Genomic DNA, 72,089 nt, shown 5'->3' on the forward strand with positions numbered 1-72,089 from the left:
GTCCAGAACGATGGGGAGCAGGACAGACGTGAGGACAGCTTTGTGTGCGTGATTCAGTGCTGTGTCCTGGATGTGGTGCTGGTTACATGAACTCACATGCAGGGAATGTAAGCCAAAATTAAAATGCGAAGGCCCCTCAAGCAATTGACTAAATCCCTTCTCTCAGCCAAGGGTGTTCCTAAGTCAACCCTTGTTCCTAAGTTAACATCAATATTAATATTTCTTAATGTTCCCAAGTTAATCTTAATATTCCATATTGATGTTTGTGAGTTAAGTGCTGCTGATTTGCTTACTACGAATTTAAGTTATACATACTTTCAAATATGCCATGGCCACCAGGATTGAGAATGAGCTCAACCAAATTTTTGAAACACTAATTCAGGCCATGATGGGAATTAGGGGGTCAGACTCACCTCACTATACCCTCCTCCCTTTGGAATTCAGGCACAGCTGATTGGCATTAACTTTAAAACACACCTTCAGACTGACAAAGCAGACTCTTTGTGGCAATAAAATACCCACATGACAGATAGCAAGCCCTAAAAGAAATCAAATATTGCACCCCAAAATAGATTTATTTGACATATTTTGAAATGGCCCTGCAAAGCTGTCTCTTGCAGGGAAAAATCTACATTTTGTAGAGAATCCCCTTCCGTTTCCAGGACTTTTTCCTGATCCAGGAGAGAATCAACTAAGATTCTGGTACCTTTGTAAGTCTGATAATAAACTTTTAAATCTGCTCTCTCTGAAGCCTGCTACCGGGAGGCAGCATCTACACCACAAGAACCTTGGCCTCCACAACCCCTTATCTGAACCCAGATGTTCCTTTCTATCGATTCCAGGTCTTTAGATAAACAATTTCAACCAACTACCAGTCAGAAAATCTTTGAATCCACCTATGACCTGGAACACCGCCGCCTCCCACTTTGAACTGTCCTGCATTTTTGGTGGGAACCAATGTACATCTTACACATATTGGTTGATGTCTTGCGTCTCCCTAAAATATTTAAAACCAAAAGCTGTAGCCCAACCACCTTGGACACATGTTCTCAGGACCTCCTGAGGCTGTCACGGGTATATCCTCAACCTTGGCAAAATAAACTTCTAAACTGATTAAGACCAGTCTCAGACACTTTCTGGTTTACAGATAAAATGACTGAACTTCACACACACGTTGCATCAATGCCAGTTTCCTTGCATTGATATCATACTATCATTCCGGAAGATGGAACCCCCTGGGAACCAGAGTAATGGGTACACAGGACCTCTCTCTACCACTTTGCAACTTCCTGTAAATCTGTCGTTATTGGCCGGGCGCGGTGGCTCAAGCCTGTAATCCCAGCACTTTGGGAGGCCGAGACGGGTGGATCACGAGGTCAGCAGATCGAGACCATCCTGGCTAACACGGTGAAACCCCGTCTCTACTAAAAAATACAAAAAACTAGCCGGGCGAGGTGGCGAGCGCCTGTAGTCCCAGCTACTCGGGAGGCTGAGGCAGGAGAATGGCATAAACCCGGGAGGCCGAGCTTGCAGTGAGCTGAGATCCGGCCACTGCACTCCAGCCTGGGCAACATAGCGAGACTCTGTCTCAAAAAAAAAAAAAAAAAATCTATCGTTATTTTTAAGTATTAATAAAAAGCTTTTTAAAAAAGAACATATTGAACTACTCCAAATATCCTCAACCATATTTTTTTTTTTTTTTTTTTTTTTTTTTTTTTTTTTTTTTTTTGAGATGCAGTCTCATTCTATCACCCTGGCTGGAGTGCAGTGGTGCGGTCTCAGCTCACTGCAACCTCTGCCTCCTGGGTTCAAGCGATTCTCCTTCCTCAGCCTCCCAAGTAGCTGGGACTACAGGTGCACGCCACCACACCCGGCTAATTTTTGTATTTTTAGTAGAGACAGGGTTTCATCATATTGGCCAGGATGTTCTCGATCTCTTGACCTCGTGATTCCACCACCTCAGCCTCCCAAAGTGCTGAGATTACAGGCATGAGCCACCATGCCAGGCCCCTCAACCGTATTTCTTTGGCATGCCAAAGGACTTTAGACTCTTAGCAGGTTTATCACTAATGCTAGTGTTGTGTAATTTTGTAACAACTTAGCATACTGTTGTTAGCAAGAATGACAACCTCTAATGTCCACAGCAGCCCAGCCTGGCAACATAAATAAGTGAAGTAGCCTGCTCATGCAGTAACTGTAGCTTAGTGTTGACAGCCTGCGATATAGTCCAGATAATCCCAATATTTAGATTTTTTCATTAACACAAAAACTCATACATTAATGGAAAATCTCCCATTAAAAACACTTGCCACATGTGCCTCAAATAAAGCATGGTCATTGGCTGTATCTTGTCCACAAACCAACAGAGGTGATTCCATTTGACCAGCAACTTCTGCCAGAAAGAATAAATGCAAGGCTGCCGAGTTGCAGGTCCCAGTGTAAAAGACATGCAGCTTGCTACCTGCAAGAGGTTGGAGACGTTGGTAAATAAAGTCAGGATAGCACAATAGAAGGATTGTTTCTTTCCTGGACCATGACAAGCCTTGACCTCCTGAGAAGTAAAGAACAAGGCCAGAGAAGTCTCCCGTTCAACTGAAACAGGTAGCAACATGAGCAAAGCGGGAGATGGTAATGCTTATAGAGACTCCGTGAGACATTAATACTCCGTAGTGATGTTTATTAGGTAAGCGCTTCAGATTTGCTTAGTGTGAATTTAAGTTACACATACGTTCAAATATGTCATGGCCTGTAGGGTTGAAGATGAGCTCAATCAGATTTTTTAACAGACACACACACACACACACACACACACACACACAATATGATACTATTGAAACTGCCTTGGCAAAATTATGACAGACTCAGTGAAAGAGATCTAACTTAACCGACTCCATCTTGCTTCTAACCTCCAAGCTATCCTTGTTCATTCCTGGGCATAGGCTGAACTAACTTTGGGAGAAACTTCATTTATAGGACTTAACAGTCCTTTCTCAAAGCAGACCTCCTTCTTGCCTGAGGACTAGATTGCTTTTGTAGGACTCACATTAGCCACAAGATTAGAAATTACGGTTTAGGAATCTTGCAACTGGAGGCTACAAGATCCAGACCCTCCCTAAGCTGCCCTTAAGATCAGTGCTTGAGACATTTTGCAAACCCTGCACTTGATGGATCAGCCGGCACCACCCAGATTGATAAACTGGCCCATCTGATCTTGTGACCTCCACCCAGGAACTGACTCAGCCCAAGAAGACAGCTCCGACTCCCTGTGATTTCATCCCTGACCAATCAGCACTCCTGGCTCATTGTGATTTCATCCCTGACCAATCAGCACTCCTGGGTCACTGTGATTTCATCCCTGACCAGTCAGCACTCCTGGCTCACTGTGATTTCATCCCCGACCAATCAGCACTCCTGGCTCACTGTGATTTCATCCCTGACCAATCAGCACTCCTGGCTCACTGGCTTCCCCCCACCCACCAAGTTATCCTTAAAAACTCTACTCCCTGAATACCTGGGGAGTAATACTGATCTGAGCAATAATACAACTTAGGTCTCCACACAGCTGGCTCTGCATGAATTACTCTTTCTCTATTGTAATTCCCCTGTCTTGATGAATCAGCTCTGTCTAGGCAAGGTGGACCCCTTGGGTGGTTACACTATGATACAGTACTGTTATGCATTATTATAGATCTATCTAAAATATTACCTTATGTGGATATGCTCCGGTCATAAGAAAGTAGCTTTATGTTTTGTGGAGAATTTTCCTCAATACTCTGTATATACAAGGTCACTTGGAGATTGTCAAGAGTCTAAATGTGAAGCCATTTATAAGTGACCTTGTCTGTAATGAATGCTAGGTTCCCAAATATGCGTAGGTTCCTGGATAAGTCAAACCACAAAAAAGAATATGAAAGAACACCAGGGCTACACAATCCTTTTAGGGCAATCCTACCTGTTGTTATTATTTTTTCCTTGAAACTTTACAGACCAAGATACGTGTCCTATCACCCATCACCTGCTTCATTGCACCCATAAAGCATTTGATTGCAGGCCAGGCACGGTGGCTCATGCCTGAAATCTGAGGCAGGCAGATCACCTGGGGTCAGGGGTTCAAGACCAGCCTGGCCAACATGGTGAAACCCCATCTCTACTAAAAATGCAAAAATTAGCCAGGCATGGTGGTGCAAGCCTGTAATTCCAGCTACTCAGGAGGCTGAGGCAGGTGAATTGCTTGAATCTGGGAGGGGGAGGTTGCAATAATCCGAGATCACACCACTGCACTACAGCCTGGACAGCAGAGTGAGACTCTGTCTCAAAAAAAAAAAAAAAAAAAAAAAAAATCTATTGCATTTCTTAATGCCTTCTCTCAGCTGACTAAATTCTTTCCTTACAGTACAAAATCAGAAACAACAAAACTAAAGAAAAAACAACAGAAAAATCCACCTCCTTTGAGGTAGAGGAGTAAAAAGTTGCTCAGAATTTACCAGTTCTATTAAATAATCAGACCTCACCCTTCTGTTTCCATTATCTATTTGCAATGCTAAGTTAAAGCATTCAGTGCCCTTTTACCTGGGCTTTCAAAAACCTTAAGGTACTGAGAAAATGGTATTTTTTTTAACCATATATGTATATTTTTTTTCAAGATGGAGTCTCGCTCTGTCACCCAGGCTGGAGAGCAGTGGCGTGATCTCGGCTCACTGCAAGCTCCACCTCCCGGGTTCACACCATTCTCCTGCCTCAGCCTCCTGAGTAGCTGGGACTACAGGCACCTGCCAGCACGCCCGGCTAACTTTTTGTATTTTTAGTAGAGACAGGGTTTCACCATGTTAGCCAGGATGATCTCGATCTCCTGACCTCGTGATCTGCCCACCTCGGCCTCCCAAAGTGCTGGGATCACAGGCTTGAGCCACCGCGCCCAGCCTAACCTTCTATATTAACCCTAAAGCAACTATATTTAAAAAATAACAGGTAACTAAATTGGAATACCAATTTCTTTAATCACAGATCAGGTACATACCTTTATGGGAACATTTCCTTCAAAGCGTGACAAGGAAGACTGGTCTGATCCTGTATTTTATTTATGAATTTATTTCTTGAATTAACTGAACATGAATCTATGTCAAAGTCAAACTTGTATCTGAAAGAATCCAAATAATGAGCAGCTTTCTTTCTATACTTTTTCCCTTAAGAATAAAAAGGTTGGGCAAAATGCGTTTCCAACGACAATCTGCAAACAAGATGAGAAGAGTCTGGGTGAATACATTTTTAAACGACTGCCTGGATCAATTGGAATTGTCATTGGTTTCTTTATTTACTGTTATTTTACCATCATCTATAATAATCTTGTTCAATAATATTTTGTAAATAAATATGTGAATGAATCAAGAAGTAAGTAGAAAATGTGTCTAGGAGATACTTCATTGGGAAACAAAGCTGATTAAAAGGATTAAGTATTCATGATTCCATTTTTGTAAGATACCTGCATGCATCTGTGTGTAGATGATTTGATCAGAAAGAATTGTTTTGCTGTGTTAACAAACAAACTCAAAGTTTTAGAGTCAAAAATGGAAATAAATCTCCCTTTTTTATATAGCCAGAAAGATGCAATTCATCACATTCATATTAATTGTCTTTATCCAAAGCCGGGACTGGGGAGAATCGGGGGCAGGCAGGAGATTGCATTTTTGTGAAAAGCAGGAAGTTACTTCTGGCAGCCATGCACCTAGGTCAATACCCTCAGATACCAGGACACAAGGTGACAGCTGTGAATGAATGTTCAGATCCCAAAAAGATGACCACAACCCCTCCAAGACTCATGCCTAGAATATTTAAATAAAGAGGCTCACTTGGCCTTTAAAAAGGTTGGCACACATCTCCAATAGGTAGGAAAATAATTTACAAATACTAGTTTTCTAAAAGAAATCCTGCAAGGGGTGGCGGGGTTGGGGGGAAATGGGTAGGCGTTCTCTTTCCCTCTGGCCACCAAAGAAAGTTTATTTTATTATTATTTCATTGATATTTATCCTCCCAGTGTTTATGTTCTTCCAGGCGTTGTGTCGGTGGAAAGGGATTCAGTGATGATGATGACATTCTGGGAGAATTTGGCGTAGATGAATTGGAATTAGCAGACCTCAGTCAATCAGGATCCCCTGTTGGGCGAATTCTGTTCAGGTCCAGCAGGTTGGGGCTCACCCAGTGAGGAAGACTCCCTTAGGACTCCTTCCAACACTCCCTCTGAAAAGCCTTCCTTACGGGAGCCTCGCTGCCCTAGGAATAAACAAGGCAAGGGGAGGCATTTGCACCCTTTTCCTGGGGTCCTTTAGAACCCGTGCCTCTCAGTCATGCTCATCATATTCTCCCAATTCTTCTCACTGTCCTATTTTACTGTTACCTCCAACAGAATAAATTCTTTTCTATTTTTTTGAGGCAGGAATTGTGGCTCCTAATAAACATTTTTCTAGTGCTCTGACGATTCACTGTTCCTTCCCCAAATTTTAAAAATCAAAGAAACTCCTTTCTCTCTGCTGCAACGTTCCTGGCCTGAGTCAAAACACAGCATATGGCCAGCCCCTGGGATGAGAAAGGGTCCAGGTGAGATGGGATGAACGGGTGCAGATGAGAAACCAAACACCTTTCAACGTGTTGCATAAGCACAGCAGGCTCGCTCATGGCCTGGCAACAGCTCAGAGTGGAGGCAGGGCCTTACCAGCGGTAGGCAAATCCCCACTCAGGCTCCTTGGTTCCTGTCTCCTTTCTTCCCTCCCAGAATCATGTAAAATGCTGACTTCTAGGAGAAAGAAAAAGCAAGCCTCATCTTTCATCCTAAAGCAGCTCCTTAAAAACAAAGAATACACAAGAGTTATTTCAGCCACCTCCAGTATTTATCATCAAGTGATTTTGTATCATTCTCTCCACTTTGCAAAATCTTCATGCTCTGGAAAGGGCTGTTGGGGATAGAATCTCAGGTCAAGGTGGGGGCGGCAGGACTGAGCAAAAGGACCCTGATGTCTTCTTTGGATCTGCTGTTCTATGATTTTAGTAAATCGGAGTGAGGGTCCTCCGCCTCCCACTCACAGCTCCTGCTCTGTTTGTTGGTTGCTTGGTTGGTTTTCGTTAAAATTCTTCCCCAATCCATCTGACATGGTTAGGCTTTGTGTCCCCACCCAAATCTCATCTTGAATTGTAATCCCCAGGAGTTGCGGGAGAGACCTGGTGGGAGATTATATGATCACAGGGGCGGTTTCCCCCATGCTGTTCTTGTGAGACTGAGTGAGTTCTCACAAGATCTGATGGTTTTACAAGTGTTTGACAGTTCCTCCTTCATGCGTTTACTCTCTCTCTTTCTTTCTCTCTCTCTCACCTGCTGCCATGTAAGATGTGCCTGCTTCCCCTTCTTCCATGATTTTTAGTTTCCTGTGGCCTCCTCAGCCATGAAGAACTGCAAGTCAATTACACCTCCTTTGTTTATAAATTACCCAATATTGGATAGTATCTTTATAGTAGCAGGAGAACAGACTACTACACCATCCAATGGAACAACGTTACTCTCAACCAAATATAACTTAAGTACTTATGGCTCAACTGGAGAGAGAACTTAGAACAAGAAATACATAATTTCATTAATGCTCAGTCTTCTGCCCTGGGGAGTGGGATGAGACATCTACATTTGGCTGCAGTTTCTGGGGCCTCTCCTGCTGGTAGCATCATTCTCTGTATTGTGTTATTCTAATATTTAAAGATTTGTATTTTTCATACAGCATGTGCCCTCAACCTGTGCCTACAATAAACATTAGCAGCTGTGCATCCACCTGAGAAGGATGACTCTTCTGTTGGGTTTATTCAGTTTTATTCAGTTATTTTGACCATCTCAGTTTCTCCCTCTGTGCTGTTTGTAGAATCCAAACCCAACATCAGCTGTGACTCTAGTGATCCTTCCTCTGCATCCAAGATTCTCTGTCCATTGACCCCACCAGGAATGAAGCGTCCCTGAGGTCACTGTGAGATATGTCAGAGTCATTTGTGTTACTTTCCTTCCCGTTCCTGCAGATGCTGCATTTGCTTCTAAAGCGGAAATCCAGCCAGGGCAGTGTTGAGGGCAGGCAGCTGCCAATGGTGGGATGCCAGGCATCTGAGCATAAGCCTGAGCCCACAGGGATGAGGATGGCCTGTCGGGACGGTCAACTGCAGAAGACAGTGCTTCTTGGTCAATCAAAACAGTGGCAACTCTTCCTCTTTTTCCCAAAGTTCTTGGAAAGCCATAAACTCCCTGAGGAAGTAGTTTTGAATGTTCATTAATCTGGGAGGGGTTTACATTAAAAAAACAGAATTTAAGGAATCTCATCTAAAACCCAAAGGTCTTCTGAAGAGTCTTGTGTGGGCTCATCAAAAACCATACAATTGGCCAGGCACAGTGGCTCATGCCTGTCATCCCAGCATTCTGGGAGGTCAAGGCAGATGGATAAATGAGGCCAGAAGTTCAAGACCAGCCTGGACAACAGGGTGAAATCCACTCTCTACAACAAAATACAAAAATTAGCTGAGTGTGGTGCTGCACGCCTGAAGTCCCAGCTACTCAGGAGACTGAGGTGTGAGGATCATTTGAGACAGGAGCTCGAGTCTCCAGTGAGCCATGATTGCACCACTGCACTTCAGCCTGGGCAACAGAGCAAGACCCTGTCCAAAAAAAAAAAAAAACACACAAAGCTACACAATCAGCATAATACAAGTATCAGAGTCACGTGGAATGGCTGTGCTCCTCAGGCCTTTGCCTTGGGCGCCAGAAGCTGGGGGATGGAGGTTCCATGTGAATGTGGGCACAGGAGGGAGGGCTGAGTCCACACTGGAGGGGGGAACCTGGGTTTGGGGGGCTCTAAACGAGGGAATAGTGAAGGTAGCGGCCAACACTTGTTGTGTCAACTGCAGTCAACACTTATCTCCAGACTCCATGCTCAGCAGCCGCGTGTGGACACTGTCTGTGAACATCCACCTTTCAGACCGGTCCCCTTAGTTGGGCCCTCACTGCCCTGGCTTCCTGTACTCCTGGGGCGGTCAAGGGACCTAAGGGTATAAACTGGACAGTTGCCAGGAAGCTTCTGGGAGAGAACTCCAGGAAACAGGGAAACCTATGGGTTCTCCCCCATTTCTTTTCTCTGTGTGACTCAGTTATGGTGAGGGGACTCTTCAGCCCCCTTGTGACTATGAGGCACCAGCCGTGAAGATGAAGGGCCCCTCCCCAGGGCCCCGAGAGAGTGGAAAAGGGAAGAGTGGTTGGTAAGGATGATAGGGATGTAAGGTGACACAAGAGAGATTTCATTTTAATCATTTTTTTTTAACCAGACAAATAGTTCATGTTACTGCCAAATCATTAGGAAATACTGAAAAAAAGAAAGGGAAAAAAAATACCATATCCTTTGTAGTTTCACAATGTTCCTGTTCTCTCTCTCTCTCTCTCTCTCTCTCTCTCTCAAGACAGGGTCTCACTCTGTCACCCAGGCGGGAGTGCAGTGGCATGATCCCAGCTCAAGCAATCCTCCTACTTCAGCCTCCTGACCATAGTCACATACCACCATGCCCAGCTAATTTTTTTATTTTTTGTAGAGACAGGATCTCACCATGTTGCCCAGGCTGGTTGTAAACTCCTGCTCTCAAGAACTCCTCCCACCTTGGCCTCCCAAAGTGCTGGGATTACAGGCATGAGCCATCAAGAGAGAAGCCCAGCATGCTTCTCTCTTGATCCTTCAGATTTTACTTCTTACGAATTCCCTTCCCCAGCACTGAATCAGGGAACACATTTAGTTTTCACTCTCTCTCTCTCTCTCTCTTCTGTGTCTCTTAGCTTTCTAATTCCCAAATCAGAAAAACCATCAGCTCTGAATGACCTCAAGAGCTTAACTTCTAAGGCCTCCCCTGGGGGCAGGCCTCCCATGCGTTGCATTTGTCCTGGTGGTTGCAGGCACCAAGTTACCCCATTGCCGTTGAAGGGATGAACACACAGAGCACTCCGATGTTATTGTTCCTCGGGAGCCTGGATGCAGGCAGCTCGTGTACACTCACAGAAAGTCACTTATTTGCTTATCGCTTCTTGAGTCTCAAGCACAATCTCTTTGGAGGATTGGTGGGCTGATGGGACAGCAATTTAATGCCAAGATAATCCAGCCACAATAACAGGCAAGCCTTCAGAAGCACTGAAATAATTGCATGGTCTAAGAGTTGGTTCCGAACAGTAATTAACGCAGGAGCAGCAGCCTTTTCGGGGACCCTCACTGCCCGCACAAAAGAAACAGGCTCTGTGCTGATAAAGGAGTGTTTCCAGCCAGTGCAGCTGATAATTAAGTGGCCTCGTCAGAAGGCTTCGATGTTTACCGATTCAGTGGGAAGACGTGATTGAAAAAACACATCTAAAAGGAGAGGAAAAGAATATTAAGAATTGCCTTTAAAACCACTTTGATGTCAACAAACTTAAAAACATGCCGCAAAAATAAGACGCACAATCCTTTACTGAAGGCACCATTATAAAAATGTGGCTGAGCTTGACAGAAGCCTGAAGGGTACTTCTGTGGGATTTCTAATGCTTATGTATGTGCACTATTGAATTTTTAGGTATGTAAATCATGGCTTAGTGAGGATGGAGGTTGTTTATTTAACAAAGGCACAGACAGGGCTCTAATGCACTTAGAGTAAAGAGGCTCAGGCTTGGCCAGGATGCCTCCATGTCTATGACAAAATTGCTTTGCCATTAGACCAGATTGAGCCAGCGACAAGCAAAGTTAATGCACACACATCATCCTCTTCACAACGAATAATCCTAAGCAGCCTGGAATCAGCTCCTTGTTTATTACAAGCCACGCGACCTTTATCAGCACGCTCATTTATGCACATCATGATTACTAAACAGCAATCAATAGATTATGATTCCAGTATCCGATCAGGTGAATGGGGGTATCCGTCAGCAGCCGCCGGGTTATCTGGAGATGGGGCAGTGCCGTCCCTCAGAACTCCAGCTTCGATACAGGGTTGCCTGTGCTCAGGTCCTAGCTGGGCAGCTACTAGCTGTGCAAACTTGAGCAAGTTCCTTTCTCCCTCTCTGTGTCAATTTCATCTGCAGTATGAGGATGATAGGGTTGAAAACTGAATATAAAAATGGACAGTGGCAGGACCACATATGACATTAGAATGGTGACCCACTTCCTCTGCAAAGACCAGCCCAGGAAAGCAAGCTACAGTCTCAGCCATCAGTGCAGGATAGTCAGGACTTGGTCATGTTTACCCTCACTTTCTACTCAAGATCAACCAGAGGCAGCACCCAAATATGGACCCCAGAATAATCCTGGAATATGTGCTGCTTCTAATTATATCCCACACCTAGCTTTGCAGGCTGGTAGCCTCCAATCTGGGCACACCGGAAGTCTTCCTTTTTTTCTCTATAAATCTTTCCCTCTTGTCTGCCTGCCTTTGCATCTCTGCCCAACATGAACCATGGTGGCTGACTCCCTTGTTTTAGTGAGATCTGGATAAAGGACCTGTGTCTTTGGTCTTTGTCTACTTCCACATAGTAAGAGTACTTCTTTTAATGTTGTGAAAATGTGATTAGTTAATAAACATAAAGGGCTTAGAGCTGTGCCCAGCACTTTGCAAGTGTTGGCTACTCATATGGTTAAGGTCTCCTAAGCCCTAGACTGGGGGTGTCCAATGTTTTGGCTTCTCAGGGGCATAATGGAACGAGAATTTTTGGGGGCCACACATAACATATACACTAACACCGACCATAGCCAATGAGCTAAAAAAAAAAAAAAAGTCATCGTGTTTTCAGAAAGTTTACGAATTTCTGTTGGGCCATGGGTTGGCTAAGCTTGCCCTAGACTCTTTAACCATGTTATTAAGAGTTGAAGGGCACCTCTGTTTTCCTCCCTGTTTCATAATCTCCTGAAGCAATGAACAGACAGCTGTGTTTCTGCTGCGATGAGGAGAAGGAAAATAGGCAATAAAACAATAACTAAAAGTTATTCCCCAGAGTATAATTTTAGTCATATACATGAAAACAGCCTGAAGCCATTTCTATTCAGGAGAGGGTTGGCCTGTTAGGACCGTCAACTGCAGAAGGCGGCTCTGCCTGGTGAATCAACAGTGATAACGTTTCCTGTTTTTCCCAAAGTTCTTGGAAAGCCAGAAACTCTCTGGGGAATTAGCTTTGAATGTTCATTTCTCCAGGAGGGGTGTTCTCAAGGTTAAAAAATATTAAGAAATCTCCTCTAAAACCCAAAGTTCTTCTGATAATATAGCCTATGTTGTCGGCTATATTATCGTCCACAAAACCCAACCTAATGGGAAAGAGTCTCACAGGACCTATTTTTCTATAGATGGAAAAGGGGAGACACGCTTCTGTTGGGCGTGCACAGAGGGACTGAGCAGTTCTTTGGGGACTCTTTGGCTGTTATAATTCAGTTCCCTCCAGAATCAGCCAGGCCTAGGATACTGCTAGACATGTCTATAAATAGATAGCTGCAAATGGATGCTTTGGCCCAAGAGATGATAAATTGAGTTGCTCCCCTCTGTGTAAACCAGAAATGGAAAGGAATGAAGCAAGCCCAGAGCAACATCATAGCACAGGAGTCTGGATGCCTTGCAGAGTTTGTGCTCATTTGAGAGATGGAGGTGGGGGCAGGGGGTGTCCTTAGTTCTCTATGCAGAGATAAGAACTAGGGTTTGTATCTCTACAGTTGCACAGAAGATACTAAGCATTCCTTTCTAATAACATGATCATCCAAACCTGCATTATTTTTCTATTAACTTGCATGTTCTTTGATATTTTAGGTTAAAAAAAGTGCATACATATCACATTTTAAATCTTAAATCTATTCATCCGTAAGATATCTTTTTTCTTTTCTTTTCTTTTCTTTTTTTTTTTTGAGACAGGATTTTACACCCAACAGCCAGATTGGAGTACAATGGCACAATCTTAGCTCACTGCAACCTCCCCCTCCCAGACTCAAGCGGATTTCCTGCCTTGGCCTCTCAAGTAGCCGGTACTACAGGTGTGTGCCACCATGCCTGGCTAATTTTCTGTACTTACTGTAGAGACAGAGTTTAACCATGTTGGCCAGGCTGACCCTGAATTCCTGAGCTCAAGTGGTCCACCTGCCTTGGCCTCCCAAAGTGCTGGGATTACAGGCATGAGCCGCCATGCCCGGCCATATGGCATCATTTTTTTAAATAGGTAATACATTATTAAAGTAAATATCTATTTAAAGTCTTGCCATTTTAGGTAAAAGAAAAAAATAATCATTTGAGCTGGTTCCAGAGAATCCCTGAAAAGTCAAGCAAAAGAAGGCTTTCCCCTTAGCAAACAGCTGAAAAAATACTTCCCAAGTGTTTGATAAAAATTCTTTGACAGTGTAGATGCCAGGTCAATTTTTGATTAGCAGTATGCTGCGTAAGTGCCTACTCTGTTTCAACCCAGTGCTGGGATCCCGTGGCCAAAACCCAATGGAGATGATCACTTGAGACATAACACTCCCAAATGCCTCCCCACCACTGTGTCTGTTTGCGGCATCAGCGAGGGATAATGATTGTAATGTTTCTGGTGCTCCCGGCATCCCTTAATCATCCCACTGATCACTTTCTGGAACTGATAGGAGAAAACGTTAAGAAACAATTGGTGTGCTGGCCAAAAGAATCAAAGTCAGCAACTGAACTGAAAGAGTCTCCATTACGGCCGGATGCAGTGGCTCAAGCCTGTAATCACAGCATTTTGGGAGGCCAAGGTGGGCAGATCACGAGGTCAGGAGATCGAGACCATCTTGGCTAACACGGTGAAACCCTGTCTCTACTAAAAGACACAAAAAATTAGCCTGGTGGCAGGCGCCTGTAGTCCCAGCTATTCAGGAGGCTGAGGCAGGAGAATTGGTTGAACCCGGGAGGTGGAGCTTGCAGTGAGCCGAGATCGCGCCACTGCACTCCAGCCTGGGCAACAGAGCAAGACTCCGTCTCAAAAAAAAAAAAAAAGAGTCTCTATTACTTAGAAACCAAAGCCTTGGTTCCAATTCTGTAAAATGAGACAAACAATCAAAACCAGATATAGACATAGATATAGATATAGATATAGATATAGACATATAGATATAGATATAGACATAGATATAGATATATAGATATAGACATAGATATAGACATAGACATAGATATAGACATAGACATAGACATAGATATAGATATAGATATAGACATAGATATAGACATAGACATAGACATAGATATAGACATAGACATAGATATAGACATAGATATAGATATATAGATATAGACATAGATATAGACATAGACATATAGATATAGACATAGACATAGATATAGACATAGACATAGACATAGACATAGACATAGACATAGATATAGATATAGAGATATAGACATAGATATAGATATAGACATAGATATAGATATAGACATAAATATAGATATAGACAGACATAGATATAGATATAGATATAGATATAGACATAGATATAGATACAGACAGATATAGACATAGATATAGACATAGATATAGATATAGACATAGACATAGATATAGATATAGACATAGACATAGATATAGATATAGATATAGGCATAGATATAGACATAGATATAGATATAGACATAGATATAGACATAGACATAGATATAGACATAGACATAGATATATAGATATAGACATAGACATAGATATAGATATATAGATATAGATATACATATACATATACATATACATATACACATATATATATATGGTGGGAAGTTTATTTCCCACTGAGAAATTTCAAAGCCAATGCCCTTGGTGAATGGCTTTCCTCCAGGAGATATTTGGGGGACAGGCTCTCCCATCTTTGGCTCCTTCATTCTAACATATGGCTTCTGAGGTTCCAGGGTTGCTGGGCACTGAGCAGGTGGAGGAGGATGGAACACGCAGGATCATGGATGGGAGCTTCACACAGGTTGGTCTAGGATGGCAGTGCCACCGTGTCTGCTCCCCTGCCGCTGGCTGGAAACCAGTCCCATGACCACAGTGAACTTCATGGGGACTGGAAATAAAACATAACCAGGAAGGAAGGCAAGTGGGTTTGGGGAACAAGGATCCAGTCTCTGCTTCCATCTTTAAGAATCCATGCAGATTGCAGATTTAGCTAGGTGTGGTGGCACACTCCTATAGTCCCAGCTACTCAGGAGGCTGAGGCAGGGCAATCGCTTGAACCCAGGAGGCGGAGGTTGCAGTGAGCCGAGATCATGCCACTGCACTCCAGCCTGGACAACAGAGTGAGACTCTGTCTCAAAAAAAAAATAGAATCCATGCAAATACCTGTACCAAAATATCTCATGTACTCCATAACTATACATGCCTACTATGTATCCCCAAAATATCAAGAACTAAAAATTAATAATGATAATAATACAGAATCCATCAGAGAGGCTTCCGGTATAACTAGGAGAGTGTTGTAATCTTCCAAAGACACAAAGGGTTAGGGCACAAACATCTTCTGCCTGTTTTCTTCCAAAAGTGAAGCAATTTGACATGATATGAGAAAGGCTTAATTCATTCATCCATAATTTTAAAAATAAAATGTTCCATGTATCAAAATATATAAATGCCATGAAGTGGATGCCAATGTGTAGAATACAAAATAACCACTTTTTCCCCAATATGAAAGAGAATTGCAAAAATAGAACACAACAAAAACATAGGAGCTGATGGTTTATATACAAGTCTATTTCAGAGAGAAACTTTTGCTCTCCCTTTTATTGCATAGATATGGAAATCAGCAGGCTTTAGATTAGACCATCTTCATTTGAAACCATTTGCACCAGCAAAGACACAAAAAGAAAGCAACATTCTTAAGAACTCACTTGCCACTAGTGGGAAGTCACAGAGCTTACACATGTATTTGCATGGCCAGGCTAATGCCATATAATTGTAAAATAATAGTGAAAATATTAGACACGGTATCATCCATCATCTCACCTGCAATAGTGCTTTAATTGAACAAAAACCCCATGAGATAGGTGCTATGAAGTATTTCGCTTTTACAGATGTGAAAATTTAATCACTCAAGATGGGATTTTCAGGCGTCGTTGGGGAGGTTTGTCTTAAAACATCCTCAGGCATAGTAAGATACTAGTTAATGCTAACCCAGGGAGAGAGAAAGAGCTGGCCTGTGTTTCAGGCATGAAACTCTTAGCACATTGTGTAAAATTTCAGTTAACAGGGGAGAGAAACAAAATGTAGTTGTTCACGATCCTATCCACAAATTTCTATCCCAGGGTAGGCACAGCACCTCGTCCTCCCACTGACATGTCTAAGATGAAGGATAAAGAGGCAGAAGGAGGGGAGAGGGTGCGCAGGTTTGATTCAAGGTGCAGGGATTCTGCAATTGGAGGATACATGTTCTAATGCCTCTTAAGGGATCAAGGCAAAGCATGGGGGTGGTTTTCTAAGCGCTTTGAAGTCTTGGGTGGTTGACAGTTGCAGCTCATGTATGCCAGAGACACTGCCTTCACACCGGGAGAGCCTCCTGTTGCATTTTGGAAGCCCAGGTTCAATCACCATCCAACAGCTATGATGAGTCTCCATTTCTAAGATGCACATTGTGGTGCTGAGAGTTCCTTGTACAGAAAGTGGGAGAAAAGTGAAGCCAAAGGTATTAAAATATAAAGCTCTTTCCTTTAAAAACATATTACCTGTAAAACATATATATATATATATATGCACACACACATATATATATGTGTGTATATATATACACGCACACATATATATGGTGTTGGCCAGGCGTGGTGGCTCATGCCTGTAATCCAAGTACTTTGGAAGGCTGAGGAGGGCAAATCACCTGAGGTCAGGAGATCGAGACTAGCCTGACCAATATGGCGAAACCCTGTCTCTTCTAAAAATACTAAAAATACAAAAATTAGCCGGGCGTGGTGGCAGGTGCCTGTAATCCCAGCTACTTGGGAGGCTGAGGCAGGAGAATCACTTGAACCCAGGAGGCAGACATTGCAATGAACCGAGATCACACTACTGCACTCCAGCCTGGGCAACACAGCGAGACTCCATTTCAGGGAAAAAAAGGTGTCATATGGATGAATAAATTTAAAATATGATACGTATACTCAATATGTATACAATATGACACAGCCTTTAATAAAAGGGTATTATGTCATTTGTAACAACATGGATGGATGGAAAGAACATTATTTTAAGTGATATTAAGCCAGGCACAGAAAAACAAATACTGCCTCACTTACATGTGAAATCTAAAAAAGTCGATCTCATAAAGAGAGAGAAGAAAGATGGTTGCTGGAGGCTGGGGCAGGGCAGGAATGAAGAAAGGAGAGATGGTGATCTAAGGGTATGAGTTTCAGTTAGACTGGAAGAATAGATTTAATGGTCTATTACATTGCATGATGACCACAGATAATAATCATGCATATTTCAAAATTGTTAAAATAATAACTTTTCAATGTTCTCACCACAAAAAATTATAAGTTGATAATGTGATGGATATGTTCATGGGTTTGATTGAATCTTTCTACAATGTATACATAGATCAAACTTCACATTGTACTCCAAAACACATACAATTATTAGTTTTCAATTAAATCAATCAGTCAATAAAATAGGATGTCATGACAGCATACAATACAAAAAAATACTTGATAAGATGATATATTGATTGATCATAAATTCTTCTGGTTGCCTTTTTGCAAATTCACTTATTAGATCATCAAAATTTATACTTTTGGCAATTTCATTTTCCATCTATATAATTGAAAGAGATGTCAGTTGCTTTTGGAAAATGCAAATGATTTTTGATAATTTTTAATTTTGAGAAGGATCTTTCTGCTGATGCAGCCGTTACTGGAGCAATTAAGAATACTTTATAGGCTACAACAAATTTGAGATACATTTCTGGAAAATTATTGTGAAATATATGTTTTAGTACATCATGAGCTGATGATACTTGCAGAATGATTTTTCTAAAAAATTTAAATATTTATATACATCGATTTTGTGTCAGTCTGGATTTAATTTTAAATGAGAATTAACGCAATGGCATGTTAATGTTTCCTTAGACATCTCCTGTACCTTACAGGGATCTTAAAAAATGTGAAAAGTGGCTTCATGATTTGTTTATGATTCAAAACATATTCTACTGCTCCATTGTCAGTTAAAAAAACTTTATTTTAAATTGTTTCTTTGTTAATGACTGGTTCATCCAAAGCATCACATGAAAATAGAGTTATTTCCCACTGAATGCAATGATCTTTCAGTTCAATGTCTATATCTAACCTGTGGATATTTACTTTGCAATGTTTAACAGTTTTCAAAACAAGAGGTTCTAACTCAGAAGGCTCCTCTAAGTCCATAATATGCTTTAGTAAAATTTCCATGCAAATGCTTTTATTTGGTAATAACTACAGACGAGGTTCTATCTTTGTACAGATGTCACAGAAATGGACTCTGTGGACTGACAGGCCAGCTGGCTGCCCGTGGCTTGTCCACGTGCTGCTCACATGAGCCCTTTCTCTCTCTTGGGCAGCTGCTGCCTTCACGACTGTTCATCTTTCTGCCGCTGCTCCATCTGCCAATCTGGGCCCAGGTCCTGGACCTGCTGCCCTCTCAGAGCCTCCAGGTTCCCCAGCATGTGTGTGTGGGCAAGGTAGGCCAGCCAACGGCCCAGTACCCCTACTGCGCACTGCTGTAATCCAAACTACAAAGCTGTTTCCTTGGCTCATTTTTCTTCTAGCATTTGTTCAACATATCCCGGAAACCCAAAGAGTAATCCCCTTTTTCCCTTCTCCTTATTGATCACGCAAGTCATTGGTGGCCTTTGTGCATTCCAGAAAGTCTGGAAATGGTTCAGGAAGAAAAATACAACCCAAAATGTCACAGAATCTTTTCTCAGGTAATGACAAGGAGACTCAGAAAGCTCTTTTCCTTTTACAATTTTTAAGTGTGGTGACAGCTGTAAAAGAACCTATAAATGAATGGAATAAAGGTTGCATTAAGCACCTGGTCTCCACCCCATTAAATCAACGTGGCATCATTACTACCTGTGAAGGTCCCTGTGGGATTCCATTGTGATGTGACTCAGGATGAAGAGAATTTTATGTGCAGGGAGAGAAAAGGCTGTTTGCACAACCAAGGCATCACAACCTTTAGTTCACAAATAATACTGTTGATGGAAGACTACCCACTGTGCCTCCCTTCATGACCCCAATCATGATGCAGCTCCTTTTGTAAAATGCCAAACCCAATTTGCATTGAAGCCATGATTCTGAGGCTAAAACAACATGGGCTCTTTGCTCTGGAGAACATCATTCCAAGAAAGTTTTTTTTTTCTTTGCTCACTGTGCAAACTCTTAAGATGAAGAATTGTTCACACGGAACATGGCACTATCTCCCCTCCTCTGCATACGAATGGGAGATCGTCTAAGCCATTCCATCACATTGTGTCCGAATAAGCTGCCGTCTTTTCCATCTAAGTACAAAGGTAGGGAGTTCGGGGATATTGTAAAATGCCTTTCAATCTTGTTTTAAACTCAGGGCCCTGTCTGCTCTAAGCAATTTTTGAAAGGAGGCATCGTCTACACTGCAACTCCTGGAGCCCCAACACTTCCCAGGAGCTTTTTTGTTTCTGTACCTTTCTCCATTTATTTCATCCAAAACCATGCTTTGAGCCAGGCACAGAGCTGGCTGATTTAAAAACAAAAATTAAACATTGTCTCCTGCCATCATGAAATTCACAGTCAATCTGGGAGATGATCAGGTAAAACTTTGAGTGTGATACAAATTCAAGGATGCCCTAAAGGAAAGAATACAATGACAGGTAAGTTTTGATTAGTTATCAGAGAATGTTCACAAAGACTTATTGATGTGATTGTGTTAAGTATCTATTGCTGTATTAAAAAAATTACTCCAAGCTGGACATGGTGACTCATGCCTGTAATTCCAACACTTTTGTAGGCCAAAGCAGGAGGATCAATGGAGCACAGGAGTTGGAGAATAACCTGGGCCATATAGTGAGACCCCATCTTTACAAAAAAAATTATCTGAGTGTGGCGGTACATGCCTGTAATCCCAGCTACTTGGGAAGCTGAGGAGACAGGAGGATTGCTTGAGCCCAGGAGTTGGATACTGAAATGAGCTATGATTACCATGGGAAGCAATGAGACTCCATCTCAATAAAAAAGTACCCCCAAAATTTGACAGCCCAAAACACACAATTTCTTTTCTTTTCTTTTCTTTTTTTTTTTTCTTGAGACAGAGTCTTACCCTGAAGCTCAGGCTGCAGTGCAGTGGCATGATCTCAGTTCAGACACCAAAATAGCTGGGATTACAGGCATGTACCACCACCAAGCATGGTTAATTTTTGTATCTTTAGTAGGGACGAGGTTTCACCATGTTGGCCAGGCTGGTCTCGAACTCCTGACCTCAATTGATCTGCCCACCTCGGCCTCCAAAGTGCTGGAATTACATGCGTAAGCCACCATACCTGGCCACAACACTCAATTTCTGATGGCTAAGAATCTAAGGGCAGCAGAACTGGGTGGGCTGGCAGAGGGTATCTCGTGAGGTTCAGTCAGGTTGTGACTGAGGCTGCATCATCTGAAGGCTTGACTGGGGCTGGTTTACTCGTGCGGCTGGCAGTCTCGGCCCCTCCCCATGTGGGCCTCTCTGTAGGGCGGCCTGGGCATCATGGCAGCTGCTTCCCCAGATTGATGGGGGTTGGGGAGAGAGACAGAAACCAAGATAGGCATCTTTCATGACCAAATCTCAGCAGGGACAGCCCAGCACTCCTACCGTATGATATTCCTCACACAGATCCGCCATGGCCCAGCGTGGCAGTCATCTACATGGGAGGTGACACTGGGGACAGGGACACTGGGGACCATCCTGCTGACTGCCTACTACAGGGACCTTCTTGAGAACATGAGCTCAAGCACATATTCCAGATAACTGTGACATTAAAGAAAAGTTTAGAAAGTGTCAACACGGGGAAAGTTGAGGTCTAAAAGGCCTGATGCCATCTTTAAAATCAGTTACTCTGCTGGATATGCCCCTTTAATCCCTGCATATTGCTCTGCTTCTTCTCCACCTGCTCTCTACCTAGAGAAGGAAACCAATGTAGCCACCACCAAGGCACAGGGTGCTTTCTGGCACTCAGTTGGGATGAACCACCCCAACTGGAGAACCCCAGGGGAAGAGTATGGATTCCTGGCTCCATCTGTGCAGGGTCACTGCAGGCTAGCTGGGATCCACCCCCAATTCACCACTCTTCCCAAGCTGTCCCTCCACCCAGCTGTCTCTCTAGCAGCAACTCCCTACTCTCACCCCTTCACCCTTCACTCACTCGCCTCAGAACTACATCATCACGCATGTATCTCCTAATAGATATAATGAGCTGGTACTCATAGACCATACAATTCACCCACTTAAATATGCAATGCAGTGGTTTTGACCATATTCACAGATGTGTGCAACTATCACCACAACCAACTTTAAGACACTTTTGTCACCTCGAAAATAAATCACACACCTGTGCCCTGCCACCCTCCAATCTATTACCCTGAGTGACCACTGATCTACCTACTGCCTTGTTAGATCTACTCATTCTGGACATCTAATGAAGTGGAATCATACAAAATTCCCCCACACATTGTTAAATTGGTTCTTTATTAAATTTGAAAACCAGCCAGTCTGTTGGGCTACCTCTTTTATCCTGGGGCCTTGACTGACATAGCTACAGATTAAGTCAAATGTAAGTACATTCTTCTGCCTATAGATTAACAGGAAAACATAAAGTTATATGAGTCACAGTAATCTGAAGGTTCAACCCTTTGTTGATAACCTAAATAACATCAATAAAATCTAAGAAATGGGGAAAGGGGTAGAGAGCCTGAATATGCCTCTGGTTCTCCCAGTCCTTTGTAGAAGAAATAAGTCCATGTTTCATCTTTTAAATCTTTCATTCTTGATGTTCATAATGTGCCCTAGGTTAAAAATAAACTTTTAAGTGTATAGCTAGAAGAAGGAAAGAGAACAATGAAAATCAGAGACGTTGTCTCCCAAGGGACTAGGCATAACAGGGACAGAGGAAGTAATGACGAAATGTTGTCTATCTGTTGGAAAACCAGGAGCCAAAAGGGGCATGGGGGTAAAAATGACAAACAGGCAAAGAAACAGATCATCTGAGAAGCGCAATGGCAACACCTAAGAGTTTAGCCACCAGAGCCCATGCTTTCAGTCATCTTATGTAGTACAGGAAAATACTAATTATGAAAGAATGTAAAAATATATCAATAAATAAAATGTATAATAAAGTCTGTGCCCAACTGTGTTTAAAATTTTAATTAATTAGCTGGGTGCAATGGATCACATCTGTAATCTCAGCACTTTGGGAAGCTGAAGCAGGAGGATCTCTTCAGCCCAGGAGTTTGAGACCAGCCTAGGCATCATAGTGAGGCACCCTGCCTCCCAGTCCACTAAAAAAATACGAAGATTAGCCAGGCATGGTAGTGCGTGCCTGTGGTCCCAGATACTCCAGAGGCTGAGATGGGAGGATCGCTTGAGCCCAGGAGGTCCAGGCTGCAGTGAGCTGTGATTGCACCACTGCACTCAGCCTGGGCACCAGAGTGAGACTCTGTCTCAGAAAAATAAAATAAAGTGAAATAAAATTTTAATTAATTGATTTTAAGCCTCTACACAGCCAGTATAGGTGTTGTAAGCTCAAGCTATGCAGTGGACATCTGGAGCTAAATGCCAGCGTTCACTCTGGAGGACCTTTGTCAAAATGTGTGACTGCCCTTAGTTTCATCCATAAAATGATAGTAATAACGGTAGCTACTCTATGGTTTTGTGGTGAGGACCAAAAGTGGTGATTTGTGAAAAGCACTTATATCCGGTAATTATTTAAAACTACTTACTCCAGCACTTGGCCCATGGCAAATTTCCTGGTAGCCATATGTACATATACACATACTTTTAAATACATAAAAGTATGTACACATACTTTTAACTTACTACTAAGATTTTATACATTTTCTAGTAGTTTGTATGATGAACATGTATATACCTCCCTTTAAAGTTAAACAATAAAAAACCCTTAATTTTTGTACCTTAAAATCTCCTCTCATCACATCACCCAGCGATAGCAGCTGTTAACATCATGTTCCTATTTACTTCTACTTGTTTCTCCAAAGATGTACGTGAGTGGGTAAACACGATATAATTTGACATTGCGGTTTTTAATAGCATATCACAAATATTTTCCCCTTAAAATTTCATTCACAAACATGGTTCTAATAGTTATACAATATTATACCCTATGATCATTTCCTAGTTTACTTAGCTATTTTCTATGGTTGGATATTCTTGGCTTGTTTCCAATATTTTTCTGTTCTAATTCGTCTCCAACAAATGTCTTCATCCGTGAATCTTTCACGGCATATCTAAGTATTTTCTTAGAATAAACTCCTAGAGTGAATCTGTTGGCACATTCGTTTCTTTCTTTTAATTAACAACTGGAAAAAAATGATTATTGCAGACACATTCTCTTCAAGTGAATATTTCTTCTCTGCTGACCTTTGATTTACTGAGTATTTTTCCCTCCCTTGGCTGCATTTTCATTCTTCTTTTGCTGTTTTGTGTTTCACTCCCACCTACAACATGTCCAAGTTCCCCCTCCCAAAGCAAACCCCCTCTTGGATCATGGCAGAGTCAACTTTGTTCAGCTGTCTTTACCCTGCAGGTCCAAAGATCTGTTGTCCAGAGTATTTGTTGAGGGGATAAGAAGTGCCAGGTCCTCATCAGAATAATCTTTGCATCTTCCATTTTAGATGATGAGGTTGAGGCTAAATAACTTTTTGTGACTTGAACAAAGTCACGCCCATCACTTTGGAGCAGAGATTGGACCCAGATCATCTGACTGTCGTGCCCTTGGTCACTACACAACACCCCCGGATGCTGCAACCTGAAGACCTCCAGCCCCACATGAATCATCTTCATCCACCAACTTTCTCCCATCTAGGTTCCCACACTCCTCCCATCACCCGGCGTGGGGGCCCTCATGGTGGTGGTTGACCCTTCCTCTATCTCCACCTGCATATTGGCCACGTTCTCCCCAAGCCTCACTCCAGTCCACTCTCACCTCAACCCCACTGTCTCACTCATAGGGTTGAGGAAAGACAGAATAAACCGTGGCTGGGAAAAGGCACTTTAGTCAATGTGTGATCAGTTTTACGTGTCAGCTTGGCCAGGCTAGAGTCCCCAGACATCTAAACACCATCCGAACAGTTGACTGTAAGCAAAGATTATCCTAGATAATTTGGTTGGCCTGAGACATTCAGTTGAAAGACCTTAAGAGCAGAACAGAAAACAGAAAATTCTGTCTGTGGACTGCAGCACCAGCTCCTGCCTGAGAGTTTCCAGCCTGACCTTCCTGAACTTGCCTAGTAATCCCCCACAATTGCATAAGCCAATCCCTTGCAATAAATAAAATAGATCGAGATGTAGATAGATGGAGATATAGATCCTACTGGTTCCATTTTCCTGGCAGAGCCAAGATGGATATGATACATGTCCCAAAAAGAGCCTCCCAGTCATGTCTTTTTGTTTTTGTATAAGATAGTTTTAATCCACAGATTTAAGAGTGAGATATATATATTTATTATCATTATAAATATAATATATAATTATATATTATATATAATGATTATCAATATATATTTATATCTACCTACTTGTGTTATATATTTATATATGCGTGTGTGTGACACAGAAAATTTTAAAAATATATCTGTATATCTACTTAATTTGTATTTCTGGCCCCATTTAGTCTAATGACAGAAAATATGACTCATCAAGTCTAAGTAATCTCAAGTAATTCAGGCTGAATTCCTCAATTCATCCATTTCTCCCTCCTCCAGCCTCCACAGAATTGATTCTAACTTTCAGGGAGTTGAAGCAGCACTGCCCTGGGGGACTCTCTTCCAGCTCTCAGGCCCTCCCTGCACAGCTCTGGTGCCCACGGGGATGCGCCACGGCGATGCAAGGCCCTGTCTGACCATCAGACCTCCTGTCCTCACTTGAGATGTTTACTTCTAGTCCCCAATCCTGCCCCAACCACAGGATGTAACCCAGACCCTGGTCTCTATCCCGAGGTTTATCCTTGTCAAGAGGTTCTCAGTAGCATGCCTCTGCCACTTCCAGTCACAGAGGACAATATTGGCTCCCCTCTTTATGGGGGGAGGAGAAAAGGGGGCATATCCCAGACCCCTGGGCTTAAGGCTTCCATGTTCCCATCTCTTCTCTTTAATGCCAAGATGACATAAGGTACTTTCTGCAGGCATAGACAACCAGGCAGGAAGAGGGGCCCACATTCCTTCTAATCTCAGATCATGAGTACCCTCTGGGGATCTATCAACCCAAGCTTGGTGCATGGACAAGGGGTACCTTATTCTCTTCCTTTCTTCTAAGACTGTGGACTGCTTCTCCCCCAGGCAAATGGAATCTTTGTCAATTCCAAGTGAGCTTGAAAAATATCATTCTTTTTTTACTTATTGTTTAGATCAGAACCTAAAATCAAAAGTTTCAAGAAGCTCAAGTTCTAAAAAGGCTTTTTTCTCTCAAGAGCTTTGGCTCTGTCTTAAGTTTCAATGTTCTACTTTGAAACACAAAAGCTGAGATCAACATTGATTTATTTGTTTTTTATCTGAATGATTGCTATAAGTGACACCTTTTGGAGCAGTATGTCCTAGCTGGTTGAATTGGAGTTGGGAAACACATTGCAAGAAAGGGTAGAAAGAGACATACTTTGCTGAATCTTTTGCAGTAACTTTTGTGTCTGTTACCACAAGCTTATTTATGATAAGATGCTTCCTAACTGTCCTCGCTCACCCTTACCTCATCCCTGGACCAAGCACGAAATTTGTTTTATACGTGCTAGGTCTAGCTGATTTCAGTGTGACTTCCCCAGGGCAGAAGAGACAGTGGTTGAAGGATGAAGAATCAACCTACCCAGGGGAATCAAAGATTGCTCCTAGGGAATGGAGCAGACATAATTAAATGAGTTTTTTCTTTCCCCAGTGTATCTAATATTCATTTTTGTATTTACTTGGAGCAAATGAATTTAAATGAATTTTCAGTTAGAGTTAAATCAACTCATTAAAACACATTGAAGGAATTAGAAATGTAAAATCATTTCCTGCTGCAATTCATTCATCTCTAAGTCTATAACTGACTTGAATCTAGGCGAAGGTCGTTGCTTAAAGGGGACAGTGGCCTTTATTCTTTCAACCTACAAACTTTTACAGTTTGCATGGAGTGTTCACACCCATGAACTCAAACAAGACTGAATAGGACTGTATGGTGGACAAAACAGAAGTAAATGCCTCCACTATTCAGGGGAGGAAAGTGAGCTCAAAAAAGTTTAATATTGTTGCCTAAGGAGACTCAACCAGCAAATGGCAATACTGAGACAGGTGCAGGTCTTCAGTCCAAACCCACATACCAGAGCTTGCCTAGGAAGCTGGTCACTCTCAGACCACCTTCTCCATCACTGGGCCCACACTCTGCCTTCTTTACCCAGTTCTGACCTCTGAGATGCTGAACCTGGGGTGCCCTTGGCATTGAACTTCGAGTTGCATTATTTTCCCATTGTTTTACCCACAATTATCTTGACTTCCTTTTTTTTTTTTCTTTGAGATGGAGTCTCGCTCTGTTGCCCAGGTTGGAGTGCAGTGGCCTGATCTCAGCTCACTGCAAGCTCCACCTCCCGGATTCACGCCATTCTCCTGCCTCAACGTCCCGAGTAGCTGGGACTACAGGCACCTGCCACCACGCCTGGCTAATTTTTTTGTATTTTTAGTAGAGACGGAGTTTCACCATGTTAGCCAGGATGGTCTCCATCTCCTGACCTTGGGATCCGCCCACCTCAGCCTTCCAAAGTGCTGGGATTCCAGGCATGAGCCACAGCGCCCGTCCTATCTTGTCTTGTTTTTAAAAGTATGGCTCACTCTAATTTTCTTCTATAACTAACAGTTTCATGAGTAACATTTAAAAATTTAATCAATCTGATTTGTGCTAGGTGACATGGATAAAGTAAGAAGCCAGCTTTTTGTTCTCTAAATATATAGTTGATAATTAGATAACCACCTACCTTTTCTTCAAAGCGATTTAATTTCCATAATGTTCCAAATTTGCATATATATTTGGAGTGGTTTCATGGCTATATTCTTCTTGATGGACTTGTCCGTATCTGCATGAATACAATCTTGGTTAAATTTCTCTAATTCCTATTTAAGTGGCTAACCAGGCTGACCCCTTGATTTTTTTTTATTTTTTTTTTTTTTTTTTTTTTTTTTTGTAGTTGTTTAAAATTTTCTGGGACTTCCTCACTTGTATTTTTTCAGCACCAAAAATCTTATTATCCATACAAGTACTTTTCTTAAAAAAATTCACTTTAACCAAAATTTAAAACTACACAAATTAACAATCCCACCCATGGAAAGGCATGGTCATTCTCAGAAGAACAAAAGATCCTGTGCCACAGTGAAAATACATCAACTGTTTGCATGTTTGAGTGTGTGCTATGGTTCCAGTGCATCTTGGTGCTTGATCCATTTGTCCCTCAGTGGCCTTACATCGTGGGTACTGTCATATCTCCATCTTATGATGAGGACAGTGAATGTTCCACTTTTATCTTATACCAAGTAAACTTTTGAAAATTTTTGTGAAAATCCAATAAATATCCAACTAGAATGCTAGTAGAGTTCATCTCACATATTTAGATTAATGTGGGGGAAAGGAGTTCTCCCTGATGTTGAATCATACCCAAAGAAGATATATCTCATTGGGCAGCCCTTCTATAAGACTCTTTAATAGAGTTCTACTGTTTTCATCATGCAATTCATGCACGTGTTTAGCTCATTCTCAAAATTTCTGCATATTTTATGATTTTTGTCACTATTGTAGAGGAAATCTTTTCTTCACTATACTTTTTTGTAAAACAAAATATATAAATATTGCCTAAGAAGAGAAAGAAAAATTATTATTTTGCAGACAATGTAATAACTTTTAAGAAAACCCAACAGAATCTACAAAGTATAGTATTAAAAACAATAAAACAATTAAAGCATGTGGATGATACCAAAAAATATAAAACTCAGTAGTTTCCTGTAAAATAATTACTTCACCTTAAAAATTACTTTCCTGTGGAAAGGAAGTTGTATATATATTTTACATAAAAGCCTAATAAAAATCACAAATTTTATGTTGAAAAATGTTCCCTTCTAGTTCAGGCATTATTTGCATCTATAAAATTTTAATTGCTTTTATCAATATGTAGTATTTTACTTATTAGGATATTTTAAAGTATTATTTTTTAAAATCGCATTATGCCCAGCAAGTCACAAAGTGCATCTGACAGTATCCTATGCACCCTCTTCCACCGGCGTACAGATGTGCAGCCCCACAAGCAACTTGTCACCACTTCAAATGTTTGTGAGGATAGTGGAGCTGAAGAACACTAGAAACTACTATGGAGTTAGCATGACTAATGTTTAATTAACTGGGTTGTAGAAAGACCAGAAGATGTTGCACTGTTTTCCCCGGTCACAATTTATACTCCCTGTTCCAAGAATGTGTCTCCCACACAGCATCCTCCCCCATCGGTCCGCACTAGCTCTGCAGCTTTATTTCGTCAGGCTGGAGTCTCCTTTCCTCTCCCCTGCTATAGTTCGTGAACAAATGCTGTGGATGCCATCAGGGCCAGCTTCCTGGTCATACGGTCCATGCGGTGACAAAGGGTCCCTTGTTTGGAAGGGGCTCCATGCTCTGCTATCACTATCATGAACTTCATGGTTTTAAAACAACAGGCCCCACATGTTCATTTTGCACTATACCTTGCAAATGATGCCATTATGTCCTGTCCAGGCTCTGATCATGTCTCGCTGTTGCCTCTGTTGACATCAGGTCCCGGCCACCATTGCCTGTATCTTAGGGCAAGGCCCTTCAAGGGCTCTCTGCAGATGTCCTTACTCCAGCTGACTGTGGGATCTCAACCAACAGCCAGACAGAGCCTCCTAAGCACCTGTCCAGATAGTGTCACTCCTCTGCTGACCCCTCCCCTGGGGGACCAGCTTATCAGAGTCAAGGCCAGGGTCATGTCATCGGCCTCCCAGGTTCATCCCATCAGGGCCCACAGTTCCCCCTTTCCCCAGCCCTCTTCCTCACTCCTCAGTCACAGCAGGATGGCCGCTGCTGTTCCTCAAGCACACAAAGACTCTTCTGCCCAGGCCCTGGCATTGTTCACAAATCCTCCTCCCCAGGGGACCACAGGACTCCTGCACCTGCCTCCTTCCAGTGTCTTTACTCAAAAGGCGCAGTGAGGCCTTCCCCAACCAAGGTCATTAAAGTATTAACATTAGAAGGTTGTCAGCATTAGAGAGTAAAATTACAAGACCTGATTAAATGTGAATTTCAGATTAACAATAAATATTTTTAGTATAAGCATATCCCCAGTGGTTCGTGGGAAATACTTATGCTAAATATATATACAAAGTGTATGTGTGTGTGTATATATGCATAGTATACATAGTGTATATATATGTTTAGTGTATACATATATATGCCATGCATATATAAATTTAGTATAAGTATACTAAATATAAGTGACTATATGTATTTAGTAAAAGCATATTAAATATAAGTGGCATTGGACTTTATGCACAGTAGTCAGCAAAAATAGTGAAAATTATGGTATAAATATACATATATGATATAAGTATGCTATATATGTATGGTATATTAGTATATATATTTAGCTTATATTAAATATATACATAGTATATATAGTATTACATATACACAGTATATATAGTAATACATATACATAGTATATATAGTTTTAAATATGTAGCATATATATAGTATTTTATATACATAGTGTATATTTAGTATATACACATAGTGTGTATACATAGACTATTTTATATATATAGTATAGGTAGACTAAATATATATACTAATATAACATACATATATATCATATTTATACCATAAACTTATATTTATATCATTTTTGTCACTATTTTCACTGATCCCTGTGCATAAAGTCCAATACCACGTCCACCACTAGTGGCCCTATAGTCCTCCCATGTATTATTTTTCAATCGGATGTGTTGCCACCTGGCGTGCTATATATTTGACTTACTTATCCTTTTAAAGAAATTATCTGGCTATCTCCTCTGATCGACGGCCATAGGTGGGTGAGTCACCTTCATTCTCCCAGGTTTAGCTGGAAACCAGGGATAGTGTCTGCTCGGATGGCAACTGAAGAACGCCTAATTATCAACCAGGCATTCTTGGGACACCCACCCTCTCCTTTGTGCCCAGAGAGATCAGGTAGATCAGTGCACAGAGGGAGTGAGCAGAGGGGAGACACATGGGCAAGCCAGCCCCTTAATCTGGCTCCAGGTCCTTTCTGGGGCTGGCCGTGTACCTGCCCTGGGTCTCCCCCAAACACAGCTCTTTAATAAAAATCTCCTTTTTCCATAAGCTGACTCAAGCTGGTTAATGTTACTCACAACTAAAGAAGTCTTTTTAGCGATATCCTAGAATGAGGCATTATAGAAGCTTCTCTAATTAAGTCCCAAAAGTTCTTCCCTCACTCTGACACCAACCTCCATGAGGTGCATCTCTTTCCTTATGCCCAGGGGATGATGACAGCTATTATTGCAGCATTCTGTAGCTTCAGGTGTAGCGCCAGAGCTGCTCTAGAGAACTGCCGGGATGACAAAGCAGAGTTCCAGGGGTAGGGGTCTGACGTCGGCACTCTCTCAAGCTCTCCGTTCTAACCGCAGAGGGCTGAGAACCACTCATCTAGACAGGATTGATTGGAGGTCACACAAAGGGTGGCCATGTTGGGCCTGGATCCCAGGCTTCTGCACCCTGTGGCTGTATTCTATCTAGTGAATCATCCTTGATGATAATTTTCTTCTGCACTTGCTAAGGCTGCCTGTTCCTGTCATCGATGACTCAGTTCCAGTTGTGATTTTCCAAGAAACATCTGCTTTAGTGAGGATGTTCACGGCGTATGGGCCTGAGAACGCGTGTCTTCTTGCTCACAGGGATGGATGCTCACACTCAAGAGTCATTCACAAATCCACTTTCTTCCTATCTTTGGAATCTGTTCACTTTCTCACTTCTGCAATTTCCCTCTTTCAAGCCCTGAGCACTCCCCGGTTGTCTGTGCATCCACTTCTGTATCCCCCACCCTATCTGTGACCATCCATTTCATGTCTGCCTTCTCTGCAAGCTCTGTCAGAAAAGGGAGGCCCTCAGAGGCACTGGCGTCTCCACCTCCAGCATGCAGAACAGCTCCCTGCAGAGGCTGGGGGCACCATCCCACCCTGTGGAATGAATTAATGAGGAAATTACCCAAGGGAGTGCCTGCCCCAGGGCACAGGTAAATTCCTGACTCCTGGGGACTCTTCTCATAGCAGTGTATGGCTTTCTCTCTCTCATGATGCTAGCAACCACTAGATCATATACACATATACACTCCACATATACACAGGGAGTGCAGGGACCACCCTGCAGTCTGCAGTCGTAATTTCCAGGCTTGAAATGAGACCAGCCTCCGAGAACTTGAAGTGGGTTATTTTGTTTGTTTGTTTGTTTGTTTTCATGTCGTCTTTTCATCTGCTTCACTCTCTCACTGGAACTCTCCTCTCCTTGCACAGAGAAAATATGTTTCAAGTGACTTTGTCTGTCAGTTCCCGCTGCTCTGTGCCAGCTCTGCGTGAGTTTCAGGAGCTCTGAGGCTCACACTGCCCTGCTCCCCTGTTTGCTAAGGGAGATGCCTTTGGCTGCCTGTAAGGTTGGTGGGGTAGGTATCCTGCTAATTACCCTGCTAACAAACACTGGGGACAAAGGAGCCAGCTGTCAGTTGGTACAGAGGAGAGCAAAATTGAAATGGTGTGACTTGTACTTGCCCCTCAGAGACATCACTCACCTCTGCCTGTTTCTGGTTGGGAGAAACAGGAAGTTTCATCCCTGGCTGCAATCAGTCCTGTTATTTGGCCCAGAGTGAGCCAGGGCCTCCCTGCAGACAACTGCCCGCTCCAGCATTGCCTCCGGATGGCAAGATGTACCCTGCAAAGGATGTGCAGGGCGTAATTAATCCCCAAGCTGTTACACTCTGTCCAAATCACACGCAGCTGAGACATATAAATGGAGAAGGAAACTGTGGGTGCAATTCTGTGTATAAGTCATTGCTTTTCTTTTCTTTTCCTTAATGCTGGGAGTAAAGGCTTACGTAATTGGTAGAATTGAGACTGCTTTTTGTAAAGGCAGAATTCCCTTTCTTCATATAAGGCACAAAATTGCCTGGAATTTCAGAAATTTAGGGGGATGATTCCCAAATAGTTGTGCCTCTTGTGTCCATTACAAAAAATACTCAAGTGAAAGGCAACAATTTGCATAAGTCAGTAAGGTTTCTAAGCATGGAGTTTGCATGAGCCAGTAAGGTTTCCAAGCATGGAGTTTGCATGAGCCAGTAAGGTTTCTAAGCATGGAGTTTGCATGAGCCAGTAAGGTTTCCAAGCATGGAGTTTGCATGAGCCAGTAAGGTTTCCAGGCATGGAGCTTGCATGAGTCAGCAAGGTTTCAAAGCATGGAGCTTGCATGAATCAGCAAGGTTTCAAAGCATGGAGCTTGCATGAGTCAGCAAGGTTTCCAAGCATGGAGCTTGCATGAGTCGATAAGGTTTCCGAAGCATGGAGCTTACATGAGTCAGTAAGGTTTCCAAAGCATGGAGCTTACATGAGTCAGTAAGGTTTCTGAAGCATGGAGCTTGACTTGGAAATAGGTTGGGAGGGTTTGTAGGAAGATAATTTCTTTTCCTTTTTTTTTTCTTTGAGACAGAGTCTCAGTCTGTTGCCCAGGCTAGAGTGCAATGGCACCATCTCAGCTCACTGCAACCTCTGCCTCCTGGGATTACAGGTGTGCACCACCACGCCAGGCCAAGTTTTGTATTTTTAATAGAGACAGGGTCTCACCATATTGGTCAGGCTGGTCTCAAACTCCTGACCTCAGGTGATCTGCCCTCCTCGGCCTCCCAAATTGCTGGGATTACAGGTGTGAGCCATCGTGCCTGGCATCTTCTAGCTATTTTGAAAAATAAAATAGATGATGGTAAATTATAGTCACCTTGCTGATTTACCTAACACTAGGTCTTATTTCTTCTATCAAACCATATATTTGTACCCATTAATCAACTTCTCTTTATCCACCTTTGTCCTTATCTTTCCTGGGCTCTTGTAACCACCAATTTTCTCTCTATCTTCATGAGATGCCTGTTTTTAGCCCCCACATATGAATGAGAGCATGCGATATTTGTCTTTCTGTGTCTGGCTTATTTCACTGAACATAATGACCTCCAGTTCCATCCATGTGGCTGCCCATGACTGGATCAGTCTTTTCTACGGCTAATATTCCATCCTGCACCTATACCACAGTTTCTGTATCTATTCATTCACTGATGGGCACTTAGGTTGATTCCATATTTTGGCTACTGTGAAAAATGCCACAATCAACACGGGAGTGCAGGTATCTTTTTCATGTACTGATTGTTCTTTTGGATACCTCACTCGGTAGTAAAATTACTGGGTCATACTGTAGTTCTGCTTTTAGCGTTTTTTGAGGAACCTCTGTATTGCTCTTCATAGTGGCTGCACTAACGTATGTTCCGCCTGTGGTGGACCAGGGTTCCCCTTTTCTCCCATCCTCACCAGTATCTGCTATGGCCTGTCCTTCAAATACAAGCCATTTTAACTGGGGCGACATGATGTCTCATTGAAGTTTTGAATTGTATTTCTTTGATGCATAGAAATGTTGACCATTTTTTCCTTTTCTTTGTTTTCTTGAGACAGGGTTTCACTCTGTCACCCAGGCTGGGGTGCAGTGGCACAATCTCAGCTCATTGCAACCTCCACCTCCCGGGCTCAAGGGATCCTCCTACCTCAGACCCCTGAGTACCTGGGACTACAGGTGTGAGCCACTATGTCCAGCTGGTTTTTGTAATTTTTGGTAGTGACAGATTTCACCATGTTGCCCAGGTTGGTCTCGAACTCCTAAGCTCAAGTGATCCACCTGCTTCAGCCTCCCAAAGTACTGGGATTACAGGCATGAGCCACCACACTCAGCCCATTTCTTCATATAACTTTTGGCTGTTTGCATCTTTTTTGAAAAATGTCTATTCAGATCTTTTGCCTCCCTTAGACCATCACTCTTCTTACTCTCCGTGTGACTACCATTAGCATCCTCTCCTAATTTACAGCTTAGCAGCTGCTGAGAACTAAAAAATCAGATAACCAAGATGGTTGGTGTCGAGTATAAATAGATCCTGAAGTCTTTGCATGAAAATATTGTGAAACACATTTTCATTTTTGGAGTCATTTTTTATTAGTAACATCCTGATAGTTGAATCTGGTAGATAAGTGACTTCCAGTTACCAATTCAGACTGGCTCAAGGTCACAGATACAGGCTGGGGGGTTGGATCTGGCTCCTGGATGCCATAGATCCAGGTGCTGAAACTTTGTCATCTCTTGCTTGCCTGGGTGGGCTGCATTCTCAGGCAACCTCAGCAAGTTCCAGGCTGCAACCTTCCAGCTCCGTGGCATCTAGAGAGAGCTGCCCCTTGTCAGCAGGTACAGAAAGAACCCCAGGAAGATCTCACCTATTAGCAGAAGACAAAGCAAACAGAAAAAAATAAAACCAAATAAACATCCTGGGAAGTGTAACCAGCTCTGGAGCCAGGAAAGGTGGATGAGTGAGCATCCTTTAGGCCCCACCACACAGACTGGGAGGGAGGGAGGCTGGGTCCTCAAAGGAAATTGAGCAGCTTCTACCAGAATAGTAGAGGGGTTGCTGATTAAACAAAAAACATATATTCATAACTGCATTTAATTTTTAATGCAGTTTCTTTTTCCTCTTTAAAAATTTTACTTTAATTTTTGGGATACATGTGCAGAATGTGCAGGTTTGCTACACAAGTATACATGAGCCATGGTGGTTTGCTGCACCTAGCAACCCGTCATCTAAGTTTTAAGCCCCACATGCATTAGGTATTTGTCCTAATGCTCTCTCTCCCCTTCCTCCCCAACCCTCCTTCCTGACAAGCCCTGGTGTGAACCAACCCAAACGCCCATCAGTGGTAGACTGAATAAAGAAAATGTGACATGTATATACCATGGAATACTATGCAGCCACAAAAAAGAATAAGTTCATGTCCTTTGCAGGGATGTGGATGAATCGGGAAACCATCATTCTCAGCAAACTAACACAGGAGCAAAAAACCAAATACCACATGTTCTCACTCAGAAGTGGGAGTTGAACAATGAGAACACATGGACACAGTGAGGGGAACATCATTCCTTTTCTTTATCTTGTATTTGTATGTTGAGAAGCTAAGAACGATTCTAATTTAGAATCATTTAGAAACGCTGCTTGCAGTTCAAGCAGCATTTTTGAATCAATTCTACTCTACTTTACGTTGGATGTCTCCATAATGGAAGATATTAGAGGAATAATGGAGAATAAGGTGGTGAGGCAATAGAGATTGCTGTCAGCCATTGAAGACAGGCTAGGGCACGACCCTTTTTGTTTCTGAAATCACTCTGGGTGCTGTAGCAACGAATCCCCTGATAGAGACATTATCTTCACAATCTCACTGTATCTGCCTCCTCTCATCTCCGAAGGCCACAGTGGCTGAGAGCAGAAAGGTACACCAGCAGGTCACACCTCATTCCACACTGAAGTCCCCTCCACCACAACCATACCACCCAGTCATCCAGCCCATGACCTCTCAGAGGACTCCCAGGAACTCTCATTTACTTTTTTTTATTTTTATTATTTTTGAGACAGAGTTTTATTCTTGTTGTCCAGACTGGAGTGCAATGACATGACCTCGGCTCTGCAACCTCCACATCCGGGGTTCAAGTGATTCTCCTGCCTCAGCCTCCCAAGTAATTGGGACTCCAGGAGCCTGCCACCATGCCTGGCTAATTTTTTGTATTTTTTTTTTTAGTAGAGATAGGGTTTCACCATGTTGGCCAGGCTGGTCTCAAACTCCTGACCTCAGATGATCCACCTGCCTCAGCCTCCCAAAGTGCTGGGATTACAGGCGTGAGGCATTGCACCCAGCCCCCAATAACTTTTTAAGGCTCTAAGAAAACTTCTTTTTTTAACAAAGGAAGTCCAAAACAGGCTTTGAAGTAATGTAGAATATACTTATATATTTACAAGTTGACGTGGGGACACACTCCCACAGGGTACACATTAATGTGAGTGTAGTAACTTAATGTGGTAAGATTACATCACCCCTGCACATGATGAAGTCTGGCCATGAGCCCTATGGGAGGAGATTTCTGATAAATGTCTTCCTTCAATCATTTCAGTGTCTGTGTCCTGGTTCTGAACTTCAGAGGTTGCATGTGAAGTCTCCTGTGAATATGAGACTCGGGCCATGTAGCCGATCTCGCTCACCCATCACACACCTTCCTGGGCTCTGATCTGCTCTGTTCTTGCTTTTCTCCGGGACAGGTGGCTCAGTACCTCACAGAAGCATGTCCTGCCTTTGCAAAGGAAGTTCTTTACTATTTTGATATGAAATATGCCTGCTTAGTTCTCAGAGCAACAGTGTCAAAAGTGAGCAGCCCAAGAGGCCCAGTGGAAGCTGCAACCTTCTTATGATGGAGAGGGGGAAACCCCAGAAATGTCCCTTCCACAGCATTCTGTGGTCAGCAGGTCACCAAGCCAGCCTGGATTCCGGGGACCAGAAGGAGAGTTTCCTTCCACCTCCCTAATGTCATGGAATGGGGAAGGGTACAACTTTAGGATTAGACCCAAAGGGAACTGTTGTGAATCTTGATTTTGCTACTTATTACCTATTGCATTTGGGCCAAATATTTGACATCTCTGTACCTTAATTTACTCATCTGTGAAAGAAGGACTAAAAATACCTATCATAGGAGAAGACAATATGTAAGCCACTTGGCAATGCGCCTAGGACCTAGTGAGCGATTCTTCTCACTTATTATTGTTGTTTTCTTCATCATCGACATCACTGTCACCATTACTTTTTGTTGTCATTGGAAATTTGGACACAGAGACCACAGGCAGATGTGGTGCCACATTTCCGCAGGGCTGGAGCAGCGGGTGTGTTTTTCTGTGATAACAGAGCTTCCTGGAACCAGCAGGGTACAGGTTATTTGACCTGAATGGTGAGGGAGTTCAGAGCCTACAGTGATGGGAGAAAGCCCTGAGTGAACGTTTCCTTTCAGCTTCCTGAGAGGAAGAGTCTAAATATGGGAGCCATCCCCAAAACCTGACCATGAGCAGGGATGCAAAACGAAACACAGTCTCTTCACATATCTAGACAGAAGTATGCTCATCCTTCAGAGCATGCAGGTGGGCAATACCCAGTGTGTGTGTGCATGTGTGATTCATGTGCGTATGAGCTTCTGTGTATGTGTGTGAGTGTGTGCATGTGTTAGTATGTGTAAATGTGTGGTGGAGTGAGCATGTGAGTGTGTAAAAGTGTGTGTACAGGAACAAAAGTATGTATGTGTACAGCATATGCATGTGTGAGTCTGTGTGGCATATGTGTATGTGAACATGTGTTTGTAGTGTGTATCCACGTGTGTGTACCTGCATGTATGTGTTGCAGGAAGTCAGAGACCCCAAACGGAGGGACAGGCTGGAGCTGTGGCAGAGGAACATAAATTGTGAAGATTTCGTAGACATTTATCAGTTCCCAAAATTAATACTTTTATAATTTCTTATGCCTGTCTTTACTGCAATCTCTGAACATAAATTGTGAAGATTTCACAGGCATTTATCAGTTCCCAAATAATACTCTTATAATTTCTTATGCCTGTCTTTAATCTCTCAATTCCGTTATCTTCATAAACTGGGAATTTATGTCACCTTAGGACCACTATTGTACAAATTGATTGTAAAACATGGGTGTTTGAACAATATGAAATCAGTGCACCTTGAAAATGAACAGAATAACAGTAATTTTAGGGAACAAGGGAAGACAACCAAAGGTCTGACTGCCTGCAGGGTCGAGAAGAATAGCCATATTTTTCTTCTTGCAGAGAGCCTATAAACGAATGTGCAAGTAGGAGAGATATTGCTGAATTCTTTTTCCAGCAAGGAATATTAATAATTAATACCCTGGGGAAGGAATGCATTCTTGGGGAGAGGTCTATAAACAGCCGCTCTGGGAGTGTCTGTCTTATGCAGTTGAGATAAGGACCGAAATATGCCCTGGTCTCCTACAGTACCCTCAGGCTTATTAGGGTGGGGAAAAGATCCCACCCTGGTAAATTTGAGGTCAGATCGGTTCTCTGCTCTCGAACCCTGTTTTCTGTTGTTTAAGATGTTTATCAAGACAATACGTACATAGCTGAACATAGACCCTCATCAGTAATTCTAATTTTGCCCTTTGCCTTGTGATCTCTGCTTTGCCCTTTGCCTTGTGATCTTTATTGCCCTTTAAAGCATGTGATCTTTGCAACTAACCCCTGTTCATACACCCCCTCCCCTTTTAAAGTCCTTAATAAAAGCCTGCTGGTTTTACAGCTCAAGCGGACATGATGGACCTACTGATATGTGATGTCACCCACGGAAGCCCAGCTGTAAAATTCCTCGCTTTGTACTCTTTATCTTTATTTCTCAGACTGACTGACAATTAGGGAAAATAGAAAGGACCTATGTTGAAATATTGGGGTGGGTTCCCCCGATATGTATGTTTGTGTTTATGTGTGAGTGGTATGTAGTATCTGGTATGTAGTATCTGTACATGTGTGTGTACATTGTGTGAGTCGTATGTATGTGTGTGATGACTGTATGTGTGTTTGTGAGTGTGTGTGCTGCATGTACCTGAATGTGTGTATCTGTGTATGTGAGGGTTTATGGGTGAGTGCAATGTGTATGTGGGCATGTATATCATGTGAGTTATGAATATGGGTGCAATGTATAAATGTATCTTTATGAGTGTGTTGTGCTTGTATCTATACATGTGTGCATCTGTGTGTATGCATACATTTATGGGTGAGATGTGTGTGTCTGTCTGTGGGTGTGTATGTTGTGTGAGTTGTGTGTATGTGTGTGATGAATGCATATGTATGTTTGTGCATGCGTGCATCTGTGTCTACACATATCTTTATGGGTGAGAGGTATGTGTATGTGAATATATGGTTCATGTATCTGTACATGTGTGCATCTGTGTGTATGCATGTTTGTGGGTGAGAGGTATGTGACTGTATGTGGGTGTGTATGTTGTATGAGCCATGTGTATGTGTGTGAATAATGCACATGTATGTTTGTGCATATGTGATGCATGTATCTGTGCATGTGTACATCTGTGTGCACACATATATTTATGGGTGAGAGGTGTGTGTCTTTATGTGGGTGTGTATGTCATGTGAGTCGTGTGTGCATGGGTAATGAATGCATGTGTATGTGAGTGTGTGGTGCCTGTATCTGTGCATGCATACATCTGTGGGTGAGACGTGTGTCTCTGTATGTGGGTGTGTATATTGTGTGAGTCATGGGTACATGTGTGATGAATATATGTGTATGTGCATGTGTGGTGCATGTACCTGTACATGTGTACATCTGTGTGTATGCATATATTTATGGGTGAGATGTGTGTCTCTGTATGTGGGTGTGTACACTGAGTGAGTTGTGTGTACATGTGTGATGAATGAATGTGTATGTGTATGTGTGGTGCATGTATCTCTGCATGTGTGCATCTGTGTGTACACATACATTTATGAGTGAGGGGTGTGTGTCTGTATGTGGGTGTGTATGTTGTGTGAGTCATGTGTATGTGTGTGATGGATGTATGTGTATGTTTTGCTTTGTGATGGGTGTATCTATGCACAGGTGAACCTGTGTGTTTCTCCCTTGTTGAAAGGTAGGATGACATGGCAGTCAGGAGCTTCTCTGGGGTCTTTAGGCAGACAGTCTGGGTTATATTCTGGCTATGCCTTTTCCCCAGCTCTGCCTGCAGCCCTGCACATCTTCTCTACCTCCAGCGGCTTCTCCTTGTCACATCCAACCTCTGCAAAAGCATAGATAGCAGCACCTCCCTATTGTATTCTATGAGGTGATAATTACATGAGGTGGCAGAGCCTGGAGCACAGGAACTCCTTGGTGACTCAGCCATACTCATTCCAAGGAGTTCAGGGTCCTTGCAGTCTGCAAACCTTTCCCCTTATTTTCAAGATCCTTGAGTCAGACTGTCAAGAAGTAACATTCCAGCCTCACCTACAACAATATTTGTAAATGGTAAGAAACATTGAGACAGAGGAGAATTTCTTAGAGAAGGTCAGGGTCTTGGATTCCTTCATACAAAAGAAAAAACGGCCAATTTATGTTCTTTGCTAACTCAAGGCCTGATTTAAAACCATAACCCATGGGTAAAAATGTAGAAACGCTCAATCACAAAAGCATTTATGGGGACTTGTACCCTGCCTGGGGAGGGCTACAGAGCTGGGTGCCATGAGGTTCGTGTACAATGAAAAGTGGGAATTTCTCTATGTGGGGCCAGCCACAAGCCGGACCCCGTGCACAGCATCTCATCTAAGTTTCTCCACCTACCCATAGAATGGAGCTTCCACTGCCTCTGTGTCACTGATGAGGGACTTCAGGCAGAGAAAGCTCATCCTTTGCCCAAGGTCACACCACTGGTAAAAAGCAGATGAGGTTCAAGCTGACCTTCTCATCCCTGTCCTTGTCCTCTCAACAGACTCCTCACAGGTGGAAAAATCAGTCCCTACAGCAAACTCATTATTTTTTTGACCTCTCCTAAAATTAAAATCCAAGACCCCTCATGAGCTCTGTGATCTTGGGTAAGTTTTTTTTTCCACCTCTATGAGTTTCAGTTTCCTCCAAAGAAAAACCAAGGGTTTTGCGAACATTTAATTGTAAGTGCACATCATGCCAGTTTCATGTCCTTGACCTTGGGAGAAGGTTAGCCAGTGGCCAGAGCCGTCCTCTATGCTCTGAGGCTGAGAGACGTCAAAGCAAAGCTCTGTGACACACGTCACCTTTGAGTCCCCAAAGAACATGAAGGAGCCCAGCCTGGGGGGTGCTTCTACTCTCTCCCTCCCAGCCCAGACTCTGGCTACATCCCCTAAAGAGGAGGGCCATGCTGAGTGTCTCCAGCTGAGGACGTATTACTCCAAGACTTATCTCCTTTGAGGTCTGGTCTCGTTAGCGGCTGCGTTGGCATAGGTGCTGATTGGGTTAACTCCATTAATATTCTCCTTCTTACTCACCTACTTTGCTATTTAATAATGTAACACATGTTCTTGTATCTTTCGCTAGTGGTTTCTATTTTGTATTATAAAATCCCCCTGGATTCCTTTGAGTCTGTTTAGTCAGAACATAACAAAGCAACTATCCTGCCATTTACCTCTTTCAATTTTACTACTCAGCATGATCTTGAATCAGTCTAATATTTTGCATTTATGACAAAAAATATACAAAAGGTGACAGATGAAATGTAGGTCATGCCAAGTTTTTTTCTGGCCCAATAAAAGGGCAAGTCCTCTAAAGAGATCTTTCCTGGCAATTATGAATATGGCAAAGGAATGTAAAAGGAAGGATTTGAGACTGAGGCCAGAGTAATCATTTTAAAGCAGTTACAAGCACATTTGCAAGTAAATACATCCATTTATAGGTGCTACCTAAAGCTGATGTTGGCAAATACAATTCTGAGAAGCCCTCAGAGAAGAAAAGCATTGTTTGCTAAGCAAGTTGCCAAGATGAGATCAGTGGAATAGAAAAATATTATTTTTGATGACGTGAATCTAAATGAGTTATGGGGAGAGGTAGGAACTAGGAGTGGGGACGTCTCTTCCAAAAATAAAATCCTGAGATTCTAGAATGTGATCTGCCCAGTTTATGCAGTACTTTGATTTTACACTTAGCACCAAGGTAGGTTTAAAAAAAATTAGAGCATTTAAACTGTAATTAATCAAAAGAAGTTTCTCTATGGGTGAATTTCCCCTTGTAGGTTAATCCTTTGTTCTACATGAGTTATAACACTTTGGCCTTCCAGGATCAGTAACCCAAGAAATCACATTCCCAGGTACTTGGAATTAAATCTTTAACCTATCTTTCCTGGGACACAATTCAACCAACAGCCATAAGTATCATTGGTATGATTAGAATCAAGATTTCTTGTCTCTCTTGAAACGTTCGAATGCCTGTCTGCACTGGACTTGTCTGTCTGCCGCAGTGACGGACCGGGGCCGAGTGACGTTGACTCCATCATCCTGGACATTGACACATGGCTCTTCCTAGCTACCAATCTAGCCACGCTCCTCACCCAAATTACCCAATGACCCTTCCAGCCTGAGAGGCCATCCAACTGAGAACTATTATGGTAATCCACATTTGGGGGTCTTCACATTTTATATCCATGAGTTTAAAATAAAACTTCAATGACCACCACAATGAAAAACTATGGACACAATATTTGAAAAAGATACTCTAACATATGAGTATTTACATTAACTGTAAACGCGCAAGTCAGACCTGATTCAGCCACCGCTGCACATACTGTTTTTGATTTGATTTGATTGATTTGATTTGGGAATGGAGTCGTGCAAGTGCGATCTGTTTCGTTCAGCCTGAAACACAGCTCAGCTCTCCACACGGCACTACACCGCTGTCTGCTGTCACCCTTCTGCTTCCCTCCCTCTGCCGGGCCCTGGGGTCACTGGATTTAAAACCCAGATCCCGGACCTACCTTCAACCAGACTTTAGGTTCTGCAATTAGAGACATTCTCACTGATGCACCCACCAATATCTATTCTACGTTTTAAAGCAATAGAACCTCACATTTTCACCGGGTAAAATGCAACTGATACCTTTTTTTAAAACACATGCACATTTTTTTCTATCTTCCTTTGTATATCTGTATGGCTGGCCACATGACTGACTTCAGCTCTGTGAGGTACAATGAAAATGTCATAAAGAATGCTTGGTAAGTCTCTGTAGAAAGGAACTAATTCAGTTAGAAGGAATCTTTTTTGTCTTTCCCATTCAGTTTTTATGCCAGCCTAAAAACCAGATGGGATGGCTAGAGCTTCCATAGCCACTGTGGGCCCTGAAGTGACATTGAGTATGAATTCGTGTTCACTAATGAATAATGGTGGCTAAGAAGCAGCCAAGAGCACAAGTCCTTGTAACAGCATGGAGCCGCCTTATCTGCTGTGGATTTCCCTAACCTAGACCACTTTTACAGAAAAGAAAATAAATGCCTATCTTATTTAAGCCATCATTATCTTGCAGACTCTCTGGGTCCTCTCTTAGAGATAAAGCAAATCTTAGAAGTGTCGCAAAGCATGTAGGATGCTGATAACCTTACTGCATGTAGGGTTGTGGGACATTTCTCAAAGCAGGAGTTATGGGCCACACAACACAGGAGTTATTAATACCTACAAGGTCCAAGTCCTATCATTTATGCTCACCAATTCTCACCAGAACCCTAAGACATCACCATTACTATCATTGATTTTCAAATGAGGAAGAAAAGTGTAAAGAGTTTGCATGAAATTATCCAAGTCACACAGCTCGTAAAGAATGGAGGTGGGTTCATTCTTTCATTTCTTCTGTTGGGTACCATCAGTCTACCAACTGTTGGGCTGAACACCGAGTATGGAAAGATGGACACACTCCTGGCCCTGGGAGAGTTCACCCTAGACAGGGGTCAGAGGCACACCAAGAGATACATCCAAACCTACATGGAGCATTCCACGCTATCCAGTCCCTCAACTGCAGGTTTCCTGAGGGCAGGACCTGGGTCTGTCGACTTACCCAGTGCTTGGTGTACTGAGAACTCAAGAAATATGTGAACTGTCATGTAATGAAAAAATACATGTGTATATTAGAACAAATAAGATACACCTAGTGCATTCTCAGAACAAATAGTTAGAATAAGGTTAAAGCAGAGTGAACTAAACACCACTCTACTGAGGTGATGGATAACCTCAGTCCCTTGACTCGAACATGATGTATTTTATGCATGTATCAAAATATCACAAGTACCTATAAATAGTTGCAAATGTTATATATCAAGAAAAAAAATATTGCTCAAAAGCTCCTCCATGTTATGTGATCAGGGTTGATAGTGCTGTCCATTGTCTACTGGGAAATCAGAGACCATGAATGACACCTTCCTCCACCTGCCCAGGCCAGAGGTGTGTCAGAGGAGAAGCAATAAGACAGGAGTGGAGAGCTGAAAATATTCCTCATCATTTTCAGTTAATTGGCTCCCCTGGGAGCACCAATACCAAAATGCCTTTATTTTAAAAGATGATCTTTATTTAGTATTTTTGTACATTACTGATGGATGTTTCTAAATATTGGAACAAATGACAAGCAAAAGCAATGCTGTTTATTTTTAAACATGCACATGGCCTAATGCACCAAGCCAAGGGCCTTTCTCCAAGATCTGGGAATGGCAAAAAGGAAGACAAGACGTGCCAAAACAAACTTACAAAAAGTGGAACATCGATAGAATGTTTATATTTAACAAAATAACTCCTGTGATAGGAAAATAAAGTGCTGTCTAATCATGAAATTCTAAAAATAAATAAAAGATTGTAAAGAGTTATTCATCATAGATCCCAGGAACTATGTGGATGAACGTGTGAAGATCTGTGTGGATGCTTTCGTCAGTCCTGTGATTGTATTTCTGAGGCTGAGTGTGTATGAACCATGTGTCAATTATTTCTAGTTTAAGTGGTTAGACGTTTGCTAATGGGGGTCACCAGGATAAGAGACCTTCCATTGTCTTCACGCAGAGACAGGCTTTGCCAAGAAGGAGAAAGCCTTTCTATCCTTTAAAAATCTTAAAGAAAATTAGGTATTTGTTATAGCTGGGCAGCTGAAACAACTGGCATTTATTTTCTCACAGTTGTGGAGGTTGAAAGTCTGAGATCAAGTTGCTGTCAGGGTTGGTTTCTAATAAAGGTTCTCTTCCTGATTTGCCAATGGTCACCTTCTCCTTGTGTCCTCCCATGGCCTTTGCTCTATGCATGTATGGGGTGAGATCTCTGGTGTCTCTTCCTCATTTATTTATTTATTTATTTATTTATTTATTTATTTATTTTTGAGACAGGATTTTGCTCTGTCACCAGGCTGGAGTACAGTGATTGGATCTCAGCTCACTGCAATCTCTGCCTCCTGGGTTCAAGTGATTCTCCCACCTCAGCCTCCTGAGTAGCTGGAACTACAGGTGCCCACCACCATGCCCAGCTAATTTTTGTATTTTTAGTAGAGACGGGTTTCACCATGTTGGCCAGGCTGGTCTCCAACTCCTGACCTCAAGTGATCAGCCTGCCTCTGCCTCCCAAAGTGTCTTCCTCTTCTTATAAAGAAACCAATCCTTATTGGATTAGGGCCCCACCCTTAAGACATTAATCAACCTTAATGACCTCCTGAAGGGTCCAAACTCCCAAAACTGTCACACTGGGGGTTAGGGCCTCAACATATGAATTTGGGGGGAACACCATTCAGTCCACAACAAGGTTCACTTACATTTTTTTTATTTTCCCTTTAAATTAGAAAATACAAGTAAATACTCTTTATAAACAGTTCTGCAAATTGTAGGTATCCTGATGGCTTGAATTAGTTCCCAGCCTGGGTAACATAGTGAGACCCCTGTCTCTATCATATTAGTTCACTAGTTCTCAATGAACTAATGAAATTTGCTCATTAGTTCCCAAGAGAAGTGAAATATTAGTTCACTAGAATGATACAAGTCAAAGGGAAAGAAAAGCGCCAGGGTGTCGTGGGCATGATTGGTTTAGGAGACGGAGGACACGCAGGGCTTCTGGCTACGTGAGAGTACACATAGACAGTGAGGAACCTGCAACTTCACTGCCATTGGAATTGCTTGCTCTGTGGCCCCTGACCAAGACCATTGCTCATGAAGGAGTCATGGGGAGATGGAAATACAGGCAATGGGGGTTCAACATAAAAGAGTCTTGTTTCAGTCATTTTGTGTTTTATACTATTTTATCTTTCACATTTTAGAATATTTGTGTTTAGTCACTCCAATACGAAATCTGTACCCACAATCTTCTTGAGCCTTGGTTCGGTAAATATTTCATAGACAAAATACCAAAAGCATGATTTATAAAATAAAAAAATAAGAAATTAACTTTCATCAGAATTCAGTTTTGTGCTCTGAGAGTGACACTGTTAAGAGAATGAAAAGACAAGTCACAGACTGGGAGGAAATATTTGCCAGCGCCTATTTGTAAAGGATTTGTATTCAGAATACATCAAGACCTCTGAAACCTCAATAATAAAAAATCAAAAATCCAAATACAAAGGGGCAAAATATTTGGACACTCTAATAAAATAAGATGCAAATGTGCATATAAAAATGTTGATCGTTGTTAGTCATTAGGGAAAAGCAAGTTACAATCACAAAGAGACACTGCTGCACCTTTGTTAGAATGTCATTGTCATCCTTTAATAGCGGTACCAGGCCTGGTGAGGTGACTCACACCTGTAATCCTGGCACTTTGGAAGGCTGAGGTGGACAGATCACTTGAGGTCAGGAGTTTGAGACCAGCCTGACCAACATGGTGAAAACCCGTCTCTACTAAAAATACAAAAATTAGTGAGGTATGGTGGCACATGCCTGTCATCCCAGCTACTCAGAAGGCTGAGGCGGAGTAATCACTCGAACCCAGGAGGCAGAGGTTGCAGTGAGCTGAGATCAGGCTGCTGCACTCCAGCCTAGGCGACAGAGTGAGACTTTGTCTCAAAAAAAAAATAAATAAATAACAACAAAAGGCAGCTAGAGCCATATTTGAAAGGAAAATTATATCAATAAATGTACGTATTAGAAAAAGAGCTGTCCTGACTCAGGGACTCGGGGTGAGCCCCATTTCAGCAGTGGCAGAGTAGCTGGACTTTCCGGACGCCCCAGCTTCCTATTCCTAGCCAGGGAAGGGCCTGGGTGAAGGAGCAAGACACTGTCTAAAAAAAAAAAAAAATTCTGTATCAAGCTCTGGGAAGGATGCAGAGCTATTGGAACCCTCACGCACTGCTGGTTTGTATGAAGAATAACACAGCCACTTTGAAAAATAATTTGACAATTTCCCATATGGTTCAACATCCTGTAACCCAATGATCCAATGATTCCATTCTAGTCAGTTACCCAAAAGAAATGAAAATAAGTGATCACACAAAAAGCCAGGAGGCAAATCTTCATAATGGCTTTATTCGTGATCACAGAGAACTGGAAATCAGCCTTGCTTTCTTCATCTGTGGTATGTGTAGACATGGGATTACTACTCTTCAATAAAATGTAACACATACCTGTGAAAACGTAAATCAGAAAGCTTTCTGGCATATGAAAGATGCCAGATTCAAAAAGCTCCATGCTTTATGATTTCATGTATATGACATTCTGGAAAAGGTACATCTCCAGAGACACAAAGTGGACCAGAGGTTGCCAGGGCCTGGCAGTGGGGTTAGAGGTTGAGTTCAAAATGATACGAGAGCATTTGGGGAGAGTGGTGGGGCTTTCTATTTCTTTTCTTTTCTTTCTTTTCTTTTTTTTTTTTTTTTTTCAAGGACAGGGTCTTGACCTGTCACCCAGACTAGAGTGAGGTGGTGTGATCACATCTCACCACAGCCTTGACCTCCCAAGGTCAAGGAATCCTCCCACCTCAGCCTCCTAAATAGCTTGGACTATTGGGTGTGTGCCACCACACCCAGCTATATTTTTTTGTAGAAACGCCGTCTCACCGTGTTAGCCAGGCAGGTCTCAAACTCTCAGCCTCGGGCAATCTTTCGATCTTGTCCTCAAAGCACTGGGATTACAGGCATGAGCCGCCGTGCCCATCCATTTTCTGTTTCTTGATTGTGGTAGTGATCACCCGGTGAAAACTCAGGCCTGCACATCAGAAAGAGTGACCCTTACAGAGTGTAATTTAAACTACAAAAAAAATGTAATACTACTTCCAAAAACAGAAATATAGAGACAGACCTCAGGCGGGGGTAGGGTAAAGAAATAAGAGGCAGAAATGAGCATAGTGTCTTTATTGATAAAAACAAAGAAAAAAAGAGAAAAGAGAAAAAAGAAAAGAAATGAAAGTAGGGGGGAAAAAAAAAAAAAAAAAAAACAAGAAAAGAAGAGTCCTTGAGAGCTACAGAGGAAGAGCGAGGTCGGTAACATTTCATGGCCCCAGGTGCAGCAGACTCAGTCACCCTTACCCAATGTTCTGAATCCTAAAACGATGCTCAAACAAGGTCATTTTGCATAAAGCCAGCACCACAAGCTCCTGGAAAACCTCTTCAATCTTCAATCTTTCCAATGTCTGTGAATGAGCATTATTTTGATTGCTTTTATTTTCTATCCTTTTAATAATTTGTAACTTTTTAATCATTTCAGACACTAAAACATCATACCATACATTTCACTATTTGCATTACTGATTTCTGGCTTTTTTTTTTTTTTTTGAGACGGAGTCTGGCTCTGTCGCCCAGGCTAGAGCGCAGTGGCGTGATCTCCACTCACTGCAAGCTCTGCCTCCCGGGTTCACACCATTCTCCTGCCTCAGCCTCCCCTGTAGCTGGGACTAGAGGTGCCCGCCACCCCACCCGGCTAATTTTTGTATTTTTAGTAAAGACGGGGTTTCACCGTGTTAGCCAGGATGGTCTCGATCACCTGACCTTGTGATCCGCCTATCTCGGCCTCCCAAAGTGCTGGGATTACAGGCCTGAGCCACCGCGCCCGGCCGATTTCTGGCTTTTAATTGTCCTATAAAATGATTACAACTAATCCTGTACACCACCCCCCTCCACACACACACACACGCACAGACTTTGGCTTAGTTGAACTTTTTTTTTTACTGAAGAACCTACAGGGCCATGGTGGATTGCTGTCAGAAGGATCTTGGGCTTTGTCCACACCTGAATATGCCCCCTAAGTGAATGTCGTGGTTCTCGGCATGGCTGGGATTCCTGAGCCTGCTGTGTCTTCAGGCAGACCCTTGAGTCATCAGATTCTCCCCAGCTAACAAGGGCCAGCTGCACATGGATCAGATTCGTGTCTCCGGTTCCAACCAGTCAGTGACCCAACATTTTTCCAATGCCTGTGTACCCTCTTAGATGGTGAGGGAAGTCAAGTCAAGGGACGTAAGAAAGGCTTCCATCACTCAAGGCAATCCTAACATCACTGGGAAAATGAGATTTCACACTGAACACGCAAACAAGCACAGATGATGATTAAATGATGCAGACCCAACTCACAGTGCTGGAGGGTTCTAGGGAAAGGAGGGAAGCCGGGAACCAGGGCTTGCTTTCTGTAGACTCTGGGGCTAGAAATGAGATGCTGAGTAGCTGGATTTGTGGGAAGGAGAAGGAAGGACATTCCAAAAAAGAAAAGTTGATTGAGATGGATTCTTACTCTAGTTCCATCGTTTTGGAAAATCATGGCTTAAAAGCACAAGATTAAGAAAGCATAGACCTGCTAGGTGACATGGCACATGCCTGTGATCCCAGCGCTTTCAGAGGCCAAAGCAGGAGGATCACTTAAGCCTAGGAGAGCAAGACCAGCCTGGGTAACATAGTGAGACCCCCGTCTCTATCAGAACATTATTTGGGCACGGTGGGATGCACCTGTAGTCCTGACTACTCGGGAGGCTACAGGAGGATCCCCTGAGCCCAGCAGTTTGGGGCTGCAGTGAACAGTAATCACAACACCCTGACTCAAAAAAAAAAAGGGGGGGAATAAAAGAAAAGAAAACATCGACTAATCCTGCACTTTCCCACAAATCATGTACATACACACAGGCTGTTCCCCGGCCCCTTCCTCCACAGCCAAAGAGAAAGATCAACAGTGCAAGATGCAGAGGCAGAGCATTTAAGGAAAACACCATGTCTTATTTTTCTTTCTGCCCCTGACCACAGCTCAGCACTACTCTGACTCTGAGCCTCCGGCCTGCCTCACACGCCTAGTTACACCCTGGATGGAAAAGCAAAGGATGATGGTAACTTTTGAGACACATACTCAGGAAATGATCTTATCCCTGCCCTTTCAAATGCCCAGGTGGAAATGATGTCTTACAAAGACTTTCATGGCTAAAACCAACCTATGTACCTAACCAGATTTTTGGCATTTCTCGGACTGAGACATGATCATCTTATTTCTGGGGAACACACCACTGCAACTTAGCAGCCCGGTTTTCAAATGCAGATGTCGGGTGAAACACATCAGTTATCTTGCCTGCCAAAATCATCTGCTCAGAGATTATCCTCCCAATGGAATGCAGCTCAAATCAATCAAAATCTTTGGGGGTGGAGGAATAATGAGAAAATATTGCATGACGTTTTGACTATTAAATCTATGATATAAATATCTCTAAAATAGTGGGGGTTTTTTCATTCCAGTATTCCTAGCAAAACCAAGGTCTTAGAATTTACATTTAGCTCCTGCTGTGTATAAAGCTGGATTTAATGTACTTATTTTGGTAGGTATTGATAATCATTATTGATATACCTTTTTCTTATACTTCTGATAGTTTGTAATTTAGTTCGTAAGTCACACAGTGAAACCAAGTGCTCACATTGTGACATCATGGAAAAAAAATTACTGAATTTTCTAAGTTCATTACTGATACTAATCTTCATGAATACTACATCGAGATCCAGAAGACACAGAGAGGTAAAGAAAGAGAGAGAGAGAGGAGAGAGATTTTTACGTATAAAGAGTAAATTTTGCATTCTTTGACATTTAAAAGAATAGTTGCAGTATTTATGTCCGTAGTATGCTTCAAATCAGAATGCTCTTTGAGGAAAACTCAGAAATGACATTTACTTATTTGTACTTTTAAGTTCTGTAGCTTACACAGATGATGCATAATTCATGCCAGAAAGCATTTGGCTCAACAGAAACTAATTTAGTTTATCCCCTTCCAGTGCAACTTCAAACACGTGCATGAGAAAATGTGTGGATTTGGGGCTGGGATGTGGACATGTGTAAGAATATAGTAGATTTCGATTTAATAATTTTATTCTGGTGCCTTTGGAGGTCTTCCAATAATGCTTTTAATCATTGTATTAGAGTCTTGATTTATTTTCCTTGGATTATACCCATTTGATATCAGCAAAGTTAGACATTGGCATTATCAGAGTTAAGAGAAAATGAACTAGGATATTTTCCTTGTGTTCTGGAATTCCTATGCTCATCATGGCATAAAAGTGTAGACGAATTAGTATTGACTCACTATAATGACAATTTCTTGTAATCGAACACTAGGTGTGTTTGAACCACTTACAGACAGAGAATCTTGCATCTTCAAAGGTGTGTGCTATGTTCCCGTTTGGAAATTTTTCTTCTCAGCACAATAGACAGCTCTCCAGTTACAGGGCAGCCATGCATTTGGACAGAGTCAAACCATCAAATGTTTAAAAACGACAGAGCACCCGCCAGCACCCCTGTATGCATCAGTGAGTTCCTGGACAGCACTTCCAGTAAGTCCAGCCTGCCAAATTCCACAGGCTTAACAACTGAATTTACAGTACTCGGAGAGTCAATAATTTCATCACCCATGTCCAGCCTGTCCCACCCATCCAGGTGTGTCCCTATACCTACACAGACCTTTGGCAAGGGCGTGTTTTTGGAACATTCACTTACATGACAAACGCACAGATTGGAAACAGTCTGTAGCACAGTTTTACCTAAGACAGCCTCCGATAAAGACCCTGATGTCATTCATGCCCCCGAAGCAGAAAACAAAACCAAAACCCTGGCTTCAGGGAAGTCACAGCGACTTGCTGAATGGGCCAGTCCTCTCCCTGTGGCTCTCCTGCTACATAGAGCCAGAACCCTGGCTCACCCTGCAGAAGTTGGGAGGGAGAGTTTTACTCTCAAAGCAGTATATATTTTTTTCTAAAAAAATAAATAAAGAAAGAAGAGCTCCAATAATAAAGCTGATTTTAAGAGCTAGGGGCCTCTAATATTATTAAACAAAATTCTCTTTTGATAATAACGATCTCAAACCTAGTTTGAAAGAAGCACAGCCACAGTTCTTGCCATTCAAGCACTGCTCAGAGCCCCTTACCAAGGTTAACTTCGCTATAATTAAGGCATTATAATTAAATTCATTCTATAGATGGATAAACGGACTCAAAGAGGTTATGTGGCCTGTCCAAGATCACCACATAGCTTAGGAGTGGGAAGCCGGGACTCAAGTCCAAGCATCTGCTGTAGGGATTCGTGTTCCCACCTGCTGTGGTCTATCTGCCTCGCGGGAGAGGTGGACCTGTGGTTCCTGGGGTTCCTGGGGCAGGGGCTTCCTGCTGCAGTCTGTCTGCCTCGCGGGAGAGGTGGACCTGTGGTTCCTGGGGTTCCTGGGGCAGGGGCTTCCTGCTGCAGTCTGTCTGCCTCGCGGGAGAGGTGGACCTGTGGTTCCTGGGGCAGGGGCTTCCTTGTGAGCTTCCTGTCTCATCCCACCACCACCAGTTCTTCCCACTCTTTTATACATTTTATTATGAGCAAAATATAATGCTGGTCTTTTGTGTGAACAACTTCTAACAGTGTTCTCTTGCGTTTTGTGCTATTTCCCCAGGAAATAGACAAGGAGCCTTTGAATTCCAAAGAACTTTTGAAGCAAAGACTGAATTTCAAAGAGAGAAAGGGTTCTGGTGTCCAGTTGGCCAGTGGCCCAATTTGAAGGAAGATGGAGGAGTATGGCTTCTCCCCACTTGTTTCCAGCACCTGAGGACATTCAATGGGTGCAGTTGGCCACCTGCTTAGGTAGGTGGGCTTCAGGTCCCTCCGCAGAGGTCTCCGTCTCTATCTTGGCTTGAAAGGAGGAGAGGCGGTTGTCTCTGAGTGGACCCTGTGGACCTAGGACGGAGTGCCCAGGAGTGGCAGCCATGAAGGACCATGGATCCAAGGCTTCGTCTGTTGTGCCAGACACTGAACACCCAGGGTGGCAGAGCCTGTCACGAGAGTGAGGAAAGACAGTCCTCCAAACCCCCCAGACTGGATTTCCTGCCAACCACTATGAAGGAAGCTGAACTAGACTGGCTTGCCTTTAAAAATATAAAGAAATTGACATGTGTTGCATGTGAATGCATCTTGCTTGTATATTAGATTATTTGAGGGAGTGTAATAGGCAGAATGCCCTGCCTCATACAAAAGATGTTTATTCCTTAATCCCCAGAACCCAGGAATAGTAGATGTGTTCAATGTCGAATACAGACCCTGCAGATGTAGCTACAGGTTCATACCTTGGGACGCGGAGACTATCCAGGTGGGATCAATCCAATCGCATGAACCCTTGAAAGCAACTTTTTCCAGCTGGACACAGAACAGAGGCAGCAGAAGTCAGAAAGATTCGAAGAAGGGAGGGACGCAATATGTTATTCCTGGTATGAAGGTGAATGGACAAGAAATGGAGGTGCTTTAATAAACAGAGAGGGGCTCCCGGCTGACAGCCAATGGTGAAATGGGGACCCCAGCCCTACAGCCACAGAGAGCTGAATTCCACCAATAATGCAAACAAGTTAGAAGCAGATTCTCTCCCAGAGCCCCCAGGCAGGAGTGCAGGCCAGCAACACAGGGGAACCAGCCAAGTCCCCCAGGACTCCTGACCTACTGAACTGTGAGGCGATCAATTCATGTTGTTTTAAGTCACTAAGCTTACAGCAGAGATAGAAAATCAACACAGAGAGAGAAACTGACCAAGCTTTACAACTACTACACAGAGCGTGAAGAGAGAGAGGCAGCAGGCTAAGCCTCCTAGGAGTGTGTGTGATAATATGGAAAATCACACTTGAATGGACTCTGAGCAGCAGAGAGCTTTCCAAAGAGCACCCAGGCAGGTTTTCCTGGAGGAAGCAAGGGGACAGCGGGCTCTTAAGTCCCTGGTTGGATGATTGGACTCTGATGGAGAGGAGAGGAGTAGATGAATGAATACAGGTGCAAACACGGAAATAAAGTGCAGAGAAAATAATCACCTTCTTGGCTTCTTTTTATTTGTCTAGCATTTAGTAAGGAAGGTTTTCACTGAGGTCCACTCTCTCATGCAGCAATTCTTTGGGACAAAACTTCATTTTCATTGTTTAAATAGGAAGAAGAAAATCAATCTGCATGACAAGGACATTTTTAAAGGCTAATTTAGTGAAAATTGTTTGAAAAACGTAGAAAATCATTTTTCCCTAGTAGTCTAGGTCTGAGTTCTTTTCTATTTATATGCAAATGTTGGATGTCTGAGCCTATTTTACGTTTTACAATTTTGAAATATTACCTGTTTCATAAACCTTAGATTAACGAAGTCCTGATATGATAGTGAGGCCTTCTGGAAAACAGTTTTAGAATATGCATCCTGGAATGTAATTTTTTTAACAGGTATTCCTTTACTGTGCATAAACCCACAATGAACATTTTAATTTTTAGCTACAATGTATTCAATTTTTTTTCTCACATTACTCTAAGAACATGTTGATCCTTTTTTTTTTTGAAGATAAGCAATTAAATGTTTAATTTTAAAAATACACACACGAGATTCTTGAAAGCAAATCCAAGTGACCAAAACTCTAACTTTTCCTGGAATTATCTGCGAACGTCTACCTATTTAGTAATACTCTGCTTCAGAATCTTTTCATAGTTACTCAATGTTTCCCTGGGTTTTATCTGATTGCTTGTGTTTTCACTATATTTAATGTCCCCTCTGGAAGAGAAGCTTATCATTCAGATTTGTCCTGATTATCTGTTCTTTAATTCACTGTTGCATAATGAGAAATTATAAAACACTTTGGCTCATGTAGAAAGATGGGTTACCAGAGAGCATTTGCTATTTGGAGAAAGTTTTTTCTTATTTTTAACCACCTTCCTGTGGGGGAAAGGAAAAAAGCTCAACTGAATATAGCTTTATTTCTATGGCCCAGGAATGTGACTGGAATATCAGCCGGAGAGAAAGCAAGGCAGTGCGCCTTCGCCTGGTGTTACTTCCCATGTCTTCAATTTCAGAAAGGGTCTAGGGCAGGGACCCCCAACCCTCAGGCCGTGGACCATACCAGCCTGAGTCCTGTCAGGAGCCGGGCTGCAGAGCAGGAGGTGAGCGGCTGGGGAGTGAGGGAAGCTTCGTCTGTATTTACCACCGCTCCCCTCGCATTCCCACCTGAGCTCTGCCTCCTATCGGATCAGCGATGCCAGTAGACTCTCATTGGAGCACACACCCTATTGTGAACTCCGTATGTGAGGGATCCAGGTTACGTACTTCTTATGAGAATCTAAGCAATGCCTGACAATCTGAGGTGGAACAGGTTTTTCCTGAAACCATCCCCACCACCCTGCTTCACCTGTGAAAAATTGTCTTCCACAAAACCGGTCCCAGGTGCCTAAAAAGGTTGGGGACCGCTGGTCCAGGGAAACCAGAGAGAAGGACCTCGTTGCAGAGACTTCGAGTGCTCTGAAAATCCAGTCTGGCCAGCTCAATGCAAATGGAAATTCTACAAATTCTTCAGGTGGTTGCCTCTGCTGGGTTTTAGTATTTTCCCCTGTCTGCAAAAAAATCAGTTTTGTTCCTCTTAGTTTCCTATTCCGAAGTCCCATCTCTCATTAGCTTGGTTTCCTCCTGCAAGATGATCTCAAGACAAGAATACATCAGAATGAGCAATAATAAGACATGCATGCTTAGCAGCTTGCCTGAAAACATCTTATCTGGGTGTGCAATGCCTTCATCAGAGACCAAATTTCAATTTATTTTAATCAAAACAGGAAAGTCACCCCACTTGTAAAAGGCAAAGGGAGATTGTTGATGGAAATGACAATGCATGTATGAAGGCCCTTGTGAGTGACTCTCTAGAGGGTTTTCTCCACTACATCCCTTGCTTTTACATGTGTTTATTACAGAGTAACACACAGCTTTCCATTCCGTTACACTATCCCTTGAACTTGCACCTTAAAGAGATTCTATGGTTGGCCTTTGAACAATGCAGAAGTTATGGGTCCTGGCCTCTAATGCAGACAAAAATCCTCCTAGAAATTCTGAATCCCTCAAAATTTGACTCCTTATAGCCTACTGTTGACTGAAAGCCTTACCAATACCACAAACAGCCAATTAACTCATACTGTGTATGTTACGTATTACATGTTGTTTTGTTTTGTTTTTGAGGTGGAGTTTTGCTCTCATTGCCCAGGCTGGAGTGCAGTGGCATAGTCTCAGCTCACAGCAACCTCCACCTCCCGAGTTCAAGCAATTCTCCTGCCTCAGCCTCCCGAGTGGCTGAGATTACAGGCACGCACCACCACACCCAGCTAATTTTTGCATTTTTAGTAGAGACGGGGTTTCACCATGTTGGCCAGGCTGGTCTCGACCTCCTGACCTCAGGTGATCCACCCGCCTCAGCCTCCCAAAGTGCTGGGATTACCAGTGTGAGCCACCCCACCCAGCCATTATATACTGTCTTGTAATAAAGTAAGCTAGAGAAAAGAAAATGTGATTAAGAAAATCACAAGGAAGAGGAGATAAGTTTACTATTCATTAAGTGCAGGTGGATTGTTGTGAAGGTCTCCGTCCTCACTGGCTTCCCATTGGGTAGCATGAGGAGGAGGAGGAGGAGGAACAAGAGGAGGGGTTTGCCTTACTGCCTCATGGCGGGCAGAGGTGGGAGAAAACCTGTATAGTAGAGCGGCAGTCCCCAACCTTTTTGGCACCAGGGACCGGTTTCATGGAAGACGATTTTTCCACGTTTGGTGGGGCATGGGGCGTGGAGATGGTTTCAGGATGATTCGAGCGCATTACATTTCATTGTGTACTTTATTTCTATTATTACTACATTGTAATATATAATGAAATAATTATACAACTTACGATACTGTGTAATCAGTGGGAGCCCTGAGCTTGGTTTCCTGTAGCTAGACGGTCCAGTCTGGGGTGACAGGAGACAGTGACAGATCATCAGGCATTGGATTCTCATAAGGAGAATGTTGGCCAGGCTGGTCTCGAACACAGCCACTTATACCCAAGAGATGAGACCCAAGAGAATCACAACCTTGGAAACCACTGTTGCCATACGTTAGAGCTACTGAACAGCCCTCGCACCACTCCCCTCCATGCTTACAAATTCGAGCCATTATCAGTGAGGGCTGCTTTGAGGAACTGAATATACGAATATACAAAATATGTGGTTTAGCCTGGAAGAGAATAGAACTCTGACCCTCTAGCTTAGAACTGGAAGCCAAACCACACCTTCTGCAGGAATCGGGCCCAGAATGGTCAGAATCTGAACAGTGACTCCCAGCTCCCCACCTTTTTGGAAGCACAATTTATGAGTGTCTTTTATTAATCGTGATTTTAGTGTCGTACCTGAAAACATTTTCCCCACCCAAAGTCACAAGGATGTTCTTTTTTTTTTTTTTTTTTTTCATGGTAAGTGACTAAAATGTTTATTATTTAGATATAATCTTGATAGAAAGGACTTGAAGAACTGGAAGAAAAACCCTCCAAATGTGTTAATTTCCTCGAGAGTCAAGGATCCCTTATGTTTATCAAACAAATCATTTCATGCTAAGATGTCGGTGATTGGTTAAAGCTTTATATCATTGTATCCAGCTTCCCTGTCTAATTGTCCCTGTTTACAACTCAAAAACAATCAGACAAAACAAAACGCGCTCTCCAAACCCGTGACAAGAGATTTCCCACTTCTAGTTAGCCCTCCCCCAGCATCCCCATGACGACCACCTCCCATCCCATCCTTGCACACCCAGGACAACCACCTCCCATCCCATCCTTGCACACCCAGGACAACCACCTCCCATCCCATCCTTGCACACCCAGGGCCTTCCCTTTTGTCCACCCTAAGCTTTCCCACTGTTCAGCCTGGCTTCGAGTTTCTGCCAAATGCAAGCCATGGCGGCTGACGTCCTCGGCGTAGGAGCTCTGGGAAGTAGCAGGCGCTGTGCTCACCTGTGTGGGCTTCACTTCTAGACCTGCTGCTTTCAGTCGGATGCATCCCTGCTGAACACACCTTTCTTCCTCTACATCACACAAAGACGTGCAGATTTTGTAGATCAGTTTCCCCCATTGAATGTAGTCGTATTACCTGGTTCTTCTGCCTGGTAGCTCTCCCTACAGTGGTACCTGCATGAGAAATTGTGAAATGCATTAGTTACTGTTTGCTTGCCTTCCTTGATTCCCTAGGGGACAAGGAGCTGAGTCTATCTGGCTGATTTCCATACCACAATCCTCTAATGTGGCCTCTGGCACACAGACAATATTTTTAAAGTATTTGCCAAATAAAAGGTGAAAGAATAAACTAAATATTGTTTCACGTTTCTATTAAGATACCAAATGGTTACTAAAATTTATTTCTAGCCATATTGAAGTCCTAAGCCATGGGCACCTTACCAGTAACTAGTAAAATTACTTCTGAGAACTAAAATAACTTCTAAAACATTATAAAAAAGTCTCTGCACAGATTCCTCCAAACTTTGGATTCTTTTTTTTTTTTTTTTTTTTTTTTTTTTTGAGACAGAATCTCACTCAGTCGCCCAGGCTGGAGTGTAGTGGCACGATCTCTGCTCACTGCAAGCTCCACTTCCCGGGTTCCTGCCATTCTCCTGCCTCAACCTCCCAAGTAGCTGGGACTACAGGGGCCCGCCACCACACCTGGTTAATTTTTTTGCATTTTTAGTAGAGACGGGGTTTCATCGTGTTAGCCAGGATGGTCTCGATCTCCTGACCTTGTGATCCACCCACCTCGGCCTCCCAAAGTGCTGGGATTACAGGTGTGAGCCACCACGCCCAGCCCAAACTTTGGATTCTTAAGAAACAATTTGCCAATGCATGCTTTGGCAATCACTCACATTTGATTGGTTGTGTACCTTTGGAGGTGAATATGTACAAAGCCTGCAAAAGATGAGCATACTGTACAGCTATTGCTTCCTTTATGTGGCTGAGCTGGGCACACTGGTCTGCACCTGTAGTCCCAATTATTCAGGAGATGGCTGAGTCCAGGGGTTCGGGGCTCTACTGCACTGCTGATTGGGTGTTTGCACTAAATTTGACATCACGTGGTTACCTCACAGGAGCAGGGGACCAACAGGTCGGAAGAACCAGCCCAGGTGGGAGTCAGGCCAGGTCCAAACTCCTGTGTTGATTACGGAGGTGGCCTCTGGCAGGCTTGGCCCTAAGTCAGGTAGGATTGTGGAGGTTGGTCTCTCCTCTGGGAGCAGAAACCCAGTGTCACATGGCTCCTTGTTCACAGTTTCTACCAGTCTCTCATGAGTAACTTATACTGAATTAGCCTTGTTTTCCTAATCACGGCCCGTTGATGTTTTCCATTGGCTCCTGTAGTAAAAGTTGTGCTCAAAACTAGTTCATGGGAGGAAGGTGTCTCTTTGCTGGATAAGGCAGAGCTTTCAAGGTTAGGCTGTGTAGAGAAAGTCAGAGTTAGGGTTACTCCTCATTTGATCATGAGGGATGATACAGTAAGAGAACCCAAAGATCCCCCTCAGTGTAGGCAGGACATCCATTGGAAAGAGGACCAAGGAAACCATGTACTGATCACTGCTGAGAGTTAGGCTCCTCTGCAGCGTGCATTTAACTCTATTTAATTTTCAGAGGTGGCCGGGCTCGGTGGCTCATGCCTGTAGTCACAGCACTTTGGGAGGCCAAGGCAGCTGGATCACGCAGTCAGGAGATTGAGACCATCCTGGCTAACATGGTGAAACCCCGCCTCTACTAAAAATACAAAAATTACTCAGGCATGGTGGCAACAGAAGTTGCTCAACAGCTGCTGCCAGGATACTAACCAGAAAAGCAAACTGGAGTTCTCGACTTAGACAAGTTGTTTATCTTTAAGTGCATTTATTAATTGGGTTGACAATTGTGTAACACAAAACAAACCATTTTGAAGTGAACAACTCAGTGGCATTTAGTACATGTACAATGTTGTGCAAACTACCACCTCTATCTAGTTTTCAAATATTCACATCACTCCAAAAGGAAACCCAGTACCTATGATGCAGTCACTCTCCAAGACTACCTCTCCCAGCCACTAGCAACCACCTGATCTGCTTGCTTTCTCTATTGATAAGTTATTATGTCTTAAACTTTAGGGTATTTTGTTGCAGAGCTAGAGATACCTCAAAAACTAGGTACTTGCTATTCCTAAACCAAACCATATCGTAGCTCCCAAATGAGCTAACTCCCTTCTACAGATTATATTTTATTCCTTCAGACAAGAGACTCTCAAAAACGTGGTCCCTGAACCAGCAGCATCAGCATCACTTGGCCTCTTGGAAATGCAATATGTTTGGTCCCACCCTAGATCTATGGAATCAAAAACACTAGAGGCCCAACAATCTGTCTTCTACAAAGACCTGTAGGTGAAGATTTTTTTATGAATGCAATACTTGTGCATTTGGAAAAGCTAAACCAGTCAGTACAGACATGAAGATAAATAAGCACAAACACATCTCCTTAGCATACCTCCGATTTCAGATGCAACTGTAAGGGATTCTCTCAGGCAGCTCAGACTTACACAGAAAGCACCGCGCCCGGCAGGGCAGGCATGCCAGGAGTCATTCCACTTCCTGCTTCAGAGCCTTCTCCAAAGCAGCTAAAGTATATTTACCAGGCAGAAGGAAGTGCTATCTGGAAGGATGGAGAGTTGATACCCCTGGGGCAACCTCCATTCATAGCGGATGAGAGCCATTGGTTAACACCCCAGCCTCCTACCTCACAGACAGACCTGTCCATGCTTCTCAGGGGCCCCAGTGAAATTGAGCCCTGGCTGCGTAGAGCAAGAATGTTGAAAATGCACCATTATATTGGCCTTCTCTCCTTCCCTCTGTCATCCTTCCTGCTCTAATTCTGATTCTTCTGGGAACACTTTCCTGAATCAATTTCCTGCACCCAGCAATTCACTGATATCGTCTCCAGTGTTTGGACTACATATCACTGAGCAGTGCTTCATGTGGGACCAGCTCTGCTGGGAAGACCAGTGTTTGAGCTAGGACTAAGATGGATTTGATTGTGTTCGAGATAGGAAAGGTGTCTGGATCCAGACCCCAAGATAGGTTCTTGGATCTTGCGCGAGAAAAAATTCAGGGTGAGTTCACAGAGTAAAGTGAAAGCAAATTTATTAGGAAAGTAAAGAAATAAAAGAACGGCTACTTCCTAGACAGAGCAGTCCTGAGAGCTGCTGGTTGCCTATTTCTATGGTTATTTTTTAATGATACGCCAAACAAAAGGTGGGTTATTCATGCCTCCCCCTTTTTAGACCATCTAAGGTAACTTCCTGATGTTGCCATGGCATTTTTAAACTGTCATGGCGCTAATAGGAGTGTAGCAGTGAGGACGATCAGAGGTCACTCTCATAGCTATCTTGGTTTTGGTGGCTTTTGGACAGCTTCCTTACAGAAACCTGTTTGTTAGCAAGGTCTTTATGACCTTTATCTTGTGCCAACCTCCTACCTCATCCTGTGACTTAAAATGCCTTAGACATCTGGGAATGCAGCCCAGTAGGTCTCAGCCTCATTTTACCCAGCTCCTACTCAAGATGGAGTTGCTCTGGTTTAAATGCCTTTGACAATAGGAATAAACCATCAATACAGAGGGAACCACGTGGTGATAGGAAAGCACGGGATAAGAGCAACACATGGTGAGCGTCTAGACAGCCTGGAGCAGGTGTTTGAATAATGAACCACGAGCCACACCTGCAAGGGTAAGCTAAGTTCTTAAAAGCTAGGGAGAGATGCCTGTGCCTTATTTTATTTTATATTTTACTTCAACAGTGGGAAAGTGTATAGGTTTCGGAGTAAGTAGAAGAAGAATTAGAATAAAAACTGAAAGACTAATTTGGCTGTACTGTGAAGGGACCTTGAGTTTGAGCTAGAACAGGTGAAGAAAACAGGTAGTGAAAGAGCAAGGACTGGGCGTGGTGGCTCACACCTGTAATCCCAACACTTTGGGAGGCCGAGGCCGGTGGATCACTTGAGGTCAGGAGTTCAAGACTAGCCTGGCCAACATGTTGAAACCCTGTCTCTAATAAAAACTACAAAAAATTACCTGGGCGTGGTGGCAGGCTCCTGTAATCCCAGCTACTCAGGAGACTGAGGCAGGAGACTCACTTGAACCCGGGAGGCAGATGTTGCAGTGAGCGGAGATCGCGCCATTGCACTCCAGCCTGGGCAACAAGAGCAAAACTCCATCTCAAAAAAAGAAAGAGCAAGACCACATTAAAGGGGATTGCAAATGACCTTCCATGGATCTTGCTTCTATTAATAGCAACTATAAGATAAAATTTTTGAAACTGATGAGAACATTTGAAAATAGACTGAGTTTTAAATTATCTTGAAGATTTTGACTTTTGTTAGGTATAATCATTGTTTGTGTCTTACATGAATGACCTCATGTTTTTGAGATGCGTGCTGAAGTATTTTAAGATGAAGCATCGTGATGTCTATAATTCACTTTGAAACGGTTCAGTGACCATTGTACACATCACCAAATGAAGTAAACATGGCAAAATACCTACAACTATTGAATCTAAGTGATGGGCATGTGGTACTCTTTGTATTCTTTTTTAAAACTTTTTGCAGGATTGAATATTTGTAAGAAGTGTATTTATAATAAAGAGAAATGAAAGGGAACATTTCACAGTAAGCACACTCAGACTCTCTTTTCCTTTGTGCTGTGTTTTCTTATCTGGAATATTTTCTGTGGCAGAAATTGCTGACTATCGTTCTTACTAACAGGCATTCTTCCTGTGCCCCTGCTGACAAAACCCTGCTCTGATTCACACATGCCAGGCCTGGGGAAAGAAACTGGAGTTGCTCAGGCCGGGCGCGGTGGCTCAAGCCTGTAATCCCACCACTTTGGGAGGCCAAGATGGGCGGATCACTAGGTCAGGAGATCGAGACCATCCTGGCTAACACGGTGAAACCCCGTCTCTATTAAAAAAAAAAAATGCAAAAAACTAGCCAGGCAAGGTGGCGGGTGCCTGTAGTCCCAGCTACTCGGGAGGCTGAGGCAGGAGAATGGCATAAACCCGGGAGGTGGAGCTTGCAGTGAGCTGAGATCCAGCCACTGCACTCCAGCCTGGGCGACAGAGCAAGACTCCGTCTCAAAAAAAAAAAAAAAAAAAGAAACTGGAGTTGCTCTAAACCACTCATGGGAACACCATCCTCCTTTGGCTGATACTCACTTTCCCATCCTCCCTTGCAGCTAGGGGTGACCACGTGATGCAGTCCTGGCCAAAGATATATGAGAGTAAGTCTGCTGGAAGTTTGTAGTTGTTTTTGCTCATATTTTACTCACCAATGAAAAGTGGTAAGGATAAAACACAGCTCTCTTCCTGAATGCTTTCATACGAGAGTATGACTCACAAAGCAATTGCAGCCATCTTGCCCCCATGAGGAAGAGTCCGAGAGGATTCCAAGTTGCTCATCCAAGGCCCTGTTGTCACTGTGTAGCCCAAACGACCCTGAATCCATCTCTGGAGTTTTTCTCATGTGAGGTCATTAGTTGTCTTTCTCATGTAAGCCACCATTGATCAACATGATGTCAGTGGCAGCTAGCAACCCCATGTATCATAATCTGCTTACCTTCCTAAAGTTGAAGGAAAATAATTAAGTATAAGATTTATTTAATGTGATACCTAAAAAATGGAACTGAAATTCCAAATCAAGATCATCACAATTCACTGAGGTTCACTGTCTACAGAAGAGGATAAATGAGAACTCCTGGGAATTCTTCTAAACTCAGGTTTGCCAACAAGTTTACCTGAAGTTGCCCATTTCCCCAGAATATCAAAAGCTTGGTGGGTGCCGTCTCTTCTGTTCTTTTGATGGTGGCAGCTAGAATCGTTCTTTGCTGTACTGATCCCCACTTTGATGATGGTTTTGAGAAGATACAATCAAACTTCAGTTTGCCAGATGGGCAAGTTCTTGGTTCAGGCCTTGTTCTGAGGAGCTTTCAGGACCCACTTTTTCATATCTCATATAAGTGATTGGAGAAGACAGAAGATTTCAAGACCGAAGTCACTGGTAGTCAGGTATTTATTCCCAGCAAGAGAATCACATGCTTTAGCTTGGCTTTGAGGAATGCGAATGCCCTCAGTGGGTGTGAGGTGCAAGTGTGAAATGCAGTGTCGTTTTGCGGTTGTTGTTATTTTTGTTTGCTTGTTTGTTTTTACAGTAAGGGCCTTGAGTGCAGGTTTTGGGGGCAGACTGCCCAGGTACTGCCCACAGCTCTGCCCTGCAGTGGCCAGCCAAGTCTAGGCAAAGTAGGTTTTTTGTGAAGCTCTCTGATACTCACAGAACCTACTCACACATAAGGCAGTCTTGAGACTAAAATGAGATAATACATGCAAATCACATCCTGGGTTTGCCTGGGATTCTCAGTAAATATAAAATATGATGATGATGATGATGATGATGGTGATGAATGAAGATAGTTTTTCTAAGAAAGGTTAGAAATCTGCCCAACTAACAAGCAAGAGAGCTGAATGTATTTTTTTTTTTTTCTAGCAGCTACTATTCAAAATTGGTGTCAAACTTGTATCTTGAAACCTTACTGGGAATGACTCACAGTGTTTGGGCAACACGTATCAGGCACCTTGTAGAAAGCTGTCAGCACCACTTCCTTGGACCTGGGCTTACTTGGTCCTAAGATTGACTTTAAATTCCATTTGCTGTCAGTTCTCTTCCTGTTCTCTTTCTCAATTTTCTTCTTCCCCATATTAAAAAAAAATCTACACAGGAAAGTATCTGACTCAGGAACTCAGCTACTGAATCAAACCCTTTGCATGGATGATGCCATTTAATCCTGAAACTATTTTGTTTCTCTTCTTTCTTTCTTTCTTTCTTTCTTTCTTTCTTTCTTTCTTTCTTTCTTTCTTTCTTTCTTTCTTTCCTTTCTTTCTTTCTCTTTCTTTCTCTCTTTCTTTCCTTCCTTCTTTCTTTCTTTTCTTTCTTTCCTTCTTTCTTTTCTTTCTTCTTTCTTTCTTCCTTCCTTCCTTTCTTTCCTTCCTTCCTTCCTTCCTTCCTTCCTTCCTTCCTTCCTTCTTTCCTTCCTTCCTTCCTTCTTTCCTTCCTTCCTTCCTTTCTTTCCTTTCCTTTCCTTTCCTTTCCTTTCCTTTCCTTTCTTTCCTTTCCTTTCCTTTCCTTTCTACCTTTCTTCCTTTATTTTGATAGGGTCTCACTCTGCAGTCTGTAGCCCAGGGTAGAGTGCAGTGGTGTGATCTCGGGTCACTGCAAACTCTGCCTCTTGGGCTCAAGCGATTCTCCATAGAAATGGGGTTTCACCATGTTAGTCAGGCTGGTCTCTAACTCCTGACCTCAAGTGATCCTCATACTTTGGCCTCCTGAAGTGCTGGCATTACAGGTGTATCCAGCCTGAAACAGATTTTCCGGGTACTGACAATAAAAATGAGACTGAGTTTAATTAAAATGTCCAGGGTCACACAGTTAGAAAATGTCTAAGCTGATCTTGACCCTTGATCTTCTGAGCTCAGTGAAGATTATGATCTTTACTAATCTGCTCCATCAACAAATAATTCTTGGTATGTTAATAGAAACCTTTATAGTGCATTTGAGATGCAATTATCATGATAGAAGATTAAATAGTAGAACCTCCGATGACTAATTTGATTAGACGGAGACTACCAAAAAGGAATGAGGAAGAAACATACCCAGGAGCCTCACCCACTAATCTTTCACACAGCCCGATAATACCCCAGGGATGAAAAATAAAGGAGCGTGGATTTGACTTTTCCATCCGAGGCTCACATGACCCTATTTTTACCCACACAGAGCACTTGAGCTGATGAGATGTGGCTGTTGATGGATCAGGTCACTTCTCTGCGGAATAAACACCCTGGTTTGTGCACTTCTCTCTCCTCTCCCAGTAAACGAGAAAGCCTTGTGCCATTCAGAACAATTATAAAAATGTTGCACGTAATCCCAATGCTCGATTTTCTTATTATGCTTGATTTTGTAACGTCATGCCTTACCCACCCCCAAATTATAAGTACATTTAAATTTAAAACAAATTTTTGAGCACTTTTGAAAGAATTTCAGAGTATAGTAATTTCTTCATTAAGGACTCCATGGAATGCTTCAAATTGGATTTTGGAATCTGTTGGAAAACTTCCCCTTGAACCATGGTGGTGTGGCATCTCACGAAGAGGTTAGATTCTATATTTAGCTTATGAGGTTAAAATCTGAGTCAATATTACTCTTGAAAAGCTCTTTTATTGATTGTAATATCCAGGAAACTTGTTTTGTATATACAAACTGAGTAAATTGTATATATAGTGCCCACACTAATAAATGTTATGGAATAAAGAATGCATATGAGAAATACATTTTACAGGCCAGGTGTGGTGGCTCACACCTGTAATCCCAGCACTTTGGGAGGCCAAGGCAGGCAGATCACAAGGTCAGGAGATCGAGACCATCCTGGCTAATATGGTGAAACCCCATCTCTACTAAAAATACAAAAAGTTAGCCTGGCGTTATGGTGGGTGCCTGTAGTCCCAGCTACTCAGGAGGCTAAGGCGGGAGAATGGCATGAACCCAGGAGGTGGAGCTTGCAGTGAGCCGAGATTGTGCCACTACACTCCAGCCTGGGCAACAGAGCAAGACTCCGTAAAAAAAAAAAAAAAAAAAAACATTTTACAGCATGATTTTTGTATTATTGACTAAACTAACACACACTGTTGAACTGACTTAATTAATAATAATATAACTTAAATCCTTTTTAGTTAGCCTACAGTCTCAGGGCAGTAGTCATAGTTTAAAGCACAAAAAGTCAATATTCTCATTACCTTTCCTTTGACTGTGAGGGAGAGTTGGGAGACGATATTGTGGAGAAAACGCCCTGTGATCAGGAGATCACTTTCTGATTGTCTAGTTGAACGGCGTCCTTCCTACCAAATGGACACCCTGTCAATAGCCACAAAGTCAAGTCTACTGCAGTCGACAAATTTAGACTTTCATCTCAGCTTCAGAATCGAGCTTCAGGGAATGCCCCAAAGGCCCAAATGCACATCCCTTCATCTTTGAAAAAGAAAGATTCGTTCCATTCACTTCCTGTATTCAAGTGATATGAGAAATTGCACGTGGGTAGGGGATTATTACTGGAAATCCTCAGAAAACTCCTTAAATAGAGTATACAACCCACCTTGCAGTGATTTTCGCATCTCAGGAAAGAAAGGACCACACATGACATCAACAGCCCTCAGACCACTTTGTGAATATGTTTCACTGTTTCCAGAAGGGAGAAGAAGAAAGGTCTGGAGGCCTTGGTTTCCAGCTGCTTCGTGCAGGTCCGTCCCTTCCTTGCTCACTTTGTTATTCATGTTCGCACAGACGGATCGGGGAGTAACTTGTCCTTTTGTGGTTCAAAAGCAAGCTATCCCTGAACTGCACCGTGAATCCGCAGCTTCTGATCCACGAAAATGATTTCTTAAAAAGGTTGTCATCCTTCCCCCCATCTGCTGCAAGCTCATCTGTTAGTTCCTACAGGGAGTAAAGCCCCCAGTCTGTGAGATGCAGGTGCAGACACGTGAGAAATGGGAGCCGGCATCTGAACCCAGGGCTGCCCAGGCAGGGCCAATGTCCTCCCAGCCCCTGCTCCTGCCCTGCAAGGACAAAGGACCTGAGGGGGGAGGCGAGGGCATGGCCACAGAAGAGCGTCATAGAATGGTGTCAGGGACATCATCAGACACAGTACTGAAATCAGCATAGAAATTTAAAATTCCCCAGAGGACAGTATGCTGAGTGAAATGAGCCCATCATAGAAGGACAAATGGCACGAGATCTCACTCATAGGCAAAATCTGAAATAGTCAAACTCATAGAAGCAGAGTAGCATGGTGGTTAGCAGGACTGGAAGATGGGAGAAATGGGGAGATGTTGGTCACAAGGTGAAAAGCTTCAGTTATGTAAAATGAGTAAGTTCTGAAGATTGAACTCTCAGCAATGTCACTGTTGTTAATACTGTATTGTATACAGCACTTGACGTTTGCTAAGAGGCTAGACCTTAAATCTCACCACACACACAAAAGATAACCATTTGAGGTGATGGATACGTTAATTAGCTTTAGCGTGGTGGTCATTTCACGTATTCATATAGCAAATCAAATTGTACATTTTAAACATATATAATTATTATTTGTCAGTTATGCCTCAAAAGAGCTGAAAAAATGAAAATTTCAACACAGAATGTATGCTCCCTTGCTTCATTAAGATAATAATAACTACCATATATTATTATTTCCAAAAACAGTCTAATTTAATCCTCATGTTAACCCTAAGTGGCAAATTCTATTACTATCTTTATTTGACAGGGGAGAAAAGGGAGGTTGAGAGAAGTTCGTGTGTCCAAGATTGCAAAGTTGATTCACAGGGCATTGAGAGCCTGGACTCCAGGCTGAATCCACCCTGGGAACCCAAATGCTACTCTATTGCCCCTGAAAGAGGGAATGAAAGGCCTGTAGTGTGTGTGTGTGCCTGTGTGCATATAGTTTGAAACATGTATCCATATTTAGCTTTAAATTCAAAATGGAAACAAAGAAAACATTTGCAAAATCTTTTCTGGAGGTTGGTTTATCTCCTCCTCTTACCAGGATAACAAAGTATGTTAATGTGTATGTTTTAAAATATATGCCTGAAAATATCTGGAATATACCTAAAATATCAACATTCCCAAATGTTCAAATAAAATGGCTCGGTTATAACTGAGAGCCGGAGGACAGGATGGGAAAGGAATCTTGAAAGGTGGAGACATCCACAGTCACAGAGCGTCCCCGTTTTATCTTGGACACCAGGGTCTTCTAGGGCTTGCAAATTTGCTTCTCTCAGAAACTTCTGAAGAAGAGGTCAGCTAAGAACACTAGCGTTTCCTCTAAGTCCCGGCACAGGGCCCAGCACTCAAGGGGCTGGTACCAGAATTCTAAATTCTCATCTAGCAGCTCCTCTCATTTTGAGTTGATTTCATCTCACTTTAGGTGTAAATTCCCACCAATTAGGGGCCCATCTGCAAAATGAAGAGAACCAATGTCTTCGTGATGGTGGTGATGGAACCCAGGGCTGCCTTTGGTGACCATGAATGTTTCTACAGGGAAACCAGGAACAGATAAACTGTGTGGTTTGAACAAACCACAGGCCACAAATTCAGGGGGCCGAGGTATAAAACTGTTCTTGTTATATAATCCCAATTTCAGGGCACCCAAATGGACTACAACAGTCCATATTTAAACATTTGGAAGAGTTGATATTTTATATCACAGATGGAAACACTGAGTCTTGGAGAGATTAGGTAACCTGCCCAGGGCCACCCAAATGGACTACTTCTTAGTAGTTGATACAGCATTTGCCCATTTCCATGGTGCAAATACTCCTACCACCAAGCTACCCAACAGATTTAACAACTGGCTTGCAGATTTCCTGAAAATTTAACCCTCTGCTCTCCTAAGACTGTAAAATACAAATATTTTAACTACTTCTTAGACCGTTTGGGTGGCCCTTGGCAAGTTACTTAATCTCATCAAGACTCAGCATTCCCGTCTGTGATGACGGGGTAATAACAGACTCCATATCATAGGGTTAGTAGGATGAAATGAGCCCATATATGTAAAATGTTTGTGAAATTGCACAATACACTGTTCACCATTGATGGATATCGGTCCCTGTCATTATGGTTGTTATTATTGTTTTGTGTCTTTCCTGCCTTTTCCCAGAGTTGTATCAAAATCTCAGGAAGCATATGTAGTATCTCAGCCATAGGGTCCATGCTGTCATCTGGTTATGCGGCTTCCACTGAGATATCTCTTAAGGTGCTACATCTTAGGTACTGAGGCCATCCCGTTTGCTCTAATTCTGTGCTTTCCAATACTACAGCCACTCGCCAGCTTGTGGCTATTTAAATTAAAAACTAAGTAAAAGTAAAACTTGAGCTCCTCAGTTGCACAATCCCATTTTGAGGGCTTATAAATATCCAGCTGTGGCTCGTGGCTGCCATGTCAAACAGTAAGGACAGAGAACATCCCCATGATCACAGCAGGTTCTATTGGGCAGCGATGATCGATATTGCTCTTGTTCTCTGAAAGGCCACTCCTCGCCCAGTGACTGTGGGTTTCCTCTCTGCTGTTACCGAGTCTGCAGGAGTTCTTTCTGCTATCCCCATACCCAATGAGCTGTAAGAAACAATACTTTTGTGGCCGGGCACAGTGGCTCATGCCTGTAATCCCACCACTTTGGAGGCTGAGGCGGGTGGATCACGAGGTCAGGAGATCGAGACCATCCTGGCTAACATGGTGAAATCCCGTCTCTACTAAAAAATACAAAAAATTAGCCAGACATGGTGGTGGGCACCTTTAGTCCCAGCTACTCGGGAGACTGAGGCAGGAGAATGGCGTGAATCCGGGAGGTGGAGTTTGCAGTGAACCAAGATTGTGCTACTGCACTCCAGCCTGGGCGACAGAGCGAGACTGTCCAAAAAAAAAAAGAAGAAACAATACTTTTGTTAATAGTGTATACTTACAATACTATAGAGAATTAAGAGAAACTTGGGTTTGATAAAATGTAAACATGGTAGTAGCAAATATAATTATTTTTTAAAATGGAGAATTTCTTCCTTTATATGAAAAAATACATAATTCTGTATTTGGAAAAATAAAATATTTATTACATACTTTGTGTTTATTGGCGTGGCTGCTGCATTCTATGCATCAGGTAACTGTTATTATGTAATCTCCATTTAATAAACTAGAGATTAACGGAATGTACCAGCTAAGTCTTAAAATGGAGATGAACTGAAATATTTTGACATACCAAGTAGAAAGAAGAAAATAAGAAGAAAGACTGTATTTATGAATTATTCTAATTTTTTTTTCTTTCGAGACGGAGTCTCACTTTGTCACACAGGCTGGAGTACAGTGGACTGATCTTGGCTCACCGCAACCTCTGCCTCCCCAGTTCAAGCGATTCCTGTGCCTCAGCCTCCCGAGTAGCTGGGATTACAGGTGTGCACCATCCACCCAGCTAATTTTTGTATTTTTAGTAGAGATGGGGTTTCGTCATGTTGACCAGGCTGGTCTTGAACTCCTGACCTCAAGTGATCTGCTTGCCTCAGCCTTACTGGGATTACAGGCATGAGCCACCATACCGGGCCTGTTACAACTTTATTCTCTCTATTTTGCTTATGAAATCATTTATTTGGGTGCATCAGTATCTTTACCGTTATGTGTTAGTTGTTATTCTGCGGTCTTGTAAATGTTTACTTACATGAGTTCAAAAGCCGAGGTAGAGAGAACACAAGATGAGGGCGGCAGGCCTGATATACTTAGAGCATGCTCTCTTTCCCTCTATTTTGCCTCTTGCCATAGTCTGGGAAATGTCCTACTTGATTCTCTATGCAAGAGTCCTTTCCATTTTTCTCTGAGGGCTAGGATTTGGAAATCCAAACGTTGGGCAAAGATTATTCATTTCCAGTGTTGTGCTCTGATTTGAGCATTTTGCCTGTTCCCATGGTGTAAATACTCCTGCCACCATTGATTTCAAGCTATCCAACAGATTGCACAACTGGATTGCAGACTTCCTGAAAAATTAACCCTCTGCTCTCCTAAGGCTGTGGAAGCTGGCACCAGCACACCACCGCAGTTTTCTTCTTTCTCCTGTCTTGTCTCTCCCTGAAAGACAAAGTGACTGAGGAAGAAAGGGCCATGATGTTAAAAGGAAAGAAAGAAATGAGAGAGAAATCCATCAACCCGTCAGAATATCGTTCTCCATAACTACATGCTAATTCCATGTTACTTTCCTGTGACTTATAAGACTCTAGGGTTTCCCAAATCTGGCGTGCTGGCACCACCACCTGAGGGAAAACAAACAGGTGTCTTCTATCCCAAACAAGAAACCCATCTTTACTGGGTCAAAGCAGGTTCTCTACACCGAGAAAGGGGGAGAGAACTTTGTTGGACACTG

At 42.7% G+C, this 72,089-nt stretch overlaps 1 long non-coding RNA gene across 1 annotated transcript; it reads right to left on the bottom strand.

The window, feature by feature from the left end:
- Positions 1 to 5,968: 5,968 nt before the first annotated feature.
- On the bottom strand, positions 5,969 to 36,791 carry LOC126930977 (uncharacterized). The gene is made up of 5 exons (XR_007717747.1): positions 36,776 to 36,791; positions 36,579 to 36,667; positions 32,046 to 32,185; positions 6,707 to 6,834; positions 5,969 to 6,267 (listed from the first exon to the last, which is right to left on the bottom strand). It is a non-coding gene; the product is annotated as an uncharacterized LOC126930977 (long non-coding RNA).
- Between the last annotated feature and the right edge of the window lie 35,298 nt (positions 36,792 to 72,089).

Source organism: Macaca thibetana, chromosome 11, assembly GCF_024542745.1.
Source record: "Macaca thibetana thibetana isolate TM-01 chromosome 11, ASM2454274v1, whole genome shotgun sequence".
NCBI lineage: Eukaryota > Metazoa > Chordata > Mammalia > Primates > Cercopithecidae > Macaca > Macaca thibetana.